General features: G+C 44.2%; 1 pseudogene; it reads left to right on the top strand.

The window, feature by feature from the left end:
• The first annotated feature begins 30,132 nt into the window (after positions 1–30,132).
• On the top strand, positions 30,133–30,677 carry LOC118981861 (hepatoma-derived growth factor-related protein 3-like; annotated as a pseudogene).
• The last annotated feature ends 41,412 nt before the right edge of the window (positions 30,678–72,089 follow it).

Below are 72,089 nucleotides of genomic sequence, written 5' to 3'. Positions count from 1 at the left end.
ACCTGCCTTTTAACCCAGCAATTCCACTGCTAGGATTGTATCCTAAGAACCCTAAAACACCAATCCCAAAGAATATATGCACCCCAATGTTCATAGCAGCACAATTTACAATAGCCAAGAGCTGGAAGCAACCTAGGTGCCTGTCAGTAAATGAATGGATCAAAAAACTATGGTACATATGCACAATGGAATTCTATGCAGCAGAAAGAAAGAAGGAGCTCCTATCTTTTGCAACATCATGGATGGATCTGGATAGCATTATGCTGAGTGAAATAAGCCAGGTGTTGAAGGACAAATACCATATGATGTCACCTTTAACAGGAAGCTAAACAACAAAACAAACAAGCAAGCAAAATATAACCAAAGACACTGAAATAGAGAACAGGCTGACAGTGACCAGAGGGGATAGGGGAGGGAATTTCAGGGGAAATAGGGGAGGGATTTAAAGGAACATATATAAAGGATACATGGACAACAACTGAGAAGGGTGGACATGGGAGGGACGGGGGGAGCATGGGGGTGGGATGGGATGGGAGTAATAGACAGTAAACTGTACTTGAAAAATAATTAAATAAAAAAATTGGAAAAAAACTGTAAATTAAAAGTGGATGTCATCACACTTCCTGATGTCAAGCTATATTATAAAGATATAGTACTGAAAACAGCATGGTACTGTAACAAGATACAGAGCATGGGTTCCCTGATAATATCAGAACATCCTCACAATTTTGCCTTTAGGCAGGAAGGGGGCAGTGGGCAGAGGGCATCAAAAAGTACAGTGTTTAAGGAACATTGCATAACAAAGGCAGATTAACAGCCTGTCCCTTCCTGAAAGGAGGAAATGCAGAAGCTGTAAATTGTACACAAGACTATGAGAACATGCGTCTGCAAGTGACTCATGACCTAGCTACTGGGCCATGAGTGACCACAGGGGGGTAACTCAAACAGCACCTGCGTGAGCTGTGTGGGTGAATGCCCACCCCAGATACACGTGTCACTGAGTACTCTTGCTCTAACAAAGACAGCAGCCCAAAAGAAGGTTAAAGACACTGAGGAGTTGAAAAAAATGGCAGACACTATGCACCATAGGAAGAGCTGGATGTTCGGTCACATAGGAAGTTCTGAGCTGAGCATTTAAATTAGGGTAGGCAGAGTAACAGGGTCTGCCACGAGGTCTGTTTGCCTGGAGGTCTAAAGGTCTGTCTGAAGAAAATGGTGCAGCTGCAGAGACCTGCCTGGCCAAGCACACAGACGTATGAGATGCCAGGAGCTGAACTGTGACCGGGAATGCTGAGCTGCAGACGTCTGCATTTCTGAGGGATGGTACTTTGAATGGCACATTCTGAAAATGGCCTGGCTTGGCTTGGCAGAGAGAGGCAAAGCTATTTGTTTTGGAGTTTTTAAAGGGAACGAGACTTAGTGGCCATTATTCTTAATCTGTATAACCTTTAAATAAACAATTCCTTTCCTTTTTCACCAAATTCTTACCTTGGGAGTCATGTTTCTTGGTGGTAGGCAATTGAACCCCATAGCTGTTCTAGAACACAATGGCTGGTTCTGTAACAGTACTACAGCATAAAAACAGACACAGAGACCAGTGGAACAGAATAGACAGCCCAGAAGTAACCCTAAGCATATACAATTAACTAGTATTTGACAAAGAATATTTGTAGGAGAAAAGACAGTCTCTAATAAATTGTGTTGAGAAAATTGGGTATTCACAAGCAAAAAATATAATTAGATCCCTTTCTTATACCACTCACAAATATTAACTCACAATAGATTAAAGACTTAAATATAAGACCTACAACCATAATACTCTTGAAGAAAACACAGGGCAGATCTCCTTGACATGGGTCTTGGCCATGATTTTTGGATGCAACACTAAAAGTACAAGTCACAAAATAGAAAATAAATATGTGAGACAACATCAAACTACAACACTTTTGCACAGCAAAGAAAACAATAAAGATGGGAGTAATAGACAGAAAACTGTACTTGAAAAATAAATAAATTTTAAAAATTGGGGGGAAAAAAGAAAACAATAAAATGAACAGACAACTCATGGAATGGGAAAAATGCACATCGTATATCTGATAAGGGTTAGTATCTAAAATATATAGGAAACTCATCCAAAGCAATAAGAAAAAATCCAATTTAAAATTTGGGCCAAAGACCTGAATAAATTTTTTCCTCCAAAAGAAGATATATGAAATTCCAGTGAGGATATTGAAAATTATATTTCTGTCCTGGCTAGTGTGGTTCAGTGGATTGTGCACTGGCCTGCAAACCAACAGGTCACTGGTTCAATTTCCAGTCAGGGTGCATGCCTGGGTTGCAGGCCAAGTCCCCAGCAAGGGGCCCATGAGAGGCAACCGCATATTGATATTTCTAGCCTTCTCTTTCTCCCTCCCTTACCCTCTCTAAAATAAATAAATAAATAAATTTTAAAAATTAATATTTTTGTCCTGTTGTTCATCCATTAAATTCTAAGATAATATATTAAAATTTTCCACTATGATTACAAAATAAATAATAAATTCAAAAAGACAGCATCCATAATCCTTAGGGAAATGCAAATGAAAACCACAATGAAATACCCCCTCAGGCCTGTTAGAGTGACTGATGTCAAAAAAGCAACAGAAACCAAATGCTGCAAAAATATGTAAAAATAGAAAACTTTGTGCACTGTGGTGAGATTGTGAATTGGTATAGCCACTCTGAAAAATAACATGCATTTTCTAAAAAATAATAATAGAACTATCACATGATTCAGCAATCCCACTTTTGAGAATATATCTGAAGGAATTAAAAACACTATGTTGAAGAGGTATCTGCACTCCCATGTTCAGATCAGCATTATTTACTAGAGTCAAGACACGGAAACAACCAAAATAGCTATTGACAATCAATAGATAAAGAAAGTGTGACACACACACACAGGAATACCACTCAGCCATAAGAAATTAAGGAGATAGAGCTATTTGCAATAACATGAAGAATTTTGAGGACATTATGCTAGATGAAATAAACCAGGTAGAGAAAGACAAATACTATGTGATCTCACTTCTATGTTGAATTTAAAAACAAAAAACCAAAGGAAAGAAAAAACTCATAGAAAAAAATTACATTTTCTGTTACTACAGGCTAGTGATGGAAGGGGGGACAAATGGGATGAAGATGATCAAAAGGTACAAAGTTTCAGTTATAGGATAAGTAAGTACTAAAGATGTAAGGTACAACACGACTGCTGTTAACACTGATGTGCTATATTTGTAAGTTGTTGAGAGAGTAAATCCTAAAAATTCTCATTACAAGGAAAATAATTGCCCTCTTTTTGTAACTATATGATGATGGATGTTAATGAAAATTATTGTGGTATTATGCTGTATACCTTAAACTTATACAGTGCTACATGTCAATTACATCTCGTAAAGCTGGAAAATTATTTTAAAAATAGAAGTACAAAAAGTTGTACATGAAACAGGAGAAACTACCAATGATATCACAGAAATATAAAATACTAACAGGTAATTTTTAAATTATACACCAAAAATTGTATATCCAAGAAGAAATAGATAAATTCTTTGAAACATATACTCTATGAAAACCAATCATAAAGAAGTAAAAAATTAGTACTGCTTGACTAATAACCAGTAAGGATGTTGAAACAGCAATTATAAATCTTCCAACAAGAAATGCTCCATAATCGGATGGCTTCACTTACAATTCTACCAAACATTTAAAAAAAGAATGCCAATCCTTCCTGAACTGTACAAAAAAATTGAAAAGAGAACACTCCCAGCTCATTTCATGAGGCCCTTGCCATCATATCAAAGCCAGAAAAATACACTACAAGAAAATAAAGCAACAGGGTAATAAAAACAAATGCAAATGTCCTCACCAAAATACCAACAAACTAAATTGCATATTAAAGGAATCATACACATGATCAAGTAGGCTTTATCCCCAGAAGCAAGGATGATTCAGCACAATCAGTAAAAATGATACATCACTTTATCAGACTGAAGGATAAAAATCTTATGATTGCATTAAAAAATGAAGAAAAAGCTTTCTACATAATTCAAGATTCTTTTGTAATTAAAACTCTCAAACACTGAGATCTGGAAGGAAAGTACTGTACCCTGACTAGTATAGCTCAGCTGGTTGGGCATTGTCCTGCAAACCGAAAGGTCGGGGGTTTGATTCCCAGTCAGGACTCATGCCTGGGTTCAGTCCTCAGTCAGGCTTACTAAAGTCAACTGATCAATGTTTCTCTCTCTCATTGATGCTTCTCTCCCTGTCTCTCTCCCTCTCTTCCTCTCTTCCTCTCTTCCTCTCTCTCTCAAATCAGTAGGCATGTCCTTGCATATGGATAAAAAAATAGTACTTCAACACAATAATAGACTACATACGACAAAAGTACTGCTAACATGTAAAATAGTAAAAAGCTTAAAGCTTCTCTAAATCAAGAATAAGATGAGATTACTGATGCTCACCATTTCTTTAAAGCAGTAGAATTCAGAGAAATTGGAAAAAGAATTAAGGACATCCAGTAGGAAAATAAGTTAAATTGCCTGCTTGCAGATGACATGATGTTACATATAGAAAATCCTAAATACTCCACCAAACAAACAAACAGAACTAATCAGCAGATTCAGTGATATTCCAAGCTGTAGCCTCACAGTTTAGCCAAATTCCCTAGTATCCCAGGATCCCTAGGTATCTTGTGGAGGGGAAACAGTTGCCTAGAAGTTATCCATGTATCTCAAAATTTACTTCATTTTAAAGTTTCCTTGAGCATCACTATACACATTGTGTACTGTTTAAAATTTTTAGGGGGAGCCACAGAAACATATGACTGTTTTAACCTCAAGAAATATATGAAGTCCATGGAAGTTATTCATTTATTTATCAAGTATCTTGTTTTCTTCAGTGTTCTGGGGCTATGCTCAAGCCTGGATGTCAAAAGAAGTTAGACCACAGAACTTCACAGCCTAAATGGAAAAAGAAAACCACCTATTTAGCCATGGGAGCTGGTGTAGGTAGATGGAGATGAGAGCTGAAGGCTGAGCCCAGAAACAATGACAGGAGAACTCAGAACCCTGCCTATACTTCTGCTTTGGGACCCTGTCCTCACTGTGTCGCCCACAGCCCTTTTGTGTCATCAGAGACAGGAGCAGGCCTTGACGGAGCCCTGATGTTGTTAATGGGTTAGGACTTTTGAACTTCAATTTCATGCAATAGCTGCTTTCTGTAGGTTTTTTTTTCCCACTGCAGTCTCTTCGCATGTGGAAGCAGCTGACTAAATACCAAAGATGATTTCACAGGTGTTGAGAGAAAAGAAAACATTGTTAAAAGCAATTCCTTCACCTCTTATGATGAAAGGAACTTTAAGAGGCTATTAATGCTTCCTCCTCATTTGGCCATTTGAATAAAATCTTTGTATTGGCTTTTTACAAAGCTAGCTGGGGAGTAATTTTAAAGGATGCTTATTAACTACCTGATAACCATTGTATCAAAACACACTCAGGGTTACAGAGCTTTCCATTCAGAAAGCCATTCATTGTGGGACCTAGCTGAACCATGTGGCCTCTGCCCACTGGCCTGGGGGCTTGGCTGCTGGATGAAAAGTGAAGGAAGCTGGAGCCTCTTCAGTAACATTTAAATACTTCCAGAATGATTTAACTTTAAGAGCAAGTGAAATTTTAATAAGTACTCCTATTTTCTGTTATTCTATCTCAGACTTCATTTTAGGGGGGAAAAAGGGTCTATTACCTCTTTCAGGACAGAATTTTCATGCCCTCAGTCTGGACTGAGGCAAGGAAGAGTTATCCTTGACATTGTGTTCCCACCTCTCTCCTTCTGCATCCTCATCAGCCATCCCCCCAAACACCGCCACCTTAGGGCTTCTCTTGCCTGGGATCACTGTGGGGCTTGTCACAATGGTAGCTTCTTAGGCTCATCCAGACCAACTGCATCTGATCTGCTGGGGGTGGGGCTGGGTGGGTTTAAGAGGACCCACAGTTTAAACAAGTTCCCTGGGTGACTTTGTCCCATGATAAATTTGAGAACAACTGCAAATGTGTCTGTGCATTCTCACTCAGGTCCTTGTTTTAAACCAGTCATTCTCAAACCTGGTTGCACCTAAGAACAACCTGGAAAGCTTAAAAAATCTGCTGCCATGAAAATAGACACATAGACAGAATAGAGACCCCATAAACAAACCCAAGTCTCTATGGTCAATTAATATTTGACAAAGGGGGCAGAAGCATAAAATGGAGTAAAAATAGCCTCTTCAGCAAATGGTGTTGGGAGATCTAGACAGCTACATGTGTAAAAATGAAAATTGATCACCAATTTACACCATACACAAAAATATACTCAAGATGGATTAAAGTGTTAAATATAAGTATTGACACCATAAAAGTCCTAGAGGAAAATATAGCAGGAAAATCTCAGGTATTCCATGCAGTAATAGTTTCACTGATATGTCCCCTAGAGCAAGGCATATAAAGGAAAGAATAAACAAATGTGACTTCATCAAAAAAGCTTCTGCATGGCTAAAGAAAACATCAGCAAAATGTAAAGGGAACAAATCATATGGGAAAACATATTTGCCAATGATACCTCTGACAAGGGTTTGATGCCCAAAATATATAAAGAACTCACAAGATGCTGCTCCAGGAAGACATACAACCCAATTTAAAAATGAGCAAAGGAACTGAAGAGACATTTATCTAAGGAGGATATACAGAGGGCCCAAAGACATATGAAAAGATGCTCAACATACTAACCATCAGAGAGATGCAGATTAAAACCACAATGAGATACCACTTCACACAGGTCAAAATGACCATCATAACCAAATCAACAAACAACAAGTTCAGGAGAGGATGTGGAGAAAAGGGAACCCTAGTGCACTGTTGGTGGGATTGCAGACTGGTACAACCACTATGGAAAACAGTATGAAATTTCCTCAGAAAACTGAAAATGGAACTTCCTTTTGACCCAGCAATTCCACTGCTGGGATTATACTTTAAGAATCCTGAAACACCAATTTAAAAGAACCTATGCATCCCAATATTCATAGCAGCACAATTTACAATAGCCAAGTATTGGAAGCAACCTAAGTGCCCATCAGTAAATGAGTGGGTCAAAAAACTGTGGTACATTTACTCAATGGAATCCTACACAGTACAAAAAAAGAAGGAGCTCCTATCTTTTGAGACAGCATGAATGGATCTGGAGAGCATTATGCTAAGTAAAATAAGCCAGGCAGTGAAAGACAAATACCATATGATGTCAACTATAAGTATAATCTAATCAACAACAACTACAACGAAAAACAAGCAAGTGAAATACAACCAGAGATAATGAAATAAAGAACAAAGTGACAGTAACCAGAGGGTGGGGAGGAGAGGATAACAGGGAAAAAGAGAGAAGGGTCATCAAGGAACATGTATAAAGGACACATAGACAAAGCCAAAGGGGGATAGGATTGAGGGTGGGAGGTGGGGATGGGCGCAGTAAGGGCGAGTATTGGGAGGAAAATGAAGACAACTGTACCTGAACAACAATTGTTTAAAAATTGAAAAAATATAAACAGGGGAAAGGGGGAAGGACTCACGTGAACAAGTATAAAGGCCACATGGACAATAACTAAGGTGGGGGGGTGGAAATGGGAGGGAGGTGGGGAGCACTAGGGGAGCAGGGCTGGGAATATAAGACAGAAAACTGTACTTGAACAAGATATATATATATATATATATATATATATATATATATATATATATAAACAAAAGTGAAAAAAGAAAATCTACTGCCAGAGCCCCAACCTGCTGATGCTGAAATAATTGCTGTCTGTGTCCATGGCTGTGTGTATTTGAATATATGTTCTTTAATTTGCATTTTACAAATACAATATAACAACACTGGTTTTCCTTTTAATTTTTTCATTAAAACTTTAAAAACTTTTTGTTTTGAAATAGTTTTATATTTACAGAAGAGTTGTAAAGATAATACAGAGAGTTTCTCTCTACCTTTCTCAATTTTCTTTAATGTTAACATCTTACATAACCATGGTACATTTGTCAAAACTAAGAAATTTACATTGGTCCAATACTATTAACTAAACCACAGACTTTATTGACATTCCAAAAGTGTGTCCACTAATGTCCTTTTCTCTTCCAGGTCCCAGCCCAGAACACCTCAGAATGTCCAGTCGTTATGTGTCCTCAGTCTCCTCCAACATGTAGTGGTTTCTCCACCTTCTCTCATTGTTATGACCTTGGTGCTTTTGAAGAGGATGGGTCAGGTGTGTCTGCAGAGGGTCCGTTGATTCGAGACCATGGGGTGTTTTCTCCATATCAGGATGGGTGTATGGATTATTGGGACAATACTATGGAATTGTGAAGTGGTGTAAAGTGCCCTTCTCATCCCATCATGTCATGTGATGGCTTATTAATGGTGATAGTCACCAGATGTCCTCACTGTAAGGTTACTTAGTCTTTGCTCTTCCCCCTCTGTTAACTAGGGGTGAGTCACTGAGTCCAGTGCGTACTCCAGGGGAGGAGAATTGAGCCCCACTTCCCTAACGTGAGGCGTATCAAAGGATGTGTGGGCATATGTCAAAGCCACGGCAATCATTAATAAATATTCTGACTGAGACTTCTGAGGGTAGGAAAATATCCTGCTTCTCCCTAAAGTGCTACCAGCCCATTTTGTCCCTCCTTTGTGGACCTCACCTGTGTCAGTTGTTAACATGGTGTTTCAGGGGTGACATCTGCTTCCCTCGTTCCTTCTGCATGGTCTGTTTTATTTTTCTCCTCTTATTTGTTTATTCAAGCATGTATTTCTATCAATAAGAACTCATGGATATTTATATTTATTCTCTGAGTTACAAGCCAGTACCATTGTTACTTAGTTACTCGAGTGGTTCCACCTTTAGCCTTTGGGAACACTTGGGCATGTTCCCGTGTCCTTTTGGCATGCCCCATCCTTTTTTTAAAACACTTTCCTATCTTCTGGCATGACTGGATGATCTATGCATATCTTATATTTTCCCTGTCTCAACCTGAGAATCAGTCATTTCTCCAGATCCTTTTGATTAGTGTTTACATAATACAATATCTCTTATTTCAACCTTTTACTTTTAGCTCATTTTTGTGTTTGTGTTTGAAGTGGGCATGCAGTCAGTTCTTGCTGTTTGTTAGTCCAACACGAAAATCTGCCCATCAATCACCATCTGTTCCGTTATCTCATCTACTCTTTACTCCTCTTCATAAACCACTTGAGTCAATAAGAAAAAATTCCCCCAAAAGGCTCACAGGGACCTATATTAATAAATGCTTGGGTCTAATGGTCCCACAAAAAGGGACACAAAACACACAAGTTTCCCCTCCCAGGGTCCCAAGGCACAGCGACTTCACATGGTCCAGAGACCCCTGGGAGGTCAGAAAGTGTTTCGAGACTTTGAACATGCCTGTGCGCGGAGAAGACAAGGACTGCCCTTTCTTCTCCTCTTCCTCCTGCTGTCTGACTTCCTCCTCCTCCTCCTCCTCCTCCTCACTAATTCCACTCCCTGCTGAAAATGCTGCCCTGCCTTGCTCTTTTTTGGCGCATATGGTGAAAAACATATAACATGAATTTACCCTCTTAATGATTTTTAAGTGTACAGTACAGTATTAACTATATGCACATTGTTTTACAATAGAGCTCTAGAACATTCTCCTCTTCCATAACTGAAACTCTCCATCCATGAACCACTGTCTATTTCCATCTCCCCCAGCCTCCAACGACCACCATTGTCCTTTGGTTCCTATGGGTTGCATGACTTTAGATGCTTCGGGGAGGTGGAATCATGAGTATTAGTCCTTTCATGACTGGCTTATTCCACTTAGCACAATGCCCTCAAGGTTATAGCAGATGACACACTCTCCTTCACTTTTAATTTGGAATAATAATATTCCACAGAATGCATATTGTATACACACACATATATGGTGTGTATATATATATATATATATATGCATATATATTATATATCGTGTGTATGTATGTGTATGCTATAGTTTTTTCATCCATTTTATCTCCCAGAATACCACACAACATTTAGTCCTTAGGTTTCCTTAATTTCTTTCAATCTGTGTCAGTGAACACTTGGGTTGTTCCCATATCTTGGCTGTTGTGAATATTGTTGCTACAGGGGAGTGCAACTCTATCTGGAGACATTGATTTCAATTCTTCTAACTGTATATCGAGAAGTGGGATGACTGGGTCAGATGGAGGGCCTACCGAGGAGTCTCCATACTGTTTTTCATAACTGCAGCACCAACTTTACATTTCCACCAACAGCAAACAAAGGTTCTAATTTTGCCACAACCTCACACTGTTATCTTTTCTTTTACATAATAGTCACCTTAACAGAATTGAGGTATTACAACACTGTGGTTTTGAGTTGCATTTCCCTGATAATTAGTGATATTGAGCATCTCTTCACGCACCTGTTATCCATTTGTATGTCTTCTTTGGAGAAATGTCTGTTCAAGTCCTTTGCCCATTTTTAAATCAGGATTTTGGTTTGTTGCTGTTGAGATGTAGGAGTTCCATAAATGTATTGAAATTTAACTATTTATCCAACATATGGTTTGCAAGTATTTTGTCCCAATCCATAGGTTTCTTTTGCATTCTGTTGTTTTCTTTGCTGTGCAGAAGCTTTTTAGTGTGTTGTAGTCCCACTTGTTTATATTGCTTTTGTTACCTGTGCTTTTGGTACCATATCCAAGAAATCATTGCCAAGACCAATGTTATGAAGTTTTCCCTTTGTTTTATTCTAGGAGTTTTAGAGTTTTAGGTCTTACATTTAAGTCTTTTAATCCATTTTAAGTTGACTTTTGTGTATAGGGTAAGAGTAAGATTCAAAGCTATTTTTTGCATGTGGATATTCAGTTTGCCCAACACTATTTGTTGAAAAAATATCTTTGTCCATTGGGTGTTTTTGACACCCTTGTCAAAAATCAATTGACCATATATTTGTAGGAATATTTCTGGGCTCTCTATTCTGTTTTATTGGTTATGTGTCTTTCCTCATGCTGATAGTAATGCTATTCTAATTATCATAGTTTTTCAATATATTTTGAAATCAGGAAATGTGATACCACCAGCTTTGTTCTTCTTCCTAAAGACCATAATTGGCTATTCTAGGTCTTTTGTGGTTCCATATGAATTTTAAGATTGCTTTTTTAATTTCTGTAAAAAATGTTATTTTGATGGGAATAGCATGCATCACTAGATCACTTTGCATGGTATGGACATTGTAACGACAGGAAGTTTTCCAGTCTGTGAACCTAGAACATCTTTCCATTTGTGCTTCTTTTAATTTTTTTCATAATGTTTCATAGTTCTAAGTGTACAAGTTTCTCACCTACCTGGTTTATTCCTAGGTATTGTGCTGTTTTTAATGCTATTGTGAATGAGATTATTTTCTTAATTTATTTCTTGGATGGTTCATAGAAATGTAACCTATTTTATTCTTTAAATAAAAACTTTATCTATTTAATGTGCATAACAGAATGACTTGATACACATGTACAAAATGAAATGATTACAATAGTCAAGCTATTTTGTGTGTCTCCTCACACAGTTACTAGTTTTGGGGAATGAGAGCATCTGAAATCCATTCTCTTAAAAAGTTTCCAGTATTCAACACAGTATCATCAACCATAGTCATCCCTCTGTACTTCTGTACCCCACACAACGACAGCTTTGGAGTCTTTGACCAGCATCTCCCCATTTCTCCCACCTCCGCAAATTCCCTGGTAACCACCACTCTACTCTCTGCTCATGTATTTGTCTTTTTTACATTCCAGATATTAGTGAAATTACAAGCTTTTTTCTTTCTATATCTGAAAGCTCAGACAATAAAAGCAAAAGCAACAAGTGGGTCTACTTCAAACTAAAAAGGTTCTGCACAACAAGGGAAAAAATCAAACAAAAAGGCAAGCTAAGAATTAGGAGCAAACACTTGCAAAATATATACCTGTAAAGGTTAATATCCAAAAAACATAAAGTACTCATACAACTTAATGGCAAAGAAAAAAAGCTAAAAACCAATGTGAATAAAAACTTGCAAAGAGATATTTGCAAAGGTCTGGCAAAGGATCTGAATACACATTTTTCTGAAGAATACATGAAAATGGCCAACAGGTATTTGAAAAGGTGCTCAACATTCTTAATTATCAGGGAAATGCAGACCACAGTGAGATATCATCTCAAACCCATTAGAATGGCTATTATCAAAAAAAATAGACTTCTGGCCAAGATGGAGCTGTAGGTGGAAACACTATACCTCCTTGCACAACAAATTTAAGAACAACAAAGATCTAAAAACAAAAACACAACCAAAACAGACAGAAAATTGAACTGTACTGAAATCTGACAACGAACCATTCATCCAGACCAGTAAGAGGAGCAGAGTCCGAAGCTGGCGGAGAGTGGTCACGGCAGGGAAAAGCTATGGCTGCCAGACCAACCCAGGCACACAGGCGGTGGTTGGCAGATCCCAGGCATGAGGTGGCAACATGCAGACCCAGTGAGGGTGCCAGGTAGCTGGCTGACAATGGTCACACATTCACGTGCAGATAAACCAGGCAAGAAAAATACCCTCACAGTGAGACAGACTATGTAACCCAGGGCCCCAGTGCTGGAAAATAAAGCCTAAAAGCACCGACTGAAAAAACTTTTGGGGATTGAGGTGCCATCAGAGTCTCCCAGCCTCACAGGAAAGGTTGTTGGAGAGACCCACAGGGTCCTAGAACATATATAAGACCACCCACCTGGGAACCAGCACCAAAAGGGCCCAATTTGCTTGTGGGAAGTGACAGAGGGGATCAAAATCTGAGAGAGAGCAGAACAAATGCCATTTCTCCTTCTCTGACCTTGCCCCAAGTCACAACCCAGAGACTGGATTGACCTGCCTTGGTGAACACCTAAGCTTTTGCCCCTCATATGTAACAGGCACGAACAGACCAAAACATTACGGCTCAAGAAGAAGAACAGCTCAAAGCCCCAGAGCCAATACGTCTAAGTGACCAAGAGATAGCCAACCTATCAGATGCACAGTTCAAAACACTGGTGATAAGGATGCTCACAGAACTGGTTTATTTTAGTCACAAATTAGATGAAAAAATGAAGGCTACACTAAGTGAAATAAAGCAAAATGCACAGGGAACCAATAGTGATGGAAAGGAAACTGGGACTCAAATCAATCTAGTGGACCAGAAGAAAGAAAGAAACAACCAAACAGAAAAGAATAAAGAAACAAGAATTCAAAAAAAACGAGGAGAGGCTTAGGAACCTCCAGGACATCTTTAAATGTTCCAACATCCAAATTATAGGGGTACCAGAAGGGGAAGAGGAACAGCAACAAGTGCAAAACTTATTTGAACAAATAATAGAGGATAATTTCCCCAATCTGGCAAAGGAAATAACCCCCTAGGAAGTCCAGAAAGCTCAGAGAGTCCCAAAGAAGTTGGACCCCAGGAGAAACACACCAAGGCACACCATAATTACATTACCCAAGATTAAAATGAAGGAGAGAATCCTAGAAGCGGCAAGAGATAAGGGGACAATCACCTACAAAGGAGTTCCCATCAGACTGTCAACTGATTTCTCAAAAGAGACCTTACAGGCAAGAAGGGGCTGGAAAAAAGTATTCCAAGTCATGAAATTCAAAGACCTACATCCAAGATTGCTCTATCCAGCAAAGCTTTCATATAGGATGGAAGGGCAGATAAAGTGCTTCTCAGATAAGGTCAAGTTCAAGGAGTTCATTATCACCAAGCCCTTAATATATGAAATATTAAAGGGACTTATCTAAGAAAAAGAAGATAAAAATATGAACAGTGAAAAAACAGTGAACTCACAGTTATTAACAACCATACGTAAAACAAAAGCAAACTAAGAGAATAGCTAGATCAGGAGCAGAACCATAGAAATGGAGATCACATGGAAGATTAGCAACAGGGGAGTGGGAGGAGGAGAAGGGGAGAGAAGGCACAGAGAATAGCATAGATGGTAGGTAGAAAATAAGACGGGGGGCAAGAATAGTATGAGAAATAAAGAAGCTAAAGAACTTGTGACACATGGACATGAACTGAAGGGGGGAATGGGAGAGGGGGTGTGTAGGGTAAAGGGGAATGAAGGGGGGTAAATGGGACAACTGTAGTGGCATAACCAATAAAATATATTTTTAAAAGAAAAATTAATTAAATTTTTAATTAGTTAATTAATCAATTAATTAAAATATAAAACCTGTCAACAAGATATGAAGAAGTGACCCAGATTGCCTTTTCTTGAGGGGTTGATGTCCTCCTTCTGGAATAGGCCAGCACTACAAAACTCAGCGACTACTGTGTCCACAGACCAGGAGCCTTAGGGGTTGCACGGCAGAGGCCCCAGACAGGTGGCCTGGAAATGTCAGGTGGGTGGAGAGGTGGCAGGATAAGCAGGGAATGTTCTGGAATGACAAGATTCCTGGCCAGGTAATGTATTCAAGGGTGGGGGCCAGGGGGATGCGTTGTGCAGACAAGCGCACAGGCTGCCCAGACTGTGGCAATTACGGGAGTGGGGCTTGTAGCTGGAAGAGTCGGGGGGAGGGGTTGCACGGGTGAGCAGAAAGGAATGAGGCCCCCCCAGAAGGCCTGCACAGAAGGCAGCTTGATGCTCTGCAACTGTAGAGACACAGGTCTACAGTCACAGGTCTGATTCAACCCAGGTTGGGGAGGACGGGCCAGGGAGAGCTTCTTGGAGGAGGTGCCACTGGAGCAAAAAAAAAAAAAAAAGGTGGAGAGTTCAGTAAGTGATGGTGGGGCTGGGTGAGCAGGGTATCATGGAGAGGAAACGCCTTTTGGATGGGTGAGGTGGTACAAAGGCAGAGGCAGGGAAGAGGGTAGTCTGGTCACCCAGCTGGGCAGGGATGGGGCTGGGATGGGAGCTCCTCCAGGACATCCAGAAGGAGAATTGTGTAGGGAGCCGGAGTCTGGAGGACAGATCCAGAAGATAGACATCCTGGAGTCACTGTTATAGTCTACTTGGTCATGGCAGTCACAGGCTTGAATGTGATCCCATAGGAGATGGAACTAGATTCAATCAGTCAGCTATTGCTGAGTAACAATCGGGAGATCACGGTGCTAAAACCAGTGTGAATAGCTTTCCCATCTGGGATGAGCTAGGGGGCTGTGCTCAGGCAGGGGCTCTGCTGACTTCAGCTGGGTTTGTTCTCACAGAATTGGGTGAATTTGGGCTGGCTCAGGTGGGGTGGTTCTGCACCACACATCCCTCGTCCTTTAACTGGCTGCTAACCAACGCACACATGTCTCACTGAAATGACAGTCCCAGCAGGCAGGAAGAAACGGGTCCTTTGAAGGACTGGAACAGGCATGCTGTTACTTTTGCCTCGTCCCTGGAGCCAGAGCAAATCACAGTGCCAAACTCCAAGTCAAGAGGCTGGGAGATGTCCTTTGTTTCTTTAGTGGCAGAAACTGCACAGCCCTTACTCGGTGAAGGGCACAGGGAAGGGACGAAAGGGCCAGGCCCCTGCGTGGAGTCCACACCAGCCCTCAGTCTCAGCTGCAGTTGTTCCTGTCCCTGCTGTGTGTTAAACGTCTTTGCCTCCCCTTGCATCTCAGGCCCCCAGGTCTCATCTGATCAGGACATTTGGCTCGAAGCTGGGCTCTTGTGAACTGTGTCCTACGGAGGCCCCTCTAGGCCTCCCAGCTTGGATCTGAATGAGAAGCTGTTGGATGCCCCTGTGCTCAGCAGAGTGGTGGACAGAGCACTGGGCCACAGTTCTGTTAGAAAACTGGGGACACAGAACAGTCACAGGCCAGGGCAATTCATGGGGAGTGTTCCCTGAAATCCGTGACTTGGGGTGGCTCCCAGCCCACTGTTCTCTGGGCTCTGTCCCCTGAGAAAACCTTCCCTTTTCACATGTTCATCCCTGACTTTGGCCACTTCTGAAGGACACCAGGACACAGTGATGTCCTCAGTGCACTTCCTGCCTGAGAAAGGCAGGCCCCCATGGGCGGTTCTACACTTTGCACTATCTCAGTCAATGCTTTTGCCAACACAATTCTTTTAAAGAAACTGGGTTTTCTATGTAGTCAGTCTAGGCACCAACAGCCACACCCACAGTTCCTTAGGAAATGGGCCTCCTTCTCAGCCTGCTGATGGGCAGGGCCTGTGTGCACTAAGAGCCTGCTTGTGTGGCTCAAGAATCTACTTGGCACACCTTAGGTCTTCCAAAGGTCCTCACAAAAGGCATCTCTCCCACAGTGTTGGTTTGCTTGGTACCCTGAGGCCATGTCTGTCTAATGCAGCATGTGAGTCTGGCTCATTCCCAGCCTGGACTTTCAGCCATGTCTGCGATGGGATCCTGGCCAGAGCTCAACCCTCCTGTGCAGTGTGCTTTGGAGATGAGAGCCCCTGAGATCCTGCTGACCCCTCCCACACAGGGCCCTTTCCTCTGGGCATCCCCACAGGGATGCAGGTGCACGCACATATTCACAACACACACACAGCCCAGGTGCAGGTTAGAAGGGGAGTGCATGCCAGGGAGGTGACAAGGAGGGGAGGAGAAAGAGGTGGGAGGCAGGTGCCCAGGATTATCCAGCCTCATAGCACCAAGTTCAGGACCCATAGACGGTGAGAGGGGAACACAAGCTGCTGGACAGGGCATTTCTAGGGTCCCAGAGCAAACAAGGTCTGGGTCCTGTGTCCTCTACTCTGGGCACCTGAAGTAAGGAGACTCCACCCCACTCAGAGCAGAGGGACTTTCGTGGGGAGAAGGCCCCAGCTTATTTCTTCATATGTTGGCATGCATGGATGGGGTGACCCCAAGCGTCTCATGACCTGCAGAAGTCTTACTGTTCTTGATTCTGCATCCATCAACCATGGGGCTCCAAGTCCCTGGAAAACGCTTTTCACTTGCTCAGTCCTTCCGAGCAGAGGGCAGCCGGGGCTTGGGGTCTTGGGGACAGGGAAGGCACAGAGTACGGCAGATGCAAGGACCAAGAATGAGGCCACTCTTGTTGGAGGCTTGGGTCCTCATTTGGAAGTGGATGGAGTCCTTGCCACCAGTGGGGTGAGGAGGGCTTGTGAATGAAATGGACACACCAGGACAGGGGAGAGGAATGGGGGGAGCAGGAGTGGCTCCTGGGTTACCTCACAATACTCTGGAGCCTGCAGGTCCTGTCCCTTTGTCCCCTCAGCCAAGGTGTGACAACTGCCTCAAGGACTCCAAACAGATGAGTGCGTTTTGTTTTCTGGTTTTCCTGCCTGGGGTTGCAGTGCTGGGGCTGACCACCAGGGGGTGGGCTGTGCCCGCTGTGCTCAATGAAGAAACTGGAGCAGGAAAAGACGCCCAGGGCTCATGTGGGAGTCCCTGGCCTCTGAACAACATGCACCTTGTCTTATTAGCCTCCATTTCCACAATGTGGGGGCTTGAAGACAGGAGGGAGCTCCAAGGCCCTCTCATTCTTCATGCAGCAGCTGAACTGCCACTGCACACACTGAGCGGGGCTGTTAGGCTTGGGGGCAGCTGACAACACCCATGTGGTCCTTGCCTTCTGGGAGCTCAAAGCCTGGAGAGGGAGATGGACAGAGTGTAAGGGCCAGTCCATGTGAGAAAGAAAAACAAGTCCTTGGGAGAAATAAAGCAGGTGCTGGAGAGAGGACCAGAGACAATAGATGGGGTCCAGAGGCACATTTGTGCTGTGACCAGGACAAGAGGAGCCAGCCCTGCACAAGTGTGAAGACAGAATGCTGAGGGGAAGCCCAAAGGAGCACAACCTTGAGTAGAAGCAAGTTTGACCAGAGAGGTGGTGATAAAGAAGCCAGGATGGCTAGGGAGCAATGGGGAGGAGGGGATGGGACATCCGAGTCAGGGGTAGGCCTGCAGAAAGTGCCAGTCCTATCTGCCAAGGGGGCAAAGCCTCCCGTCCCTCAGAGCTCACAGGAGTGGATATTAACCACCTCACAGTCCCTGTGCCCTCCCAGGAGCCTCTGCCTCTCCCATGAGGCTGGGACTTCGGTCTCAGCTGAGGCTGCACTGGTGGGGTGTGTCTCCAAGGTCACTCTCTGATTACTGGCAGGATCCAGTTTGGACAGGGGGGGTCTCAGGTCTTTTCTGTCATGGACCTGGCGCTCTGCCAGTTCTTTGTGCTGGGGCCCCATAGAGCTTCTCATTAACATCAGATCTTGCCTGCCAGACAATGGGATCAGAGATGGAGGCAGAATAGGACACGGGAGGGAAGCAGGCACAAGTCACAGGCTTTTCATAACTCCACCTTGGAAATGATACCCTATCATTTGGCCCTGCTCCCTGCTTTAGAAACCAGCCACCAAGTCCGTGACGCCTCAAGGAGAGGGACTCACACAGGGATGTGTGATGTGGGGGCAGGAATGCTGGCAGCTATTTTGGGGCTGCCCACCACACAGGCCTGGATGAGGCACTTGGCCCTGACTCTAAACATAATGAGACCCCCTGGAAGGTTCTATGCCAGAAAGGATGATGTCAGGGTTAGAGTTCATTTCGATCCTCCCTGAGGCCTGGGACACAGACCAAGGTGCAGGGCTGGGTGCAATCCCTGAGATGCCAGAGTAGACCCAGCTCTCTTGGGGTGCATTCTGGACTCCACCCAGCACCTACGCAGTCCTCCCATTGCCATGTGACCCCAGCTCAGGGGCTGCAGGCACTACAGGTGTTTGTAGGGCTAGACACCTCATGACACCCTAGGAGGCTAGAACAGCCCCCACGTCAGATGGGGAGGCAGGGGAGTCCCTGAGAGGATAGGCTTGTCCAGAGTCATGTCACTAAGGAGAAGAAAAAGCCAGGTCTAAATCCAGCTCTGGGGCCTCAGAGATGGGGCCCTCAGACTGAGGGGTGGCCACGTTGCCGTTACTGTGCACGGATATGGCATGGGGTAGACATGAGCAGTTACCTGCCCAGAGAGGTGGAAGCTCAGGCCTAAGGAGGAAACCCAGGTAGGGGACTCAGGCAGTGACCCCACGTCTTGACAACAGAGCCCAACAGTTTTTGGAACCCTGGTGACTAGGCAGCCACGTTCTAGAGCAGGCCCCGCCCAGCTCACTGGACTACAGATGCTCGAGAGCACGTCACATACAGTTGCTGCATCTTAACGTTCTGAGGCTGGGGCCTCAGGAGAGGATGTTGGGAGAACTTCTTCCCCGCTGTAGACAGTGGGCCAGGGCTCACATTCAGCGCCTCCAGCCATTTCCCTGGAGGAGCCCAAGGGCAGCACAGGTAGGCCAGGCCAGTCCAGGCCACCACTTGACCCCACCCTGGGTCAGGATTACACCCTAGGTCAAGGCTGGCTGGCNCCCTGAGATGCCAGAGTAGACCCAGCTCTCTTGGGGTGCATTTGGACTCCACCCAGCACCTATGCAGTCCTCCCGTTGCCATGTGATCCCAGCTCAGGGGCTGCAGGCACTACAGGTGTTTGTAGGGCTAGACACCTCATGACACCCTAGGAGGCTAGAACAGCCCCCACGTCAGATGGGGAGGCAGGGGAGTCCCTGAGAGGATAGGCTTGTCCAGAGTCATATCACTAAGGAAAAGAAAAAGCCAGGTCTAAATCCAGCTCTGGGGCCTCAGAGCTGGGGCCCTCAGACTGAGGGGTGGCCACGTTGCCGTTACTGTGCACGGATATGGCATGGGGTAGAACATGCCATAGCAGTTACCTGCCCAGAGAGGTGGAAGCTCAGGTCTAAGGAGGAAACCCAGGTAGGGGACTCAGGCAGTGACCCCACATCTTGACAACAGAGCCCAACAGCTTTTGGAACCCTGGTGACTAGGTGGCCACGTTCTAGAGCAGCCCCTGCCCAGCTCACTGGACTGCAGATGCTCGAGAACATGTCACATACAGTTGCTGCATCTTGACGTTCTGAGGTTGGGGCCTCAGGAGAGGATGTTGGGAGAACTTCTTCCCCGCTGTAGACAGTGGGCCAAGGCTCACATTCAGCGCCTCCAGCCATTTTCCTGGAGGAGCCCAAGGGCAACACAGGTAGGCCAGGCCAATCCAGGCCACCACCTGACCCCACCCTGGCAGCCCTGTGTCCCCTGCATGTGTGTGTGTAAGGGGGCTCAGGTGGGAAGGGCAGAAGCCTGATGGGCCGGTCATGGGTCAGGATCACACCCCAGGTCAAGACTGGCTGGGTGGGATGGAGAGGGCAGAGTGGCACCCTTCTGCCTCAGCCTTACCCAAACCCTACAGGTGACTCTCACTTTACTGGGGTGAGCAGACACAAGTCTGTGCCTAATCTGGGAGCAGAAGGTGAGGTGGGCAGAACCGGTGAGGTGGCTGGGCAGAGAGCTCTGAGCTTCCAGGGTGGCTGCCAGCCACTGTCATTACGGAGCTCCCCACATGCAATGCGATGCAGGCGCAGCTGCCCGCTGCTTCAAAGGTCAATACTCGAGAGGCAGGCGCTGCTGTAAAGTGGTTTTATTTAGGCTCTGGCCATGCAGAAGTTGAGGGACTCTCCTCTCAAAGCCTGTCTCAGCATCCCAGGTGTCCTGACTAGTTTACACGGGGAACTGTAGGAAGAGGGGAACTCAGGAATTTCTGGCACCACACAGCGTCTCAGCTCTGCTCTTGGGTGGTTTCAGTGGTATCTCCTGGGGGCATCACCATGCAGTTCTGCCACTCCATCTGCAGGTTCCCTGCTGACATCTGGAAGCAGGATGTGCAGGCTGCATCTCTTATGTTCTGATGTGGGTCACCGAGCTGGTCCAGTGCCTTGTGGTCAGGGTTGTTCCTCTGTTAAGCAGGAGCTGCAACTGCTGACTTTTGTAGAATACTCATAAGGACACTTTTAATACATGCATCTTCTATGAGTGTGTTAGTACAGCCTATTCTATAATTACCACCTGATTAGTATATTATGTCTACTTCAGTCACTGCTACACACAGACTGCTGAAAAGCAGGTTGACAGGGACACCTGTCATTTCCTCAAAAGGGGAGCAGGTGAGTGCCTTCGCAACCCCCCAAGGCCAGCACAGGCTCTGGAGGAATGTGGCCAAGGTACTTTCAGAACTGGGACCAGGGGATGCCTGGGGAAGTCCAGAGGCACAGACCCTGCCCAGGCTTCTCCCCAGGGCCTGCCCAGGGTCCCTGTATGCACATCGTAGCAGCCAAGAATCTGGCACTTCCTGCTTGACTGTGGAGATTCAACAGGCTCACTTTGACCCTACAGAAGCAGAGATGTCTGTCCCTGAGAAGGGAGTGAAGGAGGTTGCCTATGAATGCACAGCAGTGAGCGATAACTGCCAGACACATAAGAGGGGGGGCAGAGGCTGCCAATGAGCCAGAAGCAAAGACTGGCCTCAGGCCCACCACCTGGTAGACCACACCCAGGGAAGACATCCTGTTGTGTGTTCCAGGGCTGCAGTTTCTCCAAAAGGCTCTGTAATGTGTTCTGACTTTGGAATGCTCATGAAAGGCAGTCTGGTAGGTAATGTTTTCTCCTCTCCCAGGTCTAGCACAAGCTGAGGGACCAATCCAAGTTTCAGCTCCAGCTCCTGGACATCCTGAAAATCCACCTGCAGGTGCAGAACAAAGGCACCTGCAGATCCTGAAAACTGTCCACCTCTAGCAGCTGTTCTGGAGCTCCAGGCTATGTCAACGCCAGTCACACCAGCTCTGGGTGAGAGGTGCATTTGGATAAGATCCTGGAGGAGACCTGCAGGCCACACAGGACTGAGCCCATTGGATAAAGTAGCATCAATTTCACCTGGCTGGTTCCTGCAAAAAACCTGCAGCCTGCAGAGGACCCAGCTCCCTGGGTGAAGTACTACCACCTTCACCTAATTTGGGGAGATTTATTTGAATCCTGCTATTTTACTAAATTCACTTATTAGTTCTAGTAGCTTCTTGGTGGAATCTTTAGGGTTCTCTATATACAGTGTTATGTAATGTGCAAAGAATGACAGTTTTACTTCTTCCTTTCCAATCTGGACGCCTTTTATCCCTTTTTCTTGTCTGATTCCTGTGTCTGGGGCTTCCAAGACTATGTTGAATGAGGGGTGAAAGCGGACATCCCTGTCTTGTTCCTCCTCTTAAGAAAAACACTTCTGAATTTTCCTGTTGAGTATGTTGGCTGTGGGTTTGTCACATATGGCCTTTATTAAGTTGACATGTTTCCTCTGTTCCCACATTGCTGAGAGGTTTTATCATAAATGGGTGCTAGATTTTACCAAATGCTTTTGCTACATCTATTGATATGATCATGTGATTTTACCCTTTATTTCATTATGTGGTTTAACACATTTATTAATTTGCAGAAATTGTTGCAACTTTGCATCCCCTGAATAAATTCCACTTGATCATGGTAGATGATTTTTTTAAATATATTGCTGGATTTAGTTTGCTAATAATTTGTTGAGGATTTTAGCATCTGTGTTCATCAAGCCTATAATTTTCTTTCTTTGTAGTGTCTTTATCTAGTTTTAGAATTAGGATAATGCTGGCCCCAAGCTTGAGAGTTTGGCCTCCTCTTGAGTTTTTTTGGATAGTTTGAAAAGGCTGGGTGTTAGTTCTTCTTTGAATGCTTGGTAAAATTCACCTGTGAAGTCATCTAGTTCAGGGGTTTTGTCTGCTGGGAGTTTTTGATTAGTATGGGAATTTTTTTATTGCTACTTTGATTCCATTGCTTATCACTGGTCTATTCAGACTTTCTGATTCTTCCTGACTCAGTTTTGGAAGATTGTGTGTGTCTAGCATAAACGGTGTTTGAATGAATGGCTAACATTTAAAGGAGAAATGAAGTTAGACTCCTGAAATCCCAGGCACGTTAATATATAAAGAATAAAACTGTAACACTACTACAAGAGAGTATAACAGCCTGTGTATAGACTGCTGAAATGGAGGTCATTTTAAGAAAACTTAAAAGACATAAAATAAAAGGATAATATAAATTCTGGAAGAGAAAAGTCAAGAAAACCAAGCAGGTGGGATTATCAAAGGTGTCATCTGAAAGCACTGCAGAGAAGTTGGGTATGTGTTTTCCAGTTGAAAGTGCCCACCAGCAGTGGAAAGCAGGTGAGTTCATTGAAAATGGCAGCACAGGAGGGACTCCACACCTCACTGCTGGGCTGAGAGGCCGGTGCCATGCTGGGGGCAGGGAGCAGCTAAGGACAGCCTCAGGGACAGCCAGAGAGGAGATGGGGGCCTCAGTGCTGCAACCCCTGAGTGAGCAGGGAAATGGTTCTGCCCAGAGGCAGTGGGAAGGAAAGCAGCCCTGCAGACACCGTGTTGGACTTCTAACTTAGGGAATGGTTCAGATAATAAATGTGTTGTCTTTTCTTTTTAAAGAAGTGTCCACCAGGTGCAAGGCAGGCTTTTAGAATTATAATTAAAAATCCGCTGAGGATGTAATATACAATACAACATGATGACTATAGTGAATACTGCTGTATGGTATATTTGAAAGTTTTTAAGAGGGAAGATCCTAAAAGTTCTCATTATGAATAAAAAATATTTTTCCTCTTACTTTCTTCTTGTATCTACATGAAATGATAAATTTTAGCTAAATACATTTTTAGTCATTTTGCAATATATTTCAGTCAAGTCACTATGCTGTGCACCTTAAATTACACAGTGCTGTATGTCAGGTTTATCTCAATAACACTGAACAAATAAATAAAATTGGAATTTTAAAGATTTTGAAAATCCAGAGGCCACAATGGTCCTGCTTCCTGACAAATCTGTAAAACAAAAGGGGCTGCAGACTTGTAGAATGGGGAAAGAAACTGAATTTCAGGAACTGACCCCCTCAAAAGAAGCTCTGAGAGAGCTTTAAAGAGACTAAAATTAAAGTGAAACCAAAAGTTATAGTCAAAAGGCAGGTTGGAGGAGACTTTTTACCTCATTCCCCAGCCCCTACCCACCAAGTCTCTGTTTCCTGAGCACTCTGCTTCCTCCTTCGAGTCCCTGGGGGCCACCCAGCCCCAGGGCGCAGCAGTGCATGGACCATGTCCAGGCAGCACAAAGCCCTGCTGAGAGGACGGTCAGTGAAGTACAATGGTAAGGAACGAATTTTTTCCACTTTTATTGATATAATTGACACATAACATCGTATTCTTTGGAAGTGTACAACAAAATCACCTGATGTATGTACATGTTGTAAAATGATTGCCACAGTAAGTTACATTTTCATACATGCTGCAATGTGAATAGACATTGAAAATATCATGTTGAGTGAAATATACCAGACACAGAAGGACAAATATTATACGATTCCCCTTAGAGCTTGTGCCCAGAATAGACCAATTCACAAAGGCAGAAAGTGGAACAAAGATTAACAAGAATGGGGGTGCGGGGCAAAGAAGGGGAAGTTAGTGCTAATAGGTACTGAGTTTATGTTGGTAATAATGAAAAAGTTTGTGGTACATGTAGCGGTGATGAGCAGCCAACATTGTGAATGTATTAAATGCCAATGAATTCTATACTAAAAATGGCAAAAATAATCAATATTCTGTTGGTATAATTTACCACAATAAAAATATTGCTAGGAAAAAAAGCTGACGAGGGGAGAATTGCATACTCTCTGGGGACCTAGGGCCTCACGCCCCCTCCTGTCCCCTCCAGTCCCAGGGCTGGAGGGATACAACTTTGGGAAGCTGCCTCCTGCTGGTGCTAATTTAAAGGTAGAAACTTAAAGGTAAAATCCTAGCCAGCGAGGTGCTTGGTAGGTGACAGCAAACAAAGAGTATGTGATTGGTTGTGGTTCTGTCGGGCCATCCCCTTTAATTCTGTAACCACCTGGCCAGAACCACCTACCTGCCAGCCCTGCCCCAAGTACTGACCAACTAGGTGCCAGATGCCCTCAAAATTACTGGACATCAAGGAGCACAGCCACCTTAGAAAGCAGACACCAGCATATGAGAGAGACAGACAGACATACAGAAAGACAGACAACATGTATCATCTTAAGCAGACATGTAAGAAAGGACACACAGTGACCTGAAACAAACATGAACAGTAAACTTAAGGGAGTAGGGACTATATTAGTAACAGCAAATAAGAACAAAAATAATTTTAAAAATAAATGGAAATATTAGGTATCAAAAATGTAATGTGAAGAGAAATAGGTGAAAGCAGTGAGAGAGGCAGCCCTGGAGAGAGATCCGGCCACCTGGGGTAGGCCACATTCACCAGGTGAAGGGCTCGCCCAGGAGAAGTCGGGAAAGGGCCACGAGGGAGACAACAGTAAGATGACGGAAAGATTTGGGGGACAGCAGTGGGAGTGTTGGCATCTGGATAGTAACAGTCCCACCAAAGGAAAAAGAGGGGCAGGAGGAATTCCTAAGGACAGAAATGGGGATCAGTCCCCCAGGATCAAAGTGGGGTGAACAGTCCCCATTCAGAAAGTGACAGGGAGTCAGAGAAGAGACACCATGCTCAGACATGGGAGCATGAGCTCTAAATGGCTCAAAAACAAAGAGAAAACACCAAAAGTCTCCCAATACAAAGAGCAGTTACTGCCTAGGAATAAGACTGACCTCAGACCTTCCGATGGCAACACCGAGCGGCAGCAAACAAGTGAGTAGAATATACTTGGAAGTACTGAAGGAAAAGAACCTTGAACCTACACTCTCATACCCAGGCAATTTTTCATCCACATAGGAGACAGAGATTTAAAAAAATCATCTCAGCAACACAGGTCCTCAGACACTTTCTCACATAATGAATTCCATTGGAAACAATTCTGATTTCCTAACTGCGATTCAAAATCCAAAAGCAAAAGGGGCAAAGACATATATTTCATTATATAAAAAAGTGCAAATTGCATGGCAAAACCACCACAAAGTAACAAGATAAATGAGAAAAATATTTGAAACTTATGATATAAAGGATTATTATGCTTAATAATGAGGAACTGTTAAATATTGAAAAAATCAACACCCCAACAGAGAAATTGACAAAAGAAAACATCACAAATAAAGGAAAATGTCATTCAATATATGTAAAAACCTCAACCTATCTTCTAATAAGAAGAGCTCAAATTAACACTACATTGAGATATGATCTCTCACCCATCCTAGTAACAAAAATCTAAAATGTAACCATACACTCATGGGGAAACTGTCAGCTGTCGCTCTAGTGCTGTGGAGCACAGCCCTGGCTAGCCCTGGGGAGTGGAAACTGATGGTATCTAGCCACATGACATGTACATTTCCCCAAATGAAACAATACACCATACAGACATGTAAATCCCTAAACATCCAATCTCAAATTACAAAAAGCACTACTGGGAGGATTTCAAGGAGAAATAATGATCCATAATGCTATCACACCTTCTCAGAAATCAATAGAACTGCAGGAAGTAATAGCTAGATCAATAACTTCCACACACCTCTCTCAGAAATAAAACCCCAGCAGATACAAAAGTAAGCAGAGATGTGAAAAACCTGCAAAACATCAAAAGGGTGTGTGTGTGTGTATATCTCCACAATAAACAGAGAATCATATCATTTTCAAGCACTCTCAGAAAATTTACAAAAATTAAACATGTAACTGCACCTAAAAGGAAACTTTAAAAATTCCAAAAACTTAGTATAATATCAACTTTGGTCTCCAACCATAATTGAAATGGAAAGAAAGAGGGGGGAAAGGAAGGAGAGAGGGGAAAAGAGAGGAAGAGAGAAGCGAGAAGAAGAAAGGAGGGGGAGGGGNCTGCACCTAAAAGGAAACTTTAAAAATTCCAAAAACTTAGTATAATATCAACTTTGGTCTCCAACCATAATTGAAATGGAAAGAAAGAGGGGGGAAAGGAAGGAGAGAGGGGAAAAGAGAGGAAGAGAGAAGTGAGAAGAAAGGAGGGGGAGGGGAGGGGAGGGGGGAAGGGAGGGAGACAGAGATAGAGCCAGGGAGGGAGGAAAGGTGGAAGAAGAAAGAGGGAAGGAAGGTTAGAAAGTAAATAATGTATTGTTGAGAACCGCCCAGCCTGGTGTCAGAAGCTGTAACCCCCCATGGCCAAGGCTGAGTAAAGAGACCTTGGGACTATAAGCCACTAAGGAGACAAAGCTTGTCTCCCTGGCAGGGGTGCTGCCTCTGCCCTCTTTACTTCACCCTGATTGGCCCTGGGCAGATGACTGGTTAGCCAACAATGGGTAAGATTCCTCAAGGAACCTTAGGACAACCTAAGACAGACATGGTTATGAAGGGGCCCTCAGGGATAGTCTTGGGGAGCTATAGAAAAAGGGGGTCATGAACCCTCATCCCTTGGCTTTGACATAGCCTGAGTCCTCGTTCTGTCTGCAAGAAGTCTCCTAATCTCTTGGCTGCCTTACTTCTCCTGCCTGACTTAAGCCTGAAACAATGCCAGAGGGCTGTGCAGCCCTGGGCAGGAATGGGCAGTTTCCCGGGGCTATCAGGCCTAAGAAAGAATGCATAAAATCCTGTGAAACCTGCTGTGCTAAGAATGTCCTCAATTTTCTGATAAGGGTCCAAGCATAAAATCAGTTTGTTTCCCAAAGTTTTATAGCCCTTTAGCTAACTGACTCTGACTCAGAATAAGCCTTCATAGTTCTTTGGATGTTTGGATCTATTGTTTGATCATTACTGCCTGACAATGATGAATGAGGACCTTCCTTTACGTAAAGCTCCCAGAAAAGCAATAAAAGCCTGTCCAGGTGGAGGTCGGGGTGCTCTCTCACTCAGAGAGTGGCCAGGCCATCCCTTTTCTCCACAGGACTTCTGCAGTCTGTGTGAATTTGTTGATTGCATCCACAACACTGCAGGCCCCACTGGTTGGAGTCCACATCAATGTATTACTAAATAACTCTTAGCAGAAAGCACATTAAGAAATATTTAAAACTGAACCACAAAGATGTTGAAATCTGTGGGACTCGCTAACACAGCACTGCAGGGATGATGTGTGCCCCTGAATGCACTTGCTGGGGGACAAGGAACATTCAAAGGAACTGGGAGAAACATGCAACACAACAGCTAGAAAAAGAACAAAGACCAAAGTCAAGAAAATGAGAACAGGGATAACAAAGATAATTCCAGATAAACAGATAATCAAAAACATGACAGATACTTATAAAATACTAATAATTTTTAAATTAAATAAAATGGATATATTCACAGAATTTAAAGTAATAAAATTATGCCCTGGCTGGTGTAGCTCAGTGGATTGAGCGCAGGCCTGTGAACCCAAGGGTCACAGTTTGATTCCCAGTCAGGGCACATGCCTGGGTTACAGGCCAGTTCCCAGCAGGGGATGCACGAGAGGCAACCATACATTGATATTTCTCTCCCTCTCTCTTTCCCTTCCCCTCTAAAGATAAATAAATAAAATCTTTGAAAAATAATAATAATAAAATTTTCAAAAAAGATAATTTGAATAAATCAGCAATTTTTTAAAAATTGAAATTATAGTCAAAGACCTCCTCCCACCCAACACAAGACACATTTAAAAAGCCTGGCTCTGGCCCCGGGTGGTGTTGCTCAGTGGATTGAGCACCAGCCTGCAAATCAAAGGGTCACAGGTTTGATTCCCAGTCAGGGCACATGCCTAGGTTACAGTAGGGGGTGCATGAGAGGCAACCACACATTGATGTTTCTCTCCCTCTCTTTCTCCCTCCCTTCCCCTCTCTAAAAAATGAATGAATAAATAAAATCTTTAAAAAATTAAAAGCCTGGCTCTGGACTAGAGTTTCACAGGTAAGTCCTCCCCAACTCACCATGCAGAATTCCTTCTTTTCTCATCCTAGTTATTTTGGAGCTGCACCACCTCCTACCACAGCCACTTGTGGCTTTGAGCCCTTGAAATGTGGCTGGGGAATCAATTTTTTATTTTATTTCATTTTAATTAATTATAACGAATAACCAATATCAGTTCCACACAGGAAGACTTTCTGATGTTGTTAAGTTGAAGTTCAGCATATATTAAACTTATTCGGTTGTGTATCTTTTCAGTTTTTTAAAATTTATATGAAGCAAACTAAAATTCACTACTTTGGGTGCACAGCTCTTTGAGTTTTGAGAAATGTACAGAGTGCTGTAATCAAGAGTACACAGGGGTGTAAACAGGTCTGTTCCCCAAATGTCCCTCCTGCTCCTTTCTAGCTAAACCCTTCCTCCACCTCTCTATCCTGGCAACCACTGATCCGTCCTCTGTCCTCACTCGGTAGCAGCTAGGAATGAGTGGCCAGAGGGGAAATAAAGGCAGGGCCCTCACCATTACAGTCTAACCAAGACTAACCTCCTGTTATGACACAGGAGGCCAGAAGCAGAGGAAGGCATGTCTCACCAGCTGACAGCAGCCCTGAGCTCGGTTTGGTAAGCTTGCTGTCCCCAGGGTGGCAGGCAAAACAGCCTGGGAGGAGGGGAGAGTCCCTGAGACGGTGCTGAGGAAAGAGACTCCTGTAATGATCTCACTAACATTGCCAGGCATCTTGAATGTCACAAGCAGGAATTGTACAGGAAGTGGGGGACAGGCCTTGAGATTCTGTGCTGGGAAAGGGAGCTTCTGTAACATCTTCACCAACCAAGACAAACAGCCTTTACTAACTGAGAGAGAAAGCCTTTGTAGGTGTACATTATTCCCAAAGGGGAGAAGGAGGGGAACCTAGAAGCCAGCTGAGGTACATAAACCCCAATCCCCAGTAGTTGGTGCACTTAGATTAGCTAAGCATCCACTTGTAGCCTCGGCTCAAGTGTGTAGAACAAACTCACTAACAGCTTTATTTCCTCGGTAGGTGGGATATTGAGACTAGCCAGGTGCCTGCTTGTGGCTTCCTGCTTGTACATGTTTCATTAAAAAAACTGCTACCTCATTTCCACTATATGTGTTGTCTCTCGTTTGAATAATTTCCTTGCAAGTCAAGCAGCAGGTCGGGGAGGAAGGCCTCCTGATTCAGGTCCCTCTCTCCCCACCTGTAACACTTTATCTTTTATGCTCAATCACTCCACCGTGCAATCTGCCCCAAAGCTGTCAGCCTGCTCTGTCTATGTGTCCATCCCTATATTGCTCGTTAGTTCAGTTTGTTCATTAGATTCCACATGAGTGAGATCACATGTTTTTCTCTGACTCATTTTCCCAAGATGAAGGGCTGCCCACACTGGCCACTGGGCAGATCGACTCCCAGAGGGGCCAGAGAAGCCACCAGCAAACAAGCATCCTGTCTTCCCTTTGAGCACCCAAGAAACCGCATTTCTAGGTCCCAAAGACCTTTCTCCACACAAGGGATACAAAGATGAGTTTCAAAAGTCAAACACATGGGAAGGATTTAATGCAGGATTGTGGGAAATAGAAAAAAACCCAGGAGTAAAGTTCACTGGATGTGAAGCAGTTCAGCAAAGGGGCTCTTCAGAATCTGGGGAGAGGTGGGCAAACTGCAGGTGTGGGCAGTGAGGCGGAAGGTGATGGGCAGAGAAAATGGAAAAGGCAAAAGGAAGAAAAAAGCTGGCTCGGAAAGGAAAAGTTGTGTACTTCAGAGAAATCCTTGAACAGTCTCCAAAATCTCCAGGAGGTGGACTTAACCAGGGCTGCAAAGAAGAGGAAAACAAAAGCGTCCGGAGGTGGAGGTGCAGCAGATGCCACCAGAAACACCAGTTGAGACTCACAGAAAACCAGCGAAGGGCCCTGACTCCTGTAATGGAGGTGGTGTGCTCAGAGAAAGCACGAGGGCACCATGTGTTTGGTTGTCTGCTATTCCTGGATTTGGTGGGAACCAACATGGCCCTCGTTGTCATCGACAGAAACCCAGTGTGTATGCACATTATTCACAGTCCTCCATTTGTGCTTAAGAAAAACAAGCACTTTTTAGCCTTTTCTATTTACACAATGGAATTCTATGCTGCAGAAAGGAAGAAAGAACTACTACCCTTTGCAACATCATGGATGGAACTGGAAAGCATTAGGCTGAGCGAAATAAGCCAGGCGGTGAAAGACAAATATCATATGATCTCACCGTTAACAGGAATCTAAACAAACCAAACAAGCAAGCAAAATACGACCAATGACACTCAAATACGGAACAGGCTGACAGGGTCCAGAGGGGAGAAGGGAGAGAATCATAGGGGAAAAGGGGATGGACTCACATGAACAAGTATAAAGGACACATGGACAATAACTAAGGGTGGGGGGTGGAAATGGGAGGGAGGTGGGGAGCACTGGACGGGGGGCCGGCAGGGCTGGGAATATAAGACAGAAACCTGTACTTGAACAAGAATTAAATAAAAATTATATTAAAAAAAATAAAAAAATAAAGAGACTGATTTAATTTCATGTTATTTGGTCACACGAAGTCACCCTTAACCACTAAAGATTATCAAGATTTCTGCACAAACTTACACGTTCCTGTCTAGGACCCTTTCATTGAGGAAGTTGTGTTCTTAAGCTCCCGCCTTCACTCTGCCACCACCAAATGCTTAAATATAAATCCACATCTAAAAAAATGACCACTAACACGATGCATATTTCCTCTCTGCAACAGAACCTAGGAACCAATCCTAGATACATGACATTGGCATATTGAAGATGGAGTTAAAATTGTTCTTTGTTTTCAAAAAATTAAAATACAATAAATAAAAATGGGCAAAGGCTCTGAGTAGACACATTCCAAAGAAAACACACAGATGGCCAATAGACATGAACAGATGCTCAATGTCACTAATCACCAGAAAGATGCAAATTAAAACCACAATGATATATCACCTCTCACCTGTCAGAATGACTATCATCAGGAAATCAACAAACAAAAAGTGCTGGTGAGGATGCGGAGAAAAAGGATTCCTAGTGCACTGTTGGTGGGAATGCAGACTGGTACAGCCACTGGGGAAAACAGTATAGACTTACCTCAAGAAATTAAAAATGGAACTGCCTTATGATCCAGCAATTCTACTTCTGGGAAGTTATCTGAAGAAACCCAAATACTGATTTCAAAGAATATATGCACCCACGTGTTCACTGCAGCATTGTTTACAATAGCGAAGACCTGGAAGCAGCCCAAGGGTCCATCAGTGGATGAGTGATTAAAAACGCTGTGGTACAGAGGAGGCAGGAAGATGCCAATGGAGAAGGAGGGAGCAATTCCAGTTCCTGTACCCCTGGGAGAGAATCCTGGCGGATCTACTGAGGAACAGTGCAATCGACCAACACTTCCCCAGCGTTTATGAAAATAAGAGACCAGAGAGTGTGACAGAGGGACCAGACAGCTACAGGGCAGTGGAGACTCCCGGACGTGAGCAAAGATGAAAGCAGCAGCGGTGGTGGCGGCTGAGCTGGCGCCTTCGGCCAGCACAGAACGTCCTTGGTGCCGCCGCTGCAGCCGGGGTACAGAGGCTTTGGTCTGGGACCAGCGCCGGGGGGCACCTGCTTTGGAGGGAGCTTTGGAAGCCTGGCACCTGGCGGGTCTACAGCAGTCTTTTTGGGAGCCTTGGGCCTGCTACAGGGTCCATGGGAGAGAACTGACACTCTCCCTCCCTGTCTAAGCAAGGCTGGGCAATACCGGGCAGAGACCTGTATGCTTAACTTTACATAAAGGGTAACAAGGACTGAGGGCCGTGTTCAACTGCAGACTCTGTGGTCACCAGCCCACCAGCCTGCCAGCACGGGAGAATTAAGAAGAGCATTGTCATCACCGATCTTCTGGGGATTAAGCTGGGCTGAGAGGCAGACTTTGTGGAGAAGTCTTTATTGGAAAGTGAACTGAGATGTTCTCCTGTGACAGCAGCTTGCCTTACTTACCACCCAGCACAGCAGACATCAGAGGAGGGACGGGAGCACTTGAGTCCCACCACAGGACTGGGAAGGACTGTGCCAGATCCCAGGGACCCAGGCAGCCTGCTGGGTGTGTGGGTGCCCGCATCCCTGTCTGGTAGCCTGGCTGGCGTTTATGCGAGAGTGTGCTCGCCTGCACCCCAGGCCACAGAGAGGTCCTGCTGCAACCAGAAAAACCGGCCTGGACAGTTTGAAACCAACAAGGGAAGGGTTTTGTTGTTGTTGTTGTTTGTTTTAGCAACTTATTTTTTAAGTAATCTTATATTTTTTAATTTTATTATTGCTTTATCTTTCAATACTTTGTTCTTCTCCTTTCTTTTTTCCTGTTTTGGTCCTTCTTCTTTTCTTCCCAAACTCATGGCTTATTCCTCCTTTCTCCTGCCTTTTTGTGTGTTTGTTTGTTTGTTGCTTTGTTTTCTTTACCCACAAGAGATACAAACAACTGGGAACTGCGAAAGGACCCAAAGAGGGGACATCTCAACAATACAGACAGAGAGACAAATTTCACTTTGCTATAGCAGAGGAGCCTAAGATTGCTGCATAGTTGTATTATTTTTTTCATTATTCTCACTTATTTTATATTTTAATAGTATCTTCGTATCCCTCCTCTTTCTGTATAGGTTTCTTAGTCGTGGCTGGTTATATTGTATTATTTGACAGGTTTCCCCTGTTCTTTCCTCCACAGTGTATTGTTAATTTTCTATACTTCACGCCACTTGTTTTCCTTTAGCACACTACCCAAAGCTCTATACCCCCCATTCAGACAGATTACATAGAGTCTGTCATACGATTGTTGCTCTAATATTATTGTAAATAATAGCTGTTCTATACAACTGTAAATACTTCACAACACATCTCTCGGATCTTAGCCCATGTTACAGGTTCCTGAATTCTATTGCTGTAGTGATTAACTCTATTTGCTCACACACTACACCTAGTTACTATTCTTTATTCTCACCTTACCTCAAAACCTGACCGCCTGCAACCTCACTGCTTTCTAGATCCAACTCACAAGCCTTCCCTTCCATACAAGAGACTTATCTTCTATACATCCTTTCTTAAAAGTGGCAAGTTGGGTTGAAGATTATGGTTAACACTATATATAGCCTAAAGATTTTCTATCTCTTCTCTACTGGCTGTGACTGTAAAATACCCTTCTGCTGTCATAAACCATTTTTCCTCCCCCTCCAATTGATCACACACACACGAAAAAAGGAGTAGGTGGAAGCAGAGAACATCAAGATACCTGCAGGACACTGCACCACTGAATTTCACAGGTATTCTACCACAGAAATTCACACAATAAACTCAGGAAGTCAGGACAGATCAATTTAAGAAGCTGAGGCTAACAAGAAGAGTATCACAAACATTGGGAAGACAAAGAAACAATCCCCAAATGAAAGAAAAGGTGAAAGTCTCAGAAAGAATGTTAGATGAAATAGATGCAAGTCAACTATCAGATATTGAATTCAAAGCACTGGTTATCAGGAAATTCAAAGAGCTCACAATGAGCTACCAGAAACTACAGAAGAGCTACAATGAACTCACTGCAAACTATATCAACATGAAAAAGGAAGCAGAAACTATCAGCAAAGGCCAAGAGGAAATGAAGAATACAATTTTGAACTTAAGAACACAGTAAAGAGAATGAAAAGCAGGATTGATGAAGCAGAAGATTGGATCAGTGAATTGAAGGACAAAGTAGAAAGAATATCCCAGACAGAGCAAGGAAAGGAAAAGAGGCCCAGAAAGACTGAGGAGGGATTCAGAGAAATTCAAGACAATATGAAACGTAATAATATCCGAATGATAGGAATACCAGAAGGAGAAGAATAATGAGGGAAAGAAAACCTATTTGAAAGAGTAATGATGGAAATTTTCCCTAATTTGATAAGGGAAAAAGTCACACCAATTTAGGGATCACAGAGAGTCCCAATGAAGAGGAACCCAAAGAGGCCCACTTCAAGACACATCATCATTAAAATGGCAAAATTCCAGGACAAAGAGAGAATCGTAAAGGCAGCAAGGGAGAAAAAGGAAGTTACATACAAGGGAGCCCCAATAAGGTTAGCTATTGACTTCTCAATGGAAACACTCCAAGCAAGAAGAGAATGGCAAGAAATATTTCAAGTAATGAGAACCAGAGGCCTGAAACCAAGGCTACTTTACCCAGCAAGGCTCTCAGTCAAGATAGAAGGCCAAATAAAGAGCTTCCAAGACAAAAGAAGTCTAAAGGAATATGCCTCCACCAAACCAGCTCTACAAGAAATATTAAAAGGGCTGCTTTAAGGAAAGGAAGAAAAAGAAAGAGACAGAGATGAACACAGGTACATAAATGGCAATGAATAAATACCTATCAACAATAACCTTAAATGTAAATAGATTAAATGCTCCAATCAAAAGATATAGAATAGCTGAATGGATAAGAAAGCATGACCCACACATATGCTGCCTACAGGAGACCCACCTCAGGACAAAAGACCATCACAGACTAGAAGTGAAAGGCTGGAAACAAGTTTTCTAAGCAAACAGACAAGAAAAAAAAAAGCCAGGGTAGCAATCCTCATATCAGACAAAGTAGACTTCAAAAAAAGGGCAATAAAGAGAGACCCAGAAGGTCACTTCATAATACTCAAGGGAAGAATCCACCAAGAACACATTAACATTGTAAATATATATGCACCCAACATAGGAGCACCCAAATATATAAAGAAAATCTTAGAGGACCTCAAGAAAGATATTGACAGCAACACAATTATAGTAGGGGATTTTAACACCCCACTGTCAAAAATGGACAGATCTTCCAAACAAAATGTCAACGAAGATATTGTGGCATTAAACAACACCCTAGATGAAATGGACTTAACTCATATACAGAGAGTCCTTCATCCCAAAGAAGCTAAATACACATTCTTTTCAAATGCACATGGAACATTTTCAAAGCTAGACCACATGATAGGCCACGAAACAAGCCTCAACAAATTCAAGGAAATAGAAATCATACCAAGCACTTTCTCTGACCACAAGGAACTAAAATTGGAAACCAACCCCACAGGAAAAAAAGCCGAAACACCCAAAATCATGGAGACTGAATGGTATGCTATTAAACAACGAATGGGTCAAGAATGAAATTAGGGAAGAAATCAAAAAGTTTCTGGAAACAAATGAAAATGAACTCACAACAACTCAAAACTTATGGGACACAGCGAAGGCAGTCCTGAGAGGGAAGTTCATCGTTTTAGGTAAGCCTGTATTCCAGGCTTACCTAAAGAAGATAGAAACATTTCAAACAAACAACCTAACTCGATGCCTGCAAGAACTCCAGGAACAACAACAAAGACAGCCCAGAGCAACTAGAAGGAAGGAAACAAGCAAGATCAGAGCAGAATTAAATGACATAGAGACTAAAAGCACAATTCTAAGGATCAATGAATCCAAGAGTTGGTGTTTTGAGAAGATAAACAAAATAGACAAGCCTTTAAGTAGGCTCATTAAGAAAAGAAGAGAGAGGACACAAATAAACACAATCAGAAATGAAAGAGGAGAGATTGCAACTGATACCACAGAAATAGAAGGGATTGTAAGGAATTACTATGCAGAGCTGTATGCCAAGAAATTTGAAAACCTAGGTGAAATGGACAAATTTCTAGAAAAATATAATCTTCCAAAACTCAATGAAGAAGAAGTAGAAAGCCTGAACAGACCAATAACAGCAAATGAAATTGAAGCAATAATTTAAAAAAAAAAAAAACTCCTGACACACAAAAGCCCTGGACCAGATGGTTTCACAGGAGAATTCTACAAAGCATTTAAGGAAAAGGTAACCCTTATTCTTCACAGACTATTCCAAAAAAATCCAAAATGATGGAAAACTCCCAATCTCTTTTTATGAAGCCAGCATCATCCTAATTCCAAAACCAGATAGAGACACAACAAAGAAAGAAAACCTCAGGCCAATATCGCTGATGAACATAGATGCTAAAATCCTCAATAAAATATTGGCAAATCGCATCCAGCAATACATCAGAAAGATCATACACCATGACCAAGTGGGATTTATCCCAGGAATGTAAGGATGGTTCAATATTCACAAATCAGTAAATGTAATACATCACATAAACAAAAGCAAAGACAAAAAGCACATGATCATATCAATAGATGCAAAAAAAGCTTTTGATAAGGTACAGCACCCATTTATTTTTTTATTTTATGGAAATGTCTTAATTTATTGAACAGTTTCCTCCAGGGGTGTCCAACCTTTTGGAGTCTCTGAGCCACACTGGAAGAAGAGGTATCTTGGGCCCAAGATACACAAATACATTAAATACACAAACACTAATGGAAACTGTCAAGCAAACAAAAGGTTTTAAACAAATTTAGGATTTTATGTTGGGCCATATCCCTAACCATCCTGGGCCACATGTTGCCCACAGCACAGGGCTAGGGTTGGACACCCCCTGCACATTTAGGTTGATCCAGTTTGCAGAATTACAAATAAAAAAGCAGCGAAATCATCATACACAAATCTACATTTGTGTAAATATTTTGATAGGAAAAATTGCTGGAAGTAGGCTTTCTGGTTCAAAGAATAAGCACATTTAAAATGTTGCCAATTTGCTGAACATCCCTTACCAAAAACATCTCACAACCAATTACAGTCCCGTGATTGGTTTAAGGGAATGACTAGACTAGCTTCTCTTGACAATTCTAGCCATTTTATAGTCAGTTTTTTTTAAAGTTAATACTTTAACAATATGTTGCAAACATTTTTCAGTTTCTCTTTTAAATTATATGTAGTTCTTCTGCTGCACTTGTATAATAAAACTTTTGGGGCATTTGAGCTTTAGTGACATGCTTTACAAGACTACTTTTTCATTACAATAAACTATGTTATAAGTCACTTAATCTTTCTCCTATTGCTGCCAGTAACATTTCCATGTGAAAAACTAAAGTGAAATGGGTACAGCACCCATTTATGATAAAGGCACTCAGCAAAATGGGAATAGAGGGAGCACTCCTCAATATAATAAAGGTCATATATGAGAGACCTACAGCCAACATCCTACTCAATGGGCAAAAACTAAAAGCTTTTCCACTAAGATCAGGAACAAGACAAGGTTGTCCTCTTTCATCACTTCTATTCAACATAGTATTGGAAGTTTTAGCCTCAGTGATAAGACAAAAAAAGGAAATAAAAGGCATCCAAATTGGAAAAGGAGGAAAAAAAACTGTCATTGTTCGCAGATGACATGACAGTGTACATGGAAAATCCTATAGACTCTACCCAAAAACTGCTCGAACTAATAAATAAATTTGGCAAAACAGCTGGTTACAAAGTCAATATCCAGAAATCAAAGGCATTTTTGTATACCAACAATGAATCAGCAGAAGCAGGAATCAAGAAAAAAATCCCATTCGATATAGCAAAACAAAAATAAAATATCTGGGAATAAACCTAACCAAGGAGGTAAAAGACCTGTATGCAGAAAACTATACAACACTGAAGAAAGAAATCAAGGAAGACACGAACAAATGGAAACACATACCATGTTCATGGACTGGAAGAATTAACATCATCAAAATGTCCATATTACCCAAAGCAATTTACAGATTCAGTGCAATACCTATTAAAGTACCAATGGCATATTTCACAGACATAGAACAAACACTTCAAAAATTTATATGGAACCATAAAAGACCCTGAATAGCAGCTGCAATGTTGAGAAAGAAGAACAAAGTAAGAGGGATCACAATACCTGATATCAAACTGTATTACAAGGCCACTGTAATCAAAACAGCCTGGTACTGGCATAAAACAGACATCATAGACCAATGGAAAAGAACAGAGAGCCCAGAAATAAACCCAAATCTCTACAGTCAATTAATATTTGACAGAGAGGCAGTAACATAAAATGGAGTAAAGATAGCCTCTTCAACAAATGGTGTTGGGAGAACTGGACAGCTACATGCAAAAAAATGAAACTTGAACACCGACCTACACCATACACCAAAATAAATTCAAGGTGGATAAAAGACTTAAATATAAGCCATGACACCATTAAAGTCCTAGAGGAGAACATTGGTGAGAAAATCTCAGATATTTCATGCAGCAACATTTTTACTGATATGTCCCCTAGAGCAAGGGACATAAAGGACAGAATAAACAAATGGGATCTCATCAAAATACAAAGCTCCTGCACAGCTAAAAAAAAAACAAAAAAAAACAGCATTAAAATGAAAATGGAACCAACAGTATGGGAAAACATATTTGCCAATGATATTTCACACAAGGGTTTAATCTCTAAAACACACAAAGATCTTACACAACTTCACTCTAAGAAGACAAGCAACCCAATTAAAAAATGGGCAAAGGACTTGAACAGACAATTCTCTCTCCACCCTGTCTCTCTAAAAGCAACCAGTTAAAAATAAAAATAAATAAGCATTGGGTTGGCCACAAAAGCTGTTTAGTTTTTTTCATAAACTAAAAAACTCACTTTCCATTTTCACCAATAACTTTATTGATTTGGATATTCTGAGCATGTCAGCTATCTCCTGCTATTTGGCTTGCTGCTAAACATCTTCCAATGCATAAACCAGTCCCACAGTGAAGAATTATTTGGCCAAAATGTCAATAGTACCAAGAAACTTCACAAACCACTTTTGATATGTTTGATCAGTCTCAGCACCTTGCCGTATACTGCAGAAATCATTTTTTGTGCTTCAGTTGAGTTTTTACCATTCTTGAAATAATAAAGCATAATATGCAAAAATTGCTGCATATTTTTTCATCTTCAACATTAAAATGGCTGCACAAAAATTCACCCATTTTGTTTTTTAAATGCACCCTGATACGAATTTTGTGACACCCAGGTGTCACAATATAATGTAATAAACTTGTTTTGAATGAAGCTAAGGACGAGCACTACTAGAGTCACTATACAGGAAAAGAAAAACTTTTTGGCCAACCCTCCAAAATAAACAAAATATCAGTAATTAACAAAAACAAGTAGTAACTGGTTGAACCAAGTAGTGACTTATCTCAAGCAGGAACTTTGTCCTTCTCAACTATGTTCTGATCCATCACATGACACATTTCTCCATGGAACATTCTCTTGCTTGTCTTGAACACTATTTCTGAAATCCCTCCACCGAGACAGTAGTCATCAGTTGACATAATTCCAACCGCAAAAAAATAAAAAGGCACGATAAAATTGCATCTAAATTTCTAAAAATCACAATTACAATTTCAACTAAATTTTATTTTGTTAAAGGTTCATTAAGATAATTATTTATTTCATAAACTGACCCTAAACACTGTGGGTCAGAAGACCACCAGGCAGTCCACTTGCCCTGTGTGTTTGGTGTTCTGAGATAGCCACTGCCCAAAGCTTTGCCTCTCTGAAGTATGTGATGACAGTGAGGTGTCAGGGTGAGGGGGTAGTAACAGAGAAGTGAAGGAAAGTCCTCTCTTTAGAGTTCCCTCCACCTTCTCACTTCCAGCCCATGTCTACCACCACTGGACTGCTGCTTCTGCCCCACCTCTGACCCCTCCAGGCAGCAGCCCAGGCTCTGTCCAGTCCAGACCCTCCATCTCAGACTGTGGGAGGAAGGCATAAACCCATCCCCAGGAAAGGAACATTAGCCAGCTCATGTTTGAGCCCTGAGTGACAACTCTTAGAACCCTAAATTCTCCTGGTTAGCATTCCAAGGCAGAGACTGTCTGATTGGATTTCAAGAGTTGTCTTGAGATAATTGATTCCTTTAAGAGTCTAATGCAAGATCTTCGTGTCTCTCAACCAGACCTCAGTCATTTTTGTTCCTAAGGCAAAAACCCACTGTTGGCATTAGGGACTGAATCTAGCATAATGGCCAGATGAGTAAACATATAAACTGTCATTAGTAAAAAGTAGTAAGAATAACAACAACACAATCACAAGATTGTGATTGTTTAACATCTATTTATCACTTACACATGCCATTCATTACACCAAGTAATTCACATGTATGAAACATTAGATCCTCACACAATCCTAGGAAGGTGACATCATTGTAATCTCAATTTTACAGATAGGAAAACTGAGTCACACAGAGTAACCTGCTCAAGGTTTCATAGTGTACTTTAAAAGCCAAAAGTATGGTTGTTTCCAGTCAATATGGAGGCATTGGGAGACACGCTTCATCTCCTCAGGCAACCATAGAAGGAATTACAATCAGATCTCAAAAACAAGTAACACCAGAACCATCAGAAAATCAAGCTTATGGAAGTCCAACAACCAAGAATTTAAAGAAGCCACATTCAACAGACAGGTAGGAAGGACAGGGTCATGGAGACCAGGTGGGGAGTCAGTATGGAGTAGACAAGCAGCAGCAGCAGCAAAAACAGCCCCACACTCATGTGTGGTACATAAAAGTCAGGAGGGGTACCCTGGGAGCCAGAGATCACAGCCCCAGGCTAGGCTGCACAGCTCAGGCTTCAAGCACCAGGAAGATAAACCCCCATTACCTGTGGCTGTAAAGACCAGTGGGGTTGGGGCAGCAGAATAAACTGGCAGATTTTTGCTGCTTAAAGGTCCCACATGGACTTAGAACATATGCAAACGCCAAAGCAGTAGCTGCAGGGATACCAGTTGCATCCAGCAAGTGGGTGAAGTGACTGGAAACAGGCAAGCACCAGGCAGACCTCTGGAGGCCAGGCAGTCATACTGTCTCCTCTCCAGCCCTGCCCCACAAACAGAGCCACAGAACAGTGAAGCAGTTGCCCCACCTGGAAATTACCTAAGGCTACATCCCACACAATTTACTGGTGCCTATACTACACAGCCCATGCTACTAAGACAGGTAGTAAAAGCAGCTGTATCTAATACACAGAAACAAACACTGGGAGGCTGCCAAACTGAGAAGGCAAAGAAATATGACCCAAATGAAAGAACAGAATAAGACCCCCAAAGAGAACTAAACAATATGGAGATAGCCAACCTAACAGATGCAGAGTTCAAAACACTGGTGATAATTATGCCCAAAGAACTCATTGAGTATGGGAAAGAAAAGAAAAGAAAAGGGAAGGGAAGGGAAGGGAAGGGAAGGGAAGGGAAGGGAAGAGAAGAGAAGAGAAGAGAAGAGAAGAGAAGAGAACAGAAGAGAAGAGAAGAGAAGAGAAGAGAAGAGAAGAGAAGAGAAGAGAAGGTAGGAAGGAAGGAAGGAAGGGAGGGAGGAAGGGAGGAAGGAAGGAAATGCAAAGTGAAATAAAGAAAAATGTAAAGAAAACCAACAATGAAGGGAAGGAAGCTGGGATTCAAATCAACAATTTGGAACAAAAAGAAGAAACAAATATCCAATCAGGCCAGAGAGAAGAAACAAGAATTTTTAAAAATGAAGAAAGGCTTAGGAACCTCTGAGAGAACTTTAAGTGTACCAACATCTCAATCATAGGGGTGCCAGAAAGGGAAGAGGAAGAAGAAGAAATTGAAAACTAATTTGAAAAAATAATGAAAGAAAACTTTCTTAATTTGGAGAAGGAAATAGACATACAAGCCCAGAAAGTGCAGAGAGTCCTAAACAACTTGGACACAAAGAGGACCATACCAAAACACATCATAATTGAAATGTCAAAAGTTGAAGATAATGAGAGAATTTTAAAAGCAGCTAGAGAAAAGCAGAGAGTTACCTACAAAGGAAGGAGTTCCCATAAGACTACCAGTTGATTTCTCAAAAGAAACCTTACAGGCAACAAGAAGTATTCAAAGTGATGAAAAGAAGGGACCTACAACCTAGATTACTCTATCCAGCAAAGCTATTATTCAGAATGGAAGAAAAGATAAAGTGCTTCCCACACAAAGTAAAGCTAAAGGAGTTCACCATCACCAAGCCATTATATAAAATGCTAAAGGGGTTTAAGAAAAAGAAGAGCAAAACTATGACAACATTAAGATGGCAACAAATTCACAATGATCAATAAATTAATTTAAATAAAAAACTAAGCAAACAAGCAGAACAGGAACAGAATTATAGGTATGGGGATCATGTAGAGGGTTATCAGCTGGCAGGGGGAGGAGGGGAAGGGGGAAAAAGTGCAGGGGTTAAGAAGCACAAATTGGTAGGTACAGAATAGACAGGAAGATGTTAAGAGCAATATATGAAATGTAGTAGCCAAAGAGCTTATGTGCTTGACCCATGGACATGAACTAATGGGGGGATTGCTAGAGGGAATGAAGGTACTGGGTGGATGGGGGCAAAGGGGGAAAAACTGGGATAACTGTAATAGCATAATCAATAAAATATATTTAAAAAATAAATAAACTTCAATTATGTTTAACACCCAAGAAAATCCTGATTGACTAAATAATTAACAGTGATCAAATTATCAAATTACTTTAAGTATAATTCCATTTTATTTATCACATCATTTAGTGAAGGCCTCCTATTGTTATAGGAGAACATGATGTGAAGACGTTGGTTATTTTATTTTTTGTACACATTTTTAAAATGTCTAAAATTCCAATTCTATGCTCTATGGGTTTCTTCTATGTATAATTTCTATCCAGTTTATAGTACAGTATTCAATGGAAAATTAAATGAAACTAATCTAAACATATTAAAGTCACAAACAAAATGCAAACATTTTACCTATTTTCCAATGGTTACCTTAGACAGGAAGCACCAGGGAGTCACCTCCATTGGCCAAGATGGTACAGGAGGCAGTTCTTACACTGAGCACCCTGAAGGCCAGAGAGGTGAATGGACTGGGTCCAAACACGGCAAAAGCTAGCAGGATGATGAGATAGAGACAGAAAACCCTCCCCTCCCTATTTCTGTGAGAACTGTGGCTTGAGCAGGAAGAAGAGAAGGTCTTTGAGATGAGAGTCCACCATTTCTCCCAGGTTGACACCAGGCTCACAGCCAGCAAAACAAACAATGAGCCAGTCACAGAGGCACATACTGTGTGACCCCACTCACATGCAGTATATACAGGTGTCAAACTCAAAGAGCAGGATAGTGGTTACCAGGAGATGGGAGGATGGTGAAAAAGGAAGTTGTTTAATGGGTACAGAGTTTCAGATCTGCAAAATGAAAACATTTTAAAGATGTTCACAACAAGGAGTATACTTAATACCACTGACCTGCACATTAAACAACTGGTTAAGATGATAAATTTTATGTTATGAATTTTTCTACCACTGTAAAAAATAATTAGGATGGCAAAAATGAACAACAAATAAACAAAAATTGAAGGGCAGGTCCTCAATCTTTCAACCACAGGAATTGAACTCTCTCAACAAGGTGCAGCTTGGACCAGGACCCTGCACTTCAAAAGGCATCTTTTTTTAAATGGATTTTTACATTTTTGTTCAAGTACAGTTGTCTCTCTTTTCCCCCCACCACTTCCCCCCCACCCCGGCCATCCCCACTTCCCTCACCTGATTCCACTCCCTTGGTTTTGTCCATGTGTCCTTTATGGTAGTTCCTGTACACCCTTCACCCTTTTCCCCCCATTATGCCCTCCCACCTCCCCTCTGGTTACTATCAGTTTGTTTTGAATTTCACTGTCTCTGGTTATATTTTGCTCACTTGTTTGTTTTGTTGATTAGGTTCCACTTACAGGTGAGATCATATGGTATTTGTGCCTCACCACCTGGCTTATTTCACTTAGCATAATGTTCTCCACTCCCATCCATGCTGTCACACATGGTACAAGCTCCTTTCTTTCTGCTGCATAGTATTGCATCATGTAAACATACCATAATTTTTGTCCATTCATTTGCTGATGGGCTGTTAGGTTGTTTCCCGCACTTGGCTATTGTAAATTGTGCTGCTATGAACATTGAGATGCATTGGTTCTTTTGGATTGGTGTTTCGGGCTCTTAGGATATAATCCCAGTAGTGGAACTGTCAGGTCAAAAGGCAGTTCCATTTCTCATTTTCTGAAGAAATTCCATACCATTTTCCACAGTGGCTGCACCAGTCTGCATTCCCACTAACAGTAACAGAGCACTAGGGTTCCCGTTTCTCCACAGCCACTCCAACACTTGTTGTTTGTTCATTTGGTTATGATGGCCATTCTCACAGATGTAAAGTGGTATCTCATTGTGGCTTTAATCTGCATCTCTCTGATGGCTAGTGATGCTGAGCATCTTTTCATAGGTCTCCTGTGTTTGTCCTCCTTGGAGAAGTGTCTGTTCAAGTCATTTGCCCATCTTTTAACTGACTTTTTTGTCCTCCTCGAGTGCAGTCATGTGAGTTCTTCATATATTTTGGGGATCAAATCTTTGTCTGAGGAATCATTGGCAAATATGTTTCCCCATATGGTTGGTCCGCTTTTCATTTTAATGCTGTTTTCTTTAGCCCTGCAGAAGGTTTTTATTTTGTTGAGATCCCATTATCTTATTACAACACTAAAGAAAGAAATTAAGGAAGACACAAACAAATGGAAGCACATACCGTGCTCATGGATTGGAAGAATTCACATCACCAAAAGGTCTATACTACACAAAGCAATTTATAGATTCAATGCAATACCTATTAAATTATGAATGGCATAATTCACAGATACAGAGCAAATACTTAAAAAATTACATGGAACCATAAACAACCCGAAAGCTGCAGCTATTTTGGGAAAGAAGAGCAAAGTAGGAGGAATCACAAAACGTCATATCAAACTGTATTACGAGACCACTATAATCAAAACAGCCTGCTACTGGCATAAGAACAGACACATAGACCAACGGGACAGAATAGAGATCCCAGAAATAAACCCAAGTTTCTATGCTCAATTAATATTTGACAAAGGGGGCAGCAGCATAAAATGGAGTAAAAATAGCCTCTTCAACAAATGATATTGGGAGAGCTGGACAGCTACATGCAAAAAAAAAAACAAACGAAATTTGATCACCAACTTACACCATACACAGAAATAAATTTAAAAGGCATTTTGATTTTAGATTTATGAGATGCTGAACAGGACATCCAGCTAAATGGTCCCTCTTCTCCAACTCTGGGCCCACGGAAACTGTAACATAATCAACATGAGCTGTTTTAAGACACCAAACTTATGGTAATTCGTTACGTGGTGTTAAGAAAACCAGTACAATCAGTAGGTAAAACAATCTTTTAAAATGAATATCAGATCACTCTCACTCCTGGACTCAGGTCCCTCACATGGCTTTCTATTTCACTTGGACCAAAATGCAAACAAACCTGTCACCGTGGCCGGCAGGTACTACATGGTATCACTGCGCACATCCTCTGTACCGCTCTGCACTCACCGCTCCGCTCTAGCCACACTGGCTCCTTTTCTGTTCCCTGAGCCCTGGAAGGAGCCTCGGGGCTGGGCCCTGGCTTTCACCGCTCCCTGGAAGGCTTCCTAAAAGGCTGCGCCTCCGCTGTGCAGCTGTCTGCAAGGATCTCTCTGCTTTCGCTCCAGTGAGGTTCCTGCTCAAGTGCGCATCCTTGGAGAGTCTCTGCGGACATTCTGTGTAAAACACACTTCCCTCCCTCGGTCATCCTCACCCCCTCCTTTCTTTTTGCTCTAAGATACTAATTATGGTTGTGTGTTTCCACACCATAGAACCTGGGGGGAAAAGACCTGGCACATCCCATAGAATGTGTTGAAGACCTATTTGTTGAATGACTACATCAGACAAATAAAAGATGATGGTGTCTTTTATGAGTTTGAGCTCACAGGGATCTAACATGCAATGGCAACAACAAAGAAAAACAAGTCTAAGCTCAACTGTAGGTTTATTATACGACAGTGTTCCTGTTTTTCATATGACAATTTTGTTGAGCAGTCGCTACTGAACTTCTGCTGAAAGGTATAAAGCAGACATGATGTCCAACCTGAAGTTGCCTGACTTTTCACAGCGCAAGGATCCCTGGTGACCAGACCACGTGGGAGTAAATCCAGCAGGCCGGAGAAGGCCTGGCCTGCTGCAGCTGCTCGGTCAGGGTGTCAGCACAGCACGGGCAGCCTCCTCAGCTTCTGTGGTTAGAAGACAAAATAAAGGGAGAAGAGGAAAATATTATTTTTTATGAAAAGATTATAAAATAGGAAAATTTCAAAAAAGACTTTTTTGTAGAAAGAGTATAAAACAAAGCTCTGCTGAGGTTCTTCTACAAAAAAAAATCTAGAAATGAGTTTGTTTCAAATCATCATAAGTAAAAAACCAAGGGAAGTAAACTAATAAAATGTTAAAGTTATGTACAAGGATGAAACATATATCACAGAAGCATAAAAGCATGCTTAAGATTATTTTTAAAATTCCCAAATTAATCTTTTTAATGTCACAGTTTGGGACCCCAGGCCCTACAGTGGTTAAGGCCAGGATTATGTACGTGAGAGAGCAGGTATAGAGAATTCATCAGAAATGTGTTGTGCCCATCAGTGTCATTAGTGAATGTGGTGAAGGACAAAACTAGGACACTCACTGTATCTGCAGCACAGAATTATCCAACTGAGTTACTCACAAGGAGGACTACAGAGTACAAAATGTCAGCTCTTGAAAATTAAAATATATCATTCATCCACCTAGTCATTCTTTCTTTCATCCATTTATTGACTCACCTGAACTAGTACAACTCCTATAAATTCCCTGTGGTTGCCTCTATTGGAGCATGTAACACAATGTATCTTATTGCCAAACTCCAAGTTGGGCTCACAGTAAAAACAAACTAAATTCTTGTGAGATGGTCTTTGTGCACCAAGTGAAAGTATTCAATATTTAAATACTGTGCACTTTATATTCCAGCACCATTGGAAGCAATTCTGGGCTTTGTAGAAGACATACAGGAGTTCAGGTCTGATGGCTTGCTTGCTTGTTCTTGTATTTCAGAAGGTTGGAGCATGTTACACATGTTACATCTGCCTATTCCTTTAGACAGATGCCTAAAGGAATGGATGGGCTGAATGAAGGTCAACATGGACATCAAAAGCACACATTCAAGCCCTGAGAAATGGGTAGAATCTTCACAGGCAGAGAGGGAACCTAGAGTGTGTCTGGTTGAGCTGTGAGCCTGAGGGAACTCTTGTGGCAGCAAAGTGCAGGCTGTGCTCAGAGAGAAGAGAGAGGCGCAGCTGGTCTACAGAGCAAAGAATGCATGTCAAGGAGTTCTACAGATAGACAGGAAAAAGCAGGTTATGACCAAATGCATGTAGGCAGGCCAGGGGGACTCACAAAGGCTCTGGAAGAGTCAAGGAGCTCCCAGCAGTCATCAGAGAGATAAGCTGGCAGGCATGCAGGAGAGGCGCAAAAGAGAGACTGTGCAAATTAATGGGAATTTTCACAGGCATCAGCTATGTGTTTTTACTTAGTGTTTACAGAATCCCTGTGCAAGGACTGGATGTTTCTCTCCTTAGGATCCCTATTGCGAAATCCAATGTGATGGTGATGGAAGGGGTTCTTAGGGAGGAGATTAGGTCACAAGGGCTGAGCCTGGTGAGTGGGTTCAGTGCCCTGGGAAAGAGACCCCAGGGAGACCCCTTGCCCCTTCCACAGTGTGAGGTGACAGGGAACAGACAGCAGACCAAGAAACGACATGCACTAGACACGGAATGCCAGCACCTCAATCTTGGACTTCCCAGCCTCCAGGACTGTGACAAGTACATTCTGCCACGTGTAAGCTACAGCACATGGAATTGTGTTCTAGCAGCCACAAGGGCTGAAGCACCTTGTGCTTACTTGAACTACAATATGTCTGTGTCTTAGTCACATGGTAACTTCAGCACCTTTCTTAGGACCTTCCACTGAAGTAGTAAATAAACATTTCCCAAATAAATAAATGCTTCAACAAGATATCTAGAGTTACCTAACCTTCTCTGTCTTTGCATTACACACCTTAACAAATTAGTTTCCTAAATAGGAACACATTTTTTAAAACATTTGCATGGGAAAATATTGCTTCACCAGTGTCTAACATAAAAAAAGTATTAACAGAGAAAAGCTAAAGCTTATAAAAAAGAAGAAATGAGCAAAAATGAGAAACAAAGGAAACAAGGAAAAAGTATGTTTTTATTATTTGGAGGAAAAAGTAACAAAATAATGAAAATGAAACTGAAAAAAATCATTCTTCCTGTCTATTTTCACATTATTTCTGTGGAGGCTTCCTTTCCAATATCAGAAAAAATGGGTAAAATGATTTTAACATTATGGAAGGTATTCAACAGAGAATCACTGAAAATTCATGAAAATTTGATAAAAATTCCAATATGATTTCAAGTTACCATAAATTGCTATTATTTAACAAGATTTGATTAACAGTTGACCTAGAACTAATTCTTCCAATACCAAGTTATTATTAAGGAAAACATATACTGCTTTTAATCTTAATGAATTTCTTTTCTAGTCCAGATTTTGAGGTAAGAAAATGTTTGCATTTCTATGCATTTACATGTAAAAATCTTTTTAAAGTATATCTTATTGATTATGCTATTACACTTTTCCCTCTTTTCCCCCTTTTGTCCCCCCTCCACCCTGCACCCCCCAACCCTCTAGCATCCACCCCCGCTTAGTTCATGTCCATGGGTTGTACATATAAATTCTTTGAGTTCTCTGTTTCCTATACCATTTTTACCTCTCCCCATCTATTTAATGCCTACCAATTATGCTTCTTCTCCCCTGTACCTTTCCCCCTACTCCTTCCCTCCCCCTCTTCATTGAAAATCCTCCGTGTGATGTCCATTTCTCTGATTCTGTTTCTGTTCTAGTTGTTTGCTTAGTTTTTGCTTTCATTGTTTTTCTTTCTTTTATTTTTTAGGTTCATTTGTTGATAGTTGTGAGTTTGTTGCCATTTGCTGTTCATACTTATTATCTTCTTTTTCCTAGATAAGTCCCTTTAACATTTAATAAGGGCTTGGTGATGATGAACTCCTTTAACATGACCTTATCTGGGAAGCACTTTATTCTAAATGATAGCTTTACTATCCATTCCATTCTAAATGATAGCTTTGCTGGACAGAGTAATCTTGGATGTAGGTCCCTGCCTTTCATGACTTCAAATATTTCTTTCCATCCCCTTCTTGCCCATAAGGTTTCTTTTGATAAATCAGCTGATAGGCTTATGGGCACACCTTCGTGGGTAACTCTTTCCTTTCCTCTTACTGTTTTTAAGATTCTCTCTTTGTCTTTAATCTTGGGTAACTTAATGATGATGTGCCTTGGTGTGTTCCTCTTTGGATCCAACTGATTTGGCATTCCGTGGACTTCCTGGACTTCCTGAAAGTGTATTTCCTTCACCAGATTGGGAAATTTTTTCTTCATTATTTATTCAAATAAGTTTTCAATTTCTTGCTGTTGTTCTCCTCTTTCTGGAACGTCTATAATTCAGATATTGGGATGTTTCAGGTTGTCCCAGAGGTTTGTAAGACTCTCTTCACATTTCTGAACTCTTGTTTCTTCATCCTGTTCCAGTTGGATGTTTATTTCTTCCTTTTGTTCCAAATTGTTGATTTGAGTCCTGGTTTCCTTCCTATCACAGTCGGTTCCCTGAATAATTTGCTTATTTCACTTTGGGTATCTTTCATTTGTTCTTTCATTTTTCAACCAAGCTCAATCAGTTCTGTGAGCATTTTGATACCAAGGCTTTAAATTCTCCATCAGGTAGATTGGCTACACACTTTTCACTTAGCTCTCTTTCTGAGGTTTTGCTCTGTTCCTTCATTTTGGCCCTATTTCTTTTGGGGGGACCCCTGTTAAGTTGTAAGGAGGTGGGACCTTAGGTATTCACCCAGGCATGGAAAACCTCCTTGCTGTGTTACACCACTGCCTATGGAGGAGCGGCCAGAGAGGGAACAATGCAGTTCACCTGCTCGTCTCTAGCCCACTTTTCAACTAACTCTCCTGGGAGACTGGAAGTTTCTCCCACCATGGCAGCCACCATAGTCTACAGCCACCTATGAGACTCAAATTCCACTTAAGTCAGCCCCCCGGCCCCCAAAGCAGCCTGCCACTGTGCCACAGCCAGCCCTGCCCCCACGGTCTGCCACCTTACTGATCTGGTTGTTCTGTTTGACTGTTTCTTTAATTCCTTGGTTGTCAGAGTTCCATGCAGTTTGATTTTCTGGCACTTCTGATTGTTTATTGATTTCACCTTGGTTGTTGTCCTCTTTTTGGTTGTGCAAGGAAGCAAAGGGTTTCTACCTATGCCTCCATTTTGGCTGGAACTCCAACATGTAAAAATCTTAAAAGGCAAATACAAATATACTACTGAAGTAAGGCTGCAGTAATAATTGTGGCATCCATTACTACTCACCTTGAATATTCTACAAGGGAATTTTGGGGTTATTCTACAATTTTGGGAATTTGGGGGTTATAAAATTACAAACATTGACATGAAATCTTGTCTAATTTACAAGGTTAATATTGAAATTCTCCAGGCCTTAGGAAGTAAAATTAAAAAGTCAAAAGACAACAAGATCTTAAAAATATCAATTATTTCACATCTTCTGAATTCTACCAATTTAAACATATTCATTAAGTAGCTTGCTTTTTAAACTTAGTTGGGTTTTTTTTTTTTAGTTTAACCTTTGAAATTCAGATAAAATACATACTTTGGGGGGAAATTCTAAAATATTTAATCATTTTAAGGTAAATAATTCTTGAAAGTAAAAAACAACAAAAATAACAAGAAAAGAAAAGGAAGAAAGAGGAAACACCAGAAATCATTTCAATGAATACCAGATAGTAAAGCAGAGTGAGGGGTAAGAACCAGGCAGCCTAAATTTGAATCCCAGCTCTCTGCTTAACGGTGATTGGATCCTGGTGAAATTCCGTAATCTCTCTGTTCTGAGTTTTGAGGGTTAAACAAAGTAATATTTGTAGAGTGCTTAGTAGAGTGCCTATTCAGATTTGACTTTTCCTTCAAATTTTAAATAGAACTTCATATCCATTGTAAAATCACACATGCTCATTTCATTTTATTTTTTAATCCTGAGGATTAAAAATGACCTGAGGATATGTTTATTGATTTTTCCAGAAGCAGAGAAGGGGACACAGAGAGAAAGAGAAACATGGATGTGAGAGAAAAATATTGATGACTTGCAGCCTGTACAGGCCCTGATCTGGGGATCAAACCGGCAAGCTTTTGCAACACGGGTGACACTCCAACCAACTGAGCCAGCGGGCCAGGGTATACACTCTCATTTTAAATCTCACCATTACTTTCTCCTGGTTTTTCTTTTCCAGATGGTTCCTTTGGAACAGCATAAAGTCACCCTTGCAGAGACAAAGTTCTGACATCTGAGTGTCCCTAACATTCACTTACCTTTGCACCTATGACAGACACATCATTTCCTTGACTTCCTCAATGTCTTTCTTCCCAGAAACATTAATGTGGGGATCTATAAGAGACCAAAAACAAAGGGCTCATGTGAAATCCCAAAACTCTGTTTTAAAATTGATGTTGTAAGAGATTCCATCCTAAGTTAAGTATTTGACTTATTCAAAGAGTGTAATCATTGTAATGAAGACAAGTATGTGGAAAATACCCCAAAGGTGCATTCATTTGAGGCTTTTTTGTTCTTCCGAAAACTAGTTAAAACATTTAACTTTGAGCTTAATTGAAAGATAAGTATATCAAATAATTATTTTTTAAATAAGCAAAGGGACTATAAATTCAGTTTATTAATTAATCTCTTGTTACATGCCAGGCCATCTTCTAATGCTGTCAGTGCATTAACCTACCCCAGAGCTTTCTTTGTGAAATTTCTTACAGTGGAAATTACTTTTAATAGGGAAAAAAACAGGGAATTATCTGTTTGGACAATTGTCTCAGGGAATGGTCAGGATGAGATGTGGAGAAAAGGCTCTGCAAAAAAAAGGTCACTACTCAGGTGGATGGAAGAAAATGGCTCTCCCCTCCAGCTTGGAAACTCATTCTCCTCTCCTGAGATTCTGAGGTTGTTCTAGCCTTCCCAGTCCCCTTGGGAGCTCCTTAACAAGGGCTACCCCAAGGGCTTGGACTGGATTCTGCCAGAGGTCCCTTCACCAGAGCAATCCCTACAGAGTTGGGCCTCTAGGATTCAGCAGGGAGAGGCTCTTACCATCCCCAAAGCTGATGCAGTATTGATGGGATGCCCAACCCAGGGGAGATGGCATCCGTGGGTGGCGTGGGAGAGGCATCCAGCATATAAATGCTTAATGCTATGGCCCCAGCCCTCTCCCCACAGCTGTACCACTCAATTTTTCTTTCTAAGACTCCAGTTCATTTTGCTACTATGAGGGTGAGTGCTGGGACTGAGATTCTTCCCACTGGCCACTCGAGAGCCCTCACTTTTTTCACAAGGTGAGTGCAATTCCTACTTTCACAGCCAGATATTGTGTAGCCCTCTTCCTGGCTCTAGTGCTCTGAGCTAGAAAGCCTGGCTTGTGGCTGAGGGCCCTGGTTCCCCTGGGTGGAAACTCCTCCTTGAAAATACCCCTCTGGATCCCCACCCCCTGCCTGTGGGTGTGGGGCCAGTGCCTTTTACCTCTCTGCCCTTCCTAGTGCTATTAATGCAGGTACCTCTGTAAATCCTTAGTTATACTTCTGTTCAGCTAGTCTTCAGGTGGTTATTCAGGTTCATTGTTTCATACTTTAAAATTTTTTATTGCTTTTTTAGAGAGAGAGAGACATCGATTTGTTGTTCCATTTATTTATGCATTCATTGGCTGCTTCTTGTATGTGCCCTGATTTGAGATCAAACCTGCAAACTTGGCATAAACTGATGACACTCTAACCAACTGATTCACCCAGAAAGGGTGATTGTTCTGTATCTGGGTTGATACAAGGCAAAAACATATGTAGCAAAGATAGTGTTGCATAAAGAGGGTGAAAGAGTCAGGCCAGATCCACAACCTACCAGACTGCTAATGACCCAGTCAGGCCAGTCTCCAACCCTCTGGACTACCTATGGCTCGGTACTGCTGACTCACTTGGTAGCCCGAGGCTTAGTTGAAACTCTCCCCTACCAAGCACTATGGACACCTGTGTCACAGGTGGGCACAGGTAACCAGGTTCTTGGGGATTGGGACAAAGATTTGAACTGAACACCAAAAGTTTATAGCAGAGCACATGGGAGCAGGCCAACTCCAAGCAGAGATTGACCTCATGGGCTGGAGGGACTCTATCCTTGTAGGGTGGATCCTTCCTGGCTAGTTTTGGCAGGCTTTTCCTGTGACAAGTAGTTGTAAAGCTACTGCACATGTGGTCTCCCATGGTTTCCTGGATTGGCCGCCAGGGAAGGGGGTCCCACAATGTTACCTAGTTGACCCCCCCTTCTCCTGGGGTCCCCCTGTACTAGGTTCGCCTTTCCTTTCACCAGAGAATTATAGCTCTCCATGTTAGAGATTGGTGAAAAGGAAAAGAATTATTTATTCAAGTGATACAGACTTTAGAGTAATGACTTAATGTCTTCATCAAAATCCCAAAGTCCCTTAAAACACCCACAAACATACACAGTCCTTTCCCCCTTTGCCTAGTCCAAGGTACCATATCTCAGGAAAAGAAATAGAAAGCGCATGGTGATTCTCTGCCAAAGCTGCAGGTGGTTCTCTGCTAAAGCTGCGTTCTCTGCTAAGCCATTCTCATGGCTGCGGGAGGGGGAGGGTGGTACCCCAACTCTGGCGAAAGCCACGTGGTTCTCTTTGCTAAAGCTACATGGTGATTCTCACATGGCTGTGGGAGTTCCCATTCTGGCCAAAAGCTCATAGTTCTCCCTCATAGTTCTCAGGGATCTCAAAGGAACGAGGAATTATCTGAGATCTAGACAGATTGACTAGAAAGTTGAGTAAGGTATATTTCTAACAGGATTGTGAGTGTGGTGTTGACAGCCTCAGAGAAGGGCAGAGGGATGTGTGGGGCTAGGTGGGAGGGAGGGGCTGTGGTCCATAGGGGAGCCTACCCCTCTGCCACTCCCCTATGACCAGGAGCCCTTTGTGATGAGAGCACAGCTTCTGTGATGCAGGATGTGGGACTGGGCCTTTAGTCCACAAGCCACACCCAGTGCTCAGTTACCTGAAGGCAACAGTATGGTTCAGATGATGGAGGATCCTCTCTCCCTGCAAAGCATCCTCATTAACTGGCAGAGTGTCAGTCCTTCCTGGATGATTGACATTGTCCTTGCCATCTCCTGCGGAGTGGTGCTCTTCCTGCTGTTACTCCCCTGGTTGGAGAGTGATCCAGTCCTCCCACCACCTAGGAAACATAGAAACATCAGGAAGGTGAGCAACCCTTGGCCCAGACCCTAAAAAGATTATCTTTTTTATTGTCTTATTTCCACTTTTCTGAATCACCTAGAAAGCCTCCAGAGATGGGAAAGAACAGGATGACTATCCTCAGGAAAGAATACAACATCATCCTCCCAAGAGCAAAGCAAGCTGGGCAGGGGTTAGAGCTGGCATGAAGATTTCTACCCAAAGACCTCAGGCCAGGAGTCCACATGTGGCAGAGGCTCTAGGGGACTGCCCCAAATGCTGTGACCAGTGGCCAAGGACTGAATACTATGAGCTGGGTCTCTGGGGGTAGATAGGCCCAGAGCCCTGGTTGGCCAGATGCCTTCCCATGGCAAGTGTCTTGGGAAAACCTCTCATTCACTGTGGCTATTTCTGGGGTGGTACAGAGCCCCAGGAGCACTTGAGCTTGGTAGGGCTGTGGAGTCTGGAAGGCAGAGGAAGAGTGACAAAAGAAATTGATCGTCAGTCTCGTATAGAAAAGGTTTCTTTGGACTTCCGCCAAGATGGAGGCATAGGTGGAAACACTGTGCCTTCTCCCACAACCAAGTTTGAAGACAACAAAGGTTTGGAGAACAAAGACACAGCCAAAGAACAGAAAATGAATTATACGGAAGTCCGACAACAACTAACCATGCAACCAGGACGGTAAGAGGGGCGGAGCCAGCAGTGGAGCAGGGTTGGGCAGGACATATCCCCCGACCTAGGCGTGCAAGTGGCCCGGACCTCAGACTGACCGAGGTTGCACATTTGCGCACAGTGAGACAGACCACGCAGGCCCCAGGGGGCGAGGGCTGATGGCGGTGGCACACTCGCGTGCAGTGGGACTAAACACGCAGGCCCCGGTGACGGTGGCAGCTGCCGCACCTGTGGGGGCCTCGGCGGGAGGCGGCGGACAGGACGCCATTGCTCCTCATTGACCCCGCCCCCACATACAGTGTCACAACCCAGCCACTGAGTTGCCCTGTTCTGGTGAACACCTAGGGCTCCGATCCTGCTACGTAACAGGCACAAACAGCCCAAAAGATGGCGCAAGAAGAACTCAAAGTCCCAGAGCCAATAACTCTCAGCGACCGAGAAATTGCCAGCCTCTCAGAAGCGCAATTCGAGACACTGTTTATCAGGATGCTCACAGAACTGGTTGATTATAGTCACAAATTAGAGGAACATATGAAGGCTAAACTAATTGAAATGAAGGGAGGTGTCCAGGAAACCAATAGCGATGGAAAGGAAACTGGGACTCAAATCAATGGAATGGACCAGAAGGAAGAACAAAACATCCAACCAGAAAGGAATGAAGAAATGAGAATTCAAAAAAATGAGGAGAGGCTTAGGAACCTCCAGGACATCTTTAAACGTTCCAACATCCGGATTATAGGGGTACCAGAAGGGGGAAAGAAACAGCCACGAGTGGAAAACTTATTTGAACAAATAATAAAGGAGAACTTCCCCAGTCTGGCAAAGGAAATAGACTTCCAGGAAATCCAGGAAGCTCAGAGAGTCCCAAAGAAGTTGGACCCAAGAAGGAACACACCAAGGCACATCATAATTACATTAGCCAAGACTAAAATGAAGGAGAGAATCCTAGAAGCAGCAAGGGATAAGGGGACAGTCACCTACAAAGGAGTACCCATCAGACTGTCAGCGGATTTCTCAAAAGAGACCTTACAGGCAAGAAGGGGCTGGAAAGAAGTATTCCAAGTCATGAAATCCAAAGACCTACAGCCAAGATTGCTTTATCCAGCAAAACTTTCATTTAGAATGGAAGGACAGATAAAGTGCTTCTCAGATAAGGTCAAGTTCAAGGAGTTCATCATCACCAAGCCCTTATTATATGAAATGCTAAAGGAACTTATATAAGAAAAAGAAGATGAAAAATATGAACAGTGAAAGGACAGCAAACTCACAGTTATTAACAACCACACCTAAAACAAAAGCAAACCAAGAGGACAGCTAGATCAGGAGCAGAACCGTAGAAATGAAGAACACATGGAGGGTTAGAAACAGGGGGGTGGGAGGAGGAGAAGGAGGGAGAAGGTACAGAAAATAGCATAGACAGTAGGTAGAAAATAGATGGGGGGGACAAGAACAGTGGGGGAAATATAGAATCTAAAGAACTTGAGACATGTGGTTATAAACTAAGGGGGGGAGGGAGTGTGCGGGTGGAGGGGAATGGGGGGGAATAGAACAACTGTAATGGTATAATCAATAAAATATATTTAAAAAAGAAAAGGTTTCTTTATGTTTTTCAAAAAAAAACAGAAATGATTTTTACCCACTTCAAAAATAAACAGGACAACCAGAGAGCCCCACTACTTGAATGTAAAAGTCTTACTGTTCCCAAGCACTGTGCGTCTGCAGCTCATCTAAGAGAGGAGAGTGAGAGCAGGGTCCTAGCCCCCAAACCCCATTTTCTCTTGTCTCTCAGCATCCACTGAAGCCGAGGTGGCAGAGCAGGGAGAAAAGTCAGTCTTTGAAAGGTGAGCTACAGCCCCTCAGCCCTGAACATGAGATTTTTTCCTCCATCTGTCCTGTCCCCAAGGGCTCAGGGCCAAGACCCTGAGGACTCGGGAGGCTCCTGAGAAGGGATCAGAACCCAGGTACTGCCCAGATTCCGTGTCCAGAATGAAACCTGAAGGGAAAGGAGACCCATGTTTCACCAGCGTTGGGCTGCTCCAGACAGACAGTGCCTGATTGGGAGGTGGGGCCTCCAGCCCCACGGTGGGCACAAGGTTTCCTTTTGCTCAAATTCCTCTGGGAGGCATCCCCTTCCATTTTTGGCCCACAGGGAGGTTGTGAGGGCTGCAGAGGATAGTGGCTGGAAGCACTTTGTAAATGACACAGTGCTGCCTGTCCCAGTCTTGCTGTCACTGTCAAAGAGCAATGTGGCCTTGACCTGGATGCTTGAGCTTCAGAGTCCACTCTGCCAGGCACCTCCCCTAAAGGGCCATTGCACTCAGCCTCCTGTGAGACCCCCAGGCTCTGCTGTACCATGTGACCTGTCTCCTGGTTTCCAGCCCCCAGAGATGGCCAGCAAGAACTGGAAGAGGCTTGGGACCTGATTTCTCATCTGAGAAGGTTAAGAATCTTTCCCCTTTCTCCTGGGTACTCCTTCCTTCCAAACCTGGGATGTGACCCCAGAGCTGCAGGCCACCTGGGACTGACCTGGGTACTGTGGGAGGAGGAATTGGGACAGGGTGAGCTGTAGCCCTGGGATGTGAGGGACAGCAAGAGCGCTGGGCCCAGGAGAGCCCTGGGCCTCAGGGGCCGGGCCTGTCCCTCTGCTCCTGGCTGCAGCCTGTGCCTCCGTCTCCTACAGCCACCTGGGCAGACTCCTGGACAAGGGCGACTTTTGTCAGTGTTCTTGTCAAGATCCCCCTGGTGAAGCACCCAAAGCAGCGGCCACTGGAGTCCACCAGCCCTGCCCTGGCCCTGTGGGAGAGAATGCTTCCACCATGACCACGTTGGCTTCCCCAGCTCCTCTGACTGAGTGCTCAACACCTCTGGCCGGCACCCTGTCACCAGGACCAACAGCCTCCTCAGTTTCGGTTCTTTCACTGTCACCTTTGAGTGCCTCTCAGCCACCAGAGCCTTTCCTCCCCTCGGGCATCCTTTCACCACAGCCACTTGCACTTTCCCATCTGCCCTTGTGTGCCCCTGATTCAGAGGCCCACCTGCCACCTCCAACCTCCTCACCTGTCCTCCCCCCACCAGAGTTGGCTTCTCCCAAAACACCTGCCTCAAGCCTTAGCCCCTCCAGCGGTCCCATTTCAGCCTTGTCTTGCTGTCAGGAGGCTGCCAAAGCCACGTGCTTCCCAATCTCATCACAGCGTGAGTCCCAGCAAGAGCACCGGTCCCACTGCCCACCTAAAGTCTCATTCTTGGGAGACCCCACAGACAGACAGGTAGCAGCTGATCGGGCCTCGTTGGTTAACCCTCATGTCCAGAAGACGCTGGAGATACTGACCAGCAACAAAGCAGAAGTAGGGATGTGGAAGGAAAAAGAAAAAAGGGAGTCAGAACGTCACTTGAATTCTGAGCAGGACAAGGTAAGTCACCAGTCCTTTTGGCCCAGCCCTTGCCTCACCCCGAGGCCCCACCCCAACTCTCTACTGCAACTGTGCTGGGATTCCAGTCCCCCACTTCTGGCTCACATCCAGACTCAGACCCACCTCCCCTCCTGCCTCCCAGTCTGACTGCCTTCTTCTCTGCCCCAGACAAGGTTCTCTGGGGGGGCTTCACCCTATGGCCCAGAATATGGCACAATCTTCATTTTTTCTTTATTTTTATTGTTGTGCAACTACAGTTGTCCCCATTTTCCCTCCATTACTCTCCCCTGCCCTACCCACCCACAATCTTTCATACCAACTGCAATTCAAACCTGAAATGCCACTTTTTGAAGAAACGGCCAGAAACTGTGAGATCTTTACCCTTTCTGGTCAAAAAAAATCTCAGAAAGGGTAAAGTCACTCCCCACATTCCTCAGAACAAAGGGGCCTCCCACCCCTGCAGCCCAGTCTCCACTGTTCCTGGGGATTTGGTCAGCCCTGACGTGTGGGAGCAGTTGGAGCAGCACCTTCAGAAGAGGTTCCTGCTGCAGGAGCAGGAGCACCGGGGAGACTTGCCCCACAGCATCCAGTTATCTCTTCAGCTCTCTCTTCAGCTGAGGCTGCCTGATGGCCAGTTGCCAGGGGTGCATCAGGCACAGGGAGGGCAGGGTCTCCAGCAGCTCTCTGCATTTACGGGCAAAAGAAGCCAGGATGCAGAGAAGACGAGGTCCAGCTGTCCAGCAAGGATCCCACCAAGGACACGCCTGGGCATGGATGTGGGGCACAGTGAAAGGAGGACCCTAAAACACCTATGCTCTGGCTCAGCCAGCCTCCCAGGGAAGGGCCTGGGGGTGAGCTGTGAGGAGTCAGGAAGAGGCTTGATGAGGCCCTCGACCAGCAGGTCAGACAAAAATGTCCCGAGAGTCCATTTGAACAGAACAAAGGGGCGGGTTAGTGAGGATCATCAGGACCCTGTGGATGGCCATCCTCCCAGGCTTGCTGCCAGCCTTCCTAGAAAGTCAAATGTTCACAGGGAAGCCAAAGATTCAGCATCTCCTAAGGATCTGAAACCCTGCATGAATACTTGCCTTGAGCCTTCCCCTCTCAGTTCACCTGCTCAACAGGTACTAGAAGCACATATTAGAAAGTTTCAAGTGAGGCACAGGTGGGGCCTGCCTCTCAAGATCCTCAAGATCATCAAAGCCTTTAAGTTGACAAGGACACAACGCTCAACCCTTCTACAGTCCCTTGGCACCTGCTCAGCTATCTGTGTATCCAGGGCCCACCTGAATGACGATTGTGCCAAGTTCTTGGACAAACCTGTTCATTCCCTTCCTAGAGAGAAGGTGATAGCAGAAACATTAGTTCCCATATTGGTAGGTCCCCTCCCTGTCCCTTCACTTGAATGGGAGGAAATGCAGAGTGCCCTGGAAAGGACCCAAACTGATAATTGCCATGGGCCCTCAGTGGCCCCGCTGACTAGACAGAAGGGCAGGCTGCCCCCTCTGTCCCTCACCTACACCTCTGAGGGCAGAAAGTGTCACAGTGAGACCGCCACAGTAGCCAAGGAAGGCAGCCAGGAGCCAAGGGCAAGCTTAGCAATGACTAGGAATGAGCCAACAGAGGAGCCTGCCAGTTGGACCTCAGAAAATTTCCTCCAAGGCATCACAATATTGGATCTCAACTCAGAGTCCCAATCTTCAATGGCTAAAGTATCCAGAGAGGTCAAAGAGGCCCCTGCTTGGGAAATCAACTTGGAGCCCCATGTGCCAGCCAGTTCCCAAGCCATTAACGATGTAAGGAAATTGGGATCTCCAAGGCCCAGCAAAATACTGTCACCTCCTACGAAGCTGGTTGCCCCAGTCCCAGAAGAACCATGCCTTGATGCACAGCTCAATGAATCTGAGCTCCAAGGCTTACTAAAGTCAGGAAACCAGCCTCAAGGCCAAGCCACTGGTGTGCTCCTTGAAGACTGTGAGATGGGTACAATCCTTCAAGACAGTGCTGTCGACATGCTTCTTAAAGACTGCAATTTTGACACGCTCCTTGCTGCAGACATCTTGGCTTCCCACGAATCTCTGTTTGGTTCCCAGACAGTGGCCAGTGGGGCCATGTCAGCTTCCCAGGCGCTACATGATCTCAGAACAAGTGGAGGGAACCAATATGAGGACGAATATAAGAGCCAGAGAGAGAGTGTTGATGACAAGGAGAACAATAGGAAGGCTGCCACAGGAGACTACAGAGAAAGGTTGGCAGGACTGAGGGCCTCACAAGCCAGTGGGATGAGCACTGCCCAAGATAAGAAATCAGTAGAATCTTTAAGAAGCAAGTCCTGCCAGCTCGAGCAGAAGGAACAGGTTTCTCCAGAAAACCTTTGCAAAAGGATGAGGTGCTTTCTGCAATGCATCCTTCATGGGAAAAGCAAAGGACAGAAAAATCCGCCGCAGAAAGGCACGCCTGCACCAGCCCCTACCCAAAGCTGGGAACCAGGCAAAAACAGATCCCTTGTGGACAACAGAGCTGCTGAGGCTCAGGTGCTCATGACAGCTGTGAGACAGAGTCTCGAGGAAAAACTAGCATTCCACCATGGACTCCAAGCCTCACAGTGCCATTGGCACAGAGAACTCCAGACTCCAGTAGGCCCGCATCTCTGCCACCAAAGGGATCTCTGCTATGAAGAGCAGAGAAGAATGAGAGGGATGGCCTATGATTGTCAAGCCACCCCTAGTGGCCACAACTCTTCTAAAAAGCATGAGTGGACCACAAATAGCGACAGCAAGGGGGCCTTCCCACTCAGGGACCCAGGGTGCACCAGCAGACCCTTCCAACACGCATCAGTGGTGGCAGGGCTCTCAGACCACCCCTTCCAACATGCATCAGTGGTGGCAGGGCTCTCAGACCACCCCTTCCAACATGCATCAGTGGTGGCAGGGCTCTCAGGCCACCCCCACCACTGCCCATGGCACTGTCCCCTTCAAAAATATGCTTCCTATGTACAACCAGTGTGTGCTGCTCATGCCTTCCTCGCTGAGACTTTTCTCCAACTAAAAATGAACACTGGGCAGGGAAACACTTTTTGTTCTCGCGCGAGGAAATCGTACTCTGTGTGCTAATGGTTTCTTCTGACCCAAAATCAGTTTCCCAAAATAAAAATTTTTTCCTTATGGAAGCTGGTGGCCTCTGTCTCTGTCTTGATCCCTTCCCTGGGGAGGGAAGTCCCCAGGGATCAAGTCCCACCCTTCCCCGGGGATGCTGGCTGCAGCAAGGCAACCCCACCCAACCCCGTTCCTTCAGTGCAATGTGTTTCCACAATCCATCATTACAAAGGCAAACAGAAGCCTTCAGGAGTTGTGGAGATGAGCAAAACTATAAGATCTGGCTTACCCTGTCCTCTCCTGCTTCCTCTATATCTCAAACGTGTGTGGTCTGTAGGGGTGGGCTTTGCAGAAGCTGAAATACCCTCTGACCACCAAAAGTGTCACTGAGTGGGAAGGGGACTTTGGCAGCGGTGCTGGCCCTGAGTCCAGAGGTGGGAGAGATCCTGCCCAAGAGCGCTTCCCTCTCTGAAGTGGTCGGTGCTCAGTGTCCCATCCCCTCCCCTCTCAAGCTCTGGAGCAGCGCTGAGGGCATGCAGGTGGGGAGCACAGAGGCTGCTAAGGGCCCCAGACCTACCTGACCCCCTGGGGGAGAGAGCAACCTGCTCAAGGGCACCCACAGTTCCATTCTGGGGAAGGGAGCAGGACGTGACTGTGTGTGCAGTTGCCCTGGGATGGTGGGGCACTGGGGAACCCTGGGGCACCCAGGCTGAGATACAGGAGAAGGAGGCAAAGTGACACTGTGTGCCCATAAACTAGGCAGTGCCCCAGGAGCCCCTGGTGTCTCACCACCATCTACAGGCCCTGAGGGGAGGAGAAGTTAGGGGTCCAGTGGTGCAGAGTGTCCATCTCTTGCAGCTCCCAGAGCCAAGATGAAAGAAGCCACCTGTAGTTGCTACTCAGAAGGCCAGGCTCACGGGAGCAGCAGAGCCCTCAAGCAGGAAAGGTTAACCTCTCCGCAATCTATTTCATCAGCTTGCATATGACTGGGGGCCTCGGGATGCAGTTTATGACCTTTATTTACACCTGTGACCCATGGGGGACTAGAGCTGATGTGGAGGGGAGAAATGGGCACAAACTTCTTCATGCCACGGGTTCTCCCTGGAGCCAGGTCCTGCCTTTGTGCCCCTGGAGTTGCCTCCAGTGTGGGTGCCACAGTCACAGTGCTGCCAGGACCTATGGGAGGGGTGGGACCCAGGGCAGAGTGTGCCTTGGGTCCTCAGGAGCTCAAGAGGGTGTGTCACAGGGTGGAGACCCTTAGCCTGGCTGCTGCTTGGTCCTCGTAGGGGATCAAGAGGTGATTTCTGGGAGTGGGTTGAACTGGACATGGACCCCATAGTCCTACCAGGAGAAGCGCCACAGACAGATGGGGATGCTGACAGAGCAGCCAGAAATGGGAAGGAACACAGTGCACCTCTGTGTCATGCCATGAGGTACAGTAAGGCCAGACGTGGAGAGCCCCACACTGAGAGTCCTGCACACAGACAGACACCCCAGAAACACCTTTCTCTGTAGGAGCAGAAAAGCCTCCTGCAGAGACCTGTGACAGAGACCTGCACTGAGACATCTCACACGAAGACCTCCCTCTGAGACCGCCCACGCAAAACTCAAGAACTCGCACAGGAACCTCAGGCATTCTGTAGGAGCCTAAGTCGTTAGTATAGGTAGGTAGCTAGTTATTAATAAAGGAAAGGTGTGAGTGGGATGAGGCATTAACCCTAATCTACTAGGGAACTGAATTGGACATTAAGCCTGAGTCACTAGAAAGCCACAGCAGCATTAACAGGGGACAGCCAAGTCCTCCACTGAGGGGGCTTAATCCCAGAGGGAGCAGAAAGAATAGGTTTTGCAATCTCCCCAGGGGACAAGTAGCTATTAGCTGGGATTGCTCGAGAGTCAGATAAAACAGCAGGGGAAATTTCTCTGCTAGGCACAGGTGCAGTAGAAACAAAGGTGGTGCAGGGGGAGATGAACACACGCGCAGTAGAAAGCAGATGACACAGCAGAACTTTGGGGAATGCACTGTAGGGCCCAAAATGTGACCACCATGGGGTGGAGTCTAGTCTGGAAACATCTGGGGAAAACACCAGATCAGATCAGATAAGGGCAGAAACCCCAGGAGATCCAGGAAATGGACTGGTTAGGGGGAGGGCCCCACACAAGCTTGTGAAGAGCTAGGAAAGTGATTGGTTAGTTTGGAAGGAAGACTGCTATCTTCCAAGTCTGAGGTAATGTAATCAACACTTAACAAAGGCCTGTCTTGGTAGCAGGCATTCTCACCCCATAGCAGCTGCAGGGCTCCAAGCACAGGCCAAAGCACAGGCCTGGTGGTGGCAGCAGCACACCAACCACAGAGCAGCCAGTAGCAGAGACTGTGCTGGGCTCCCAGAGCCCCGGGTGATGGCATTTCACTTCTGGGTCCTGGCCCTCCTGGTGGGCACTTGTGCTCACCAGGCCCAGGACTTATTCCACAGCCAGACAGAGCTAAGCCACCTGGTCGTGGAGAACACACCAGGCACCTGGGGCTGACACACCAGTCCTTTGTTTTCACTCCAGTACATCTTTCCACTACACCTCACCTCCCTGTGCGTGGGTCCCCAAAATGCTTTTCTTGTGACTCTGTGGAAAAGCCCTGTTTCCACCAGCGACAGAGTCACTCTGCAAACTGACAGCGCAGGAGGCGTATCAAGGACTGCCCCACTGAGAACCCGGAGACACTTGGAAATTGCCAGCATTGCCCCAAATGGGGTTCTCTACTTGGAGAAATGCTTGGGAATTTTTGTCCTTTTGTAATGTCATTCCGCATCACTGATTTGAGCCCCCGTTTCCTTCTCATCACTGTTGGTTCCCTGTGCATTTTCCTTTATTTCACTTTACATAGCCTTCACTCTTTTCTCTATTTTGCAACCACACTCAAGCATTTCTGTGAGCAACCTGATTACCAGTGTTTTAAACTCTGCATCTGATAGGTTGGCTGTCTCTTCATTGTTCAGTTCTATTTTTGGAGCTTTGATCTGTTCTTCCATGGGGGTAATTATTCTTTGCCTCAGCTCGCCTGTTGGGTTGTAAGGGGTAGAGCCTTGGGTATTTGCCAGGGTGGGGCAACCCATGTGTCTGCATTGGGATGCTATATGTGGGGGAGGGGTCTGAGAGGGAACGATGCTGCTTGCTGGGCTCTCGGCTGGCGTTCAGTCACTTCCCCCACTACCCACAAGCAAATTGAGCCCTTCTGGTGCTGATTCCCAGGTGGCTGGGTTTGTGTACATTCCAGGACCCTGTGGGTGTCTCCAACAAACTCTCCTTCGAGGGTGTGAGTTTCACCCGCCACCCCCAAACCCAGAGGTTTTTACAGTCAGAGGTTCTGAGGCTTTATTCCCCTGTGTTGGAACCCTGGGTTGTGTGGTATCAGTGCCCAGTTGTTTGTCCTGCTTTATCCGAAATCCAATGTGGGACTGACAGGTCTGCCAGCCATCATCTTGCCACCCCAGCTGTCCAGCTGTAGTCTTGCCAAGAGTCCTCTCCACCCCTGCTGGCCCTGCCCTCCCTCCTACCAGTCTGGATGACTGTTTCTTCTCTAACTCCTTGGTTGTCAGATTTCCATACAGTTTGATTATCTGGCAGGTGTGGTTATTTTCTGGTTTTAAATTAGTTGTTCTCCTTATTTGCTTGTGCAAAGAGGTAAAGTGTATCTACTTACACCTCTGTCTTGCTTGGATGTATCTTGACACAGTTTAATTAATCTGATCCAGGCTCTCAAAAGGAAGAAAGAAGGCAAATGTGTGTCCCACGGCTTAACACAGCTACTAGCATGTTTGCCTATAAAAAAACAAAAGTCAGCAAGGAGCACCCAACACATGTAAGGCCCTGGAGCCCTCCCTAATCTCTGCAGGTATTTAGTTCCAGGGCTTTAGGGTCACAGAAGCAACAGGCTGCTTCCAGGACAGCAGCCCGGGTGCACCTGCCCTGCCTCCTCCTCAAAGATCAGCCCCTGGCAGCTCAGGGGCATGAGGTTTCTGGAAAGAGCCCACCTCTCTGGAGCCTGCAGCTTGCCCATGTCCCTCCGGGGACACCACAGCCCCTGTGGCCTAGGCCCCTGGGACCCTGGGAAGAGCCTCCCATGGTGTCTCTGCCCACTTTCCTGGTCTGTCTCCTCTTCAAGAATGTGAGAGCTCCCCAAGCTCTAGTCCAATTTTAAGTGTTCCATAGAGATGTTTAATTTAAGCCACCACTATCCTTTTTTGAAAGCAAGTGAGCACAAACCATTAATTAATGGATGGTATATACATTAATTACAGGGGGCCCTCATTATCTGCAGATTTAGTATTTGTGACTTTTCCTACTTTTCTACTTAGATTTTTAAAAACGTTTTTGCAACTTGTTCTGCCTCTTTCAGCGGAGTCCTGAAACTCAGGACTGGAATGGGGGAGAATGCCTGCCCTCCTGAGCAGGTAGGTAGTCTCCGCCACCGCTAGGGCGGGTCAGAGGAGCGGCTTGGAGCTCCCATTTCCTACTCTCACCTCTAGGGGGTGCGGTGGCGCCTGGGTCGTGGCCTCCCTCCAGTCTGTAAGTTTAAGGGGTGGTGTTGAAACCAGGGTTCCCTCCTCCTCCTCCTAAGCCCTCCTGGCGGCCAGTGCCTCAGTCCTGGGCAGGCTGCCACTTGAAGAGGAACGCTGTCCCCTGCAGAAAGTGGGCCCCGGGCCTTGCTAGGCCGAGAGCCCCGTTTGCCAGGCCTTGGGAGGGGGAGGGGCAGGCGGGGGACCGTCTGCAGAGCTCCAGAATGCCCACACCAGCTACCTGTGGGAGCCCCGGCTGTGCCCACCTGGAGCCCCACTGGAGGAGCCAGTGAGTGTCCTTGCCTCTTCTCCACCCCGGGTCAGCCTCAGCTGCACCTGCAGCCTGGGGGTTGGAGGAGAGAAAGCCCAGGAGAAGGATTGGGCCCTGGGGCAACTGGATAGGGACTGTGGGCTCAAAGCACCTGCCCTTGGAGGGGAAGTTCTCTGGAGGGTACAGGAAGGGGTTGGGTCCTGTCAGACTGGCACCCTGGTCCTCTCCATTCAACCAGGGCTCATCCCGAGTTTTCCTGGGTCTCGCTTTGAGCAGAGGGCCCCTCAAGGATGCCATTCCCAAATGAGGAAGTGGCTGGGGTGGAGCCACTGGAGTACAGGAGGTTCCTAAGTCCCCTGCAGGGGATGCGCCTGGCTGCCTTTACCCAGGAACAGGGTGAAGGCTGGATCCGTTGGGGAACCACTGATCCCACTGGTGGGACCACATGGACTTGCACTCCCTGGAGTTCCTTCGGTCCAAGATCCAGAAGCACCGTCCTGGCACCTTCCTGGCTTTCAGGCCACAGTCCCATGACCTGGAAAGCTCCTCAGGGTGTGAAGGATCAGGTGCTCAGTGACTCTTCAGTGCTGGGTGGGCAGAGCACAGACTGCCAGCCTCCCGCAGTTACTGGCCATCTTGCCTGAGCTCTTGATGTCTTGCACACCACCTGGATTCGCTGCTGCACTGGTTTTTGAGTCACCAACAGGGAGGCTTCCAGAGAAAGGAAGTGAACCCAGAGACGTTCCTCGCAGCTACCTGCAGAGGGTGAGGAGAAGGCTGGCAGCCCAAGGGAAAACCCTCCTTCAGAGCCTTCCTCTCCCCACCAGACTGTGGGGCTTCTGTCCTCACACGTTCCTGTAGGAGATGCCAACGTGCCATGAGAGCTGCTCGCTAAATGGCTTGGGCACAAGGTCCCCAGACCCCTGACTGCCCCTCTAAGAAGACACACATTTCCTGATTCATGTACTACAACTAATGTCCTGTGGGGGGTGAGCTGCCCCTGCCCAGGGCCCCACAGGGTCCTGGGGACCCGATGCAAGACATGCCTGCCTCTGCCACCATGAGGTGGGACCTGGCAGAGCACACCCGGGCCAGGCACACCCACCTCAAGAATGTGAGATCCAGATACCTCCCACAAGCCCACCCCTCACAAGCTCACATACACACCCAAACACTCATACACACCCTTTTTCATACACTCATGCCCACAAACATGCATACACCCAGACCCTCAACACTCCCAACTTCCTATGCCCAAACCCTCACACATGCCCACATACACTCATACACACTCACCCATACACCATCCAACACACACCTGATACCACACAGGCACACACACACCATGTAAGCATGCACACACTTGTAGCCCTCTATCACACCACCCACTCACACCATAGACACACTCACAATGCAAACACATACCATGCACACACTCCATGCACACACACAGCACTTGTCCTGTGATCTGTCTGCACTCAGTACCGTGATCACTGACAACAGCCCCCAGGGAGCCTGATGAGTTACATCACTCTCCCATTGGTTCCTTCTAAACATGTTGAGAGTTTTCATGGTGAAGTGGTATCAAAATGTGTCAAATGCTATTTTGCATGTACTGAAATGATCCTGCAATTTTTATTTTTTATCTCTTTATGTGGTGGTGTATCATGCTGATTAATTTGTATAATTTGAAACATCTTTGCATGTTGTTAATAAATCATACTTGGCTATACTTTATACTGTTTTTCTATGTGCTATTGTGTTTGGTAGTATTTTGTTGAGGACTGTTGCCTACAGGGTGGGGTAAAAGTAAGTTTACAGTTGTGAGTACATAAAACACAGAGCTTATTCTTTTTTTAAAAAAAGATTTTTATTTACTTTTAGAGGGAGGGGAAAGGAGGAAGAAAGAGAAAGAGAGAAACATCAATGTGTGGTTGCCTCTAGTGCACTCCCTACTGGGGACCTGGCCCCTAACCCAGGCATGTGCCCTGACTGGGAATTGAACCAGCGACCCTCAGGTTCACAGGCCCATGCTCAATCCACTGAGCCACACCAGCCAGAGCAGTTTATTCTTATATTATTTTTTATTAATTATTGTATTATTTTTCACAGAACAACTGTAAAGCTACTTTTGCTCCACATTGTGTTTTTACCAGGGCTTTTGGTCTAGTTTTATGTGCTCTTGGTGTTTTCATCTGCATTGGTAATCAGAGTAATTCTAGCCTTATAGAATAATTTTTTAGGGATTCTTACATTTTATGTAAATTTAAGAGAATTATTACTTATTCCTCTGTAAATATTGATGGAATTCATACTTGAAGACTTCCAGTTGTGGGCTTTTATTTTTTGGAAGGTTTTTGAAATGCTTTAATCTCATTACTTGGTATTGATTGTTTTAGCTATGTTGTCTTTTTTTTTATATCTGACAAATGAGACTTCATTGCCTGCTGTCTATCTATGAGTCTGTCTATATTTTGCTTGTTAGTTCAGTTGGTTCATTAGATTCCATATATGAGTGAAATCCTGTGGTCCTTGTCTTTCTCTGGCTTATTTCACTAAACATGATAATCTCCAGGTCCATTGCAACAGCATGGATGGATCTATCTTGTCTTGATTAAGACTTGGTAGATTGAATATTTGTAGGAATTTATACATTTCTCTTCAGTTCTCCAAAATGTTAGTGTGAAATATTTTATAACTGTTTCCTATTATTAATTTCATTTCTGTTGTATCCATTGTAGTTTTGATTTTATTTAAATTTTGCTTTCTTTAAAAGGGTTGTAGATTTCAGTTTTTCAGAAGAAGTGTTTTCAGTTGTATAAATTATTTCCTATTATCTATTTTATTAATTTCTACTGTGATATTTATTATCTCTTTTCTTGAGTATATTTTATTGATCATGCTATTACAGTCGTCTGTTGTTTTCTCCCCTTTATTCCCCTCTGCCCTGTACCACCATTCCCACCAACATCCCCCTCCTCTAGTTCATGTCTATGGGTCATATGTATAAGTTCCTTGCCTTCTCCATTTCCTATACTGTTGTTCCCACTGTCTATTTTGTGCCTACTGTTCATGCTGCTTATTCCCTGTACCTTCCCCCACCTTGCCCACCTTCCCCTCCCCACTGATAACCCTTCAGCTGATCTCCATTTCTGTGATTCTGTTCCTGTTCTAGTTGTTTGCTTAATTTCTTTTTTATTTTGTTTTGGTTTTTTAGGTTCAGTTTTTGATAATTATGAGTTTGTTGTCATTTTACTGTTCATAGTTTTTGATCATCTTCTTTTTCTTAGATAAGTCCCTTTAACATTTCATATAATAAGGGCTTGGTGATGATGAACTCCTTGAACTTGACCTTATCTGGGAAAGACTTTTATCTGCCCTTCCATTTTAAATGATAGCTTTGTTGGATAGAGTAATGTTGGATGTAGGTCCTTACCTTTCATGATTTTGAATACTTCTTTCCAGCCCCTTCTTGCCTGTAAGGTTTCTTTTGAGAGATCAGCTGTTACTCTTATTGAAACTGCTTTGTAGGTAACTCTCTCCTTTTCTCTTGCTGCCTTTAAGATTCTCTCCTTACCTTTCATCATGGGTAATTTGATTATGATGTGTCCTGGTGTTTTTTTTCTTGATCCAAATTCTTTGGGACTTTCTGAGCATACCAAACTTGCAAGTCTAGTTCTTTTGCCAGATTGGGGAAGTTTTCCTTCATTATTTCTTCAATTATGTTTTTGTTTTCTTGCTTTACCTCTTGTCCTTCTGGTACCCCTATGATTTAGATGTTGGAACATTTAAAATCATCTCTGAGGTTCCAAGGCCTCTCCTCAGTTTTTGCTTCTTCATTCTGTTCTAGTTGGATGTTTTTTTCTTCCTTTTGTTCCAAATCATTAGTTTTAGTCCCAGTTGCCTTCTCTTCACTATTGTTTCCCTATTTATTTTCCTTTATTTCACTTTGTACAGCCTTCACTTCTTTTATTTTACGGCCCTATTCAATCATCTCTCTAAGCAACCTGATTAACAGTATATTGAGCTCTGCATCTGATAGGTTGGCTATCATTGCTTGGTTCTTTTTCTCGAGTTTTGATCTGTTCTTTCATTTGGACCATATTTCCTTGCCTCCGCTGGCCTCCGAGGTCTGCTGGTCCCGCCACTGCTGCTCCCACCGCTGCTGTTTTTGACTTTACTCTGGGGTTCCTGGCTCCTGATGAGTCCTCCGTGGCAGACGCCCCTGTTGCTGGACGCAGACGGAAGCCTCTGGGCCCCGACCACTGGGGCAGCCACGGCTCAGGGCCGTTATGCACCAGCCCAGGGCTGCCACCAGCCGGGCCATCTCCGTCCTTACTCGCATCCCTGAGACCCTACCGACCTGTAGCTGTCTGGTCCATCACTATCTCTGCTCTCTTATTTTCATAAATGCTGGGGAATTGTTGGTTGGGGAATTGATTGCGCTGTTCCTCAGTATTTCTGCCAGGATTTTCTCCCAGGGATACGAGAACTGTAGTTGCTCTGTCCTACTCCACCACCATTTTTTCCCCAAAGCTGTTTTCTTTAGCCATGCAGAAGCTTTTTAATTTGTTGAGGTCCCATTTTTTATGCTTTATTTTAGGCCCCTTCCTTTAGGGGACATATCAGTGAAGATGGTGCTGCGTGGAATGCCTGCAATTACCTAGCCGATATTTTTGTGTAGAACTTTTATGGTATCACGACTTATATTTAAGTCTTTTATCCACGTTGAATTTATTTTTGTGTTTGGTGTAAGTTGGTGATCAAGTTTCATTTTCTGCATGTAGCTGTCCAGATCTCCCAACACCATTTGTTAAAGAAGCTATTTTTACTCAATCCCTGCAGCCCTCACAACTTCCCTGTGGGCCAGAAAGGGAAGGGGTGCCTCACAAAGCAATATGAGCAAAGAGAAACCTTGAATCTTCCATTGCACTGGAGTCCCCACCTCCCCATCAGGCACTGTGGGGCCAGAACAGCAGGATGTCCCTGCCTGGAAGTCCTGCTGGGGGAACACCATTTTCCAGGCCATTGAAAGGCTTCATTCTGGGCATGGAATGTGGGAAGTACCAGGTTTCTGATTCCCTTCCTAGGAGCCTCCTGAGCGCTCTGT

This window comes from Sturnira hondurensis, unplaced genomic scaffold, assembly GCF_014824575.4.
Source record: "Sturnira hondurensis isolate 20B ecotype Veracruz unplaced genomic scaffold, ASM1482457v3 Scaffold0024805, whole genome shotgun sequence".
NCBI lineage: Eukaryota > Metazoa > Chordata > Mammalia > Chiroptera > Phyllostomidae > Sturnira > Sturnira hondurensis.
Note: the sequence above shows the minus strand (reverse complement) of the source record. Positions and strands in the feature narration are given on the sequence as shown.